This window comes from Alosa alosa, chromosome 8 (genome assembly GCF_017589495.1).
Source record: "Alosa alosa isolate M-15738 ecotype Scorff River chromosome 8, AALO_Geno_1.1, whole genome shotgun sequence".
Classification (NCBI taxonomy): Eukaryota; Metazoa; Chordata; class Actinopteri; order Clupeiformes; family Clupeidae; genus Alosa; species Alosa alosa.
In genome coordinates, this window is record NC_063196.1 from 19,450,967 (window position 1) to 19,523,055 (window position 72,089).

Genomic DNA, 72,089 nt, shown 5'->3' on the forward strand with positions numbered 1-72,089 from the left:
GGGCAACAGTGTGACTCAACTGTACAAAAAGCTGCTGGAACAACACAGCGAAGCATGGATGCAGCGTGTCCTTCAGTACCTGACAGCTTGTGAACCGTTTACAAGATTGTCTGCTGTGCATCCCCCTGCATTCGCTGAGCCTCCCCTCTTGCCTGATCTTCCCAAACCCAAGTGGCTGTTGGCTGTGTATGCCAGGGATGTACTAGGTCGACTGCATGAGGTGAAGGCCAAAATAACCTCCATCTTTGGCTCTGTCCTCAAGATGGACTACACAAAAAAAGTCACCAAGAAACTTGCTGGTGCTGCTGCAGGTACAGCTGCTTGGTGCACTAATGTGGGAAATGAGCACGGTCAAGTTTTAGTTTCGGTCCTAACAGCCGGTGAGGGACAAGCACTGGACGCTATGTCAGCTGGCCTAATGAAGCGGTTCAGGGAGGCAGGACAGGCAGCGCCCAAAATAATGTACGTGGACAGAGACTGCTGCAGTCAGCATGGCCCTTGTCGGGTGAAGGCCATGTTTTCAAGGGCTTGAAGTGCGCCTTGATATATGGCATTTCATGCGGCAGTTTGCTGCAGGCATCACAACGGAGGCTCACTTTCACGTCCACGTGCATTTTTGAGTGGGATCCGGAGGATGTTGCTGCTCTTCGCCGTGCGAAAAAAAAAGAGTGGGAGCTGACTACGAGGGTCGGCCACATCTCTGAGGAGGCGGTGACTACACGTATTACCCAGAGGGAGTTGGCGCTGCACTGCAGGAGGAGGACCATCAGACTGATTGGGTCACTGATCAGTCTGTTTGACAGTGTAAGTGGGAAGGACACTCTAGGTGTTCCTCTGCTGGACCACGAACATATTCAGAATATATGGCAGGAGAAACATGTGGGCTGTACCCAAGACCCAGAGAGGACCTGCTCAACAAGAAGACAGGCACCCTGAAGAAAGGCGGTGTGGAGCTGTGCTGCTACAGGTGTGCCTGTGGCTCTACCTCCCAGGAGAAACACGTGGGCTGTACCCAAGACCCAGAGGACCTGCTCTACATTAACTCATTGAGTGCCAAAAACGTAATATTATGTTTTTAGCTTTTTTTTAAATTACGACACTCTAACACACCTTATATGTGATTTTGGGAACTCTGTGATGAATGGAAATGAAATATATGACGATCGAAAACTCATGAAAACGCACAATCTGGACATTTTATCTGGACATTTTATCATAACTCGGTTGCCGCTTTGGGTCGAATCAGTGACGCATGCACGTCAGGTCTGATCACTTCCCGGAGAGTTTACAGGCAACACTTAATATTTCATGATAGACGTTATATCTCCATTTCTAGTAAAAAACAGCGATTTTGATGAAAACTAGCCACTGTTTAGCTTGGGATTGCTCAGGAACAGAGGCGTGTAGAAATACACGGTTTGCACCCACTGAGAGCTTAAAGTCTCACCTTTTAAACGAGCCATTGTATGTGTTCATAGCTATAACACAGAATATGCTGTGGCTGTACAAAAATCATCAACAATGGTCTAGATTGCTGGCACTCTAGGTCTAGGACAAAGCTTCCGAAAACAGCTTGGCATTCAATGAGTTAAGACAGGCACCTGGAGGTTGCAGATCGATTTTTCAATAGCACCATCAAAACAGATGGAAATATCCTTGGCAAGCTAACGACTCTAGCAATGCTAACGTTGGCAACATACAGTATCAACATTACTATCCAGAAACGGCATATTATTACATCAAGACGAGAAAATAGCACAAACTATCCAAAATAAGCTGATTCATTAGTTGGCATCTAATTGAGACAAATGTGTCTACACAAAAGCCAGTTGGATCCGTCATCATTCACATAAACGGATTTAGCGATAGCACCTACTGGCTGCTAATGCTATCGAACAATGACATTACTGTTTGCCTCGGCAACACCTAGGGATGTAGTAGAAAATGTGTCCGATAGTGGTACATCGCATCTAAAAAAGCATATCTTACCTTATGATTGATAAATGGAAGAAAACACCAATTTGACTGGCCAGTACCCGATCGCTGCCATTGATAAGAATTCATGGGTTTCATCAGGGCCCTTTCCACAGGTGTATGAAATCAAGCACCTTGATTAAGAATGCAGACTGCATGATGCTTGATTAATACACCTGTGAGAAAAACACATTAACCACCTGAACATCAAATGTAAGAAAAACGTTTTTGCTGTAGAACTTTGATGGCTGGACGTATTTAAATGATCTAGGCATCAATTTGTATGTATTTTGACGTGGCAAATTAAAATGATGCAAAGAAGAAAAAAAACAATTGCGAAGCTAGTTTTGAAGATAGCGACCAAAAACTCGAATATCGTTTATTGTAGCTCACTCTCAAATATCGTTTATCCTCTTATCTCTCTCTCTCTCAAATATCATTTATTTTCTTTCTCTCTACAACATAATTTATTACCTCTCTCTTGGATACAGCGTCGGCGTCATGGGCAGGCCTTAGGGGGCCAGGCCTGCCCAAACAGACCAATGTGCCCCCCCAACTGAGATCTCTCCCTGACATGAAAAAACCCATCTAAATATTATTACGGCTATGATCGAAATTAAATCCATATTGAACACTAGGCAGCTTGGATTCTATGGACTTCGTTTTCACCTCAACGAAGGAACCAATCACTGAACGAAGGGAGGTCAGCAAGACGATGATGACACACCGAAGCCATTATGTGCTATGTGCAGTACAGACGCATTTGATAGACATTCGGAGCGCCCAATAAACGGCTCTGGGCATTCGTAAACCACGTTTCAAATACGAGAAAATGAATGTCTAGTTCCCAGACCATCAATGAGATGTGGTCTGACGTTAGCCAGGCTAGATGTTGACCACTTAGCCTACTCAATATGAAACATGACATTGACTGACTTGTGTCAACTATGCTTCTGTTGATTGTGTGCGCAAACTGCGTGATGAAGAGGGATTCTGCATACTCAGACACCGTTGCAGCGAGTGCCACCAATACACACCAAATGACCATAAATCTCGACCAGTAGGGTTTTTTTGACACTGCTGCATAAGAACTTCAGTAACAGGTCTCACAATAGATCCTAGATCTCGCAGTTCTGATCGCAGGATGACGCAAGCTGAATGCATGAGTTGCAAATAAATGACAGAAACTGTAAATAAAGGGCCAAACTGACATGTTGCATTTCCTATATTTTCCAACATTGTCCAGTGCTAATAATAAACTTAAAGGAAAATTACGGTTTATAGCACTTTAAGGCCCTTTTCTGGTTTGTTTTGGATGAACTAGAGTGGTGGACACCGAAATTTTGACGATTGGTCCTGACTGCTCAGGCTGGCTGCCAACAGGCATACTGTAGTACTCAAACATGTCCTAAAACAACCCTTAACGTTCATTTTCAAAACTGCAACTCACCGAGTGGTTAGTGGTGTTCGTTGATGTTCCAAAACAAGTAGCGTAGCGAAATACATGTCTGTATTCATTCCATACATCAAGATATTTACATCCAGTCTTTTCTAGTAGGTAAAGCAACTTCCTGACTATAAACATGCCAAGTTTCAAAGCTCTCAGAGCTTGTGTGATTGATCTGCACTAATTTATATGCCTTAACTCCAATACGGACAGGTTATATTTTAGTCCTTTTTTGGTTTTGGGGTGTATAACAATATCTGTTATTTTAACAATATCTGTTCATTTAACAATCTTAGCAGTACAATATTTTTACCCAAGAATCCATTTCATATATGGGAGACCTTAGAGATGAAGAAAAACATTGTTAGGTTTAGTTCTACCTCCGGTAGGGGTATCTCAAAAACTAAAGCCCTTTCTGACCATTTGTCACTAGCCTATATAGGAAGAAACCTCGAGCAGATCCACGACTCAAGGGCCTGACCCATCTGCCTAGGGTCAGTTACAGGGCTGTAAGGTTTCTATAGAGTGTAGGGATGATTGGGATTAGCTAGGCTGCGCAGGCCAGGAATCCGGTCAACGGGGCAACAGGCGATAGTAGGGCAGTCATAGGGATGTGTTCCAACACAGGGATGACGTCGCTCCTTGGAATTCCAGCCATTCCAGGACCTCTGTTAGCCGTCAACAAACAAACACTAATGAGGCTTCAATGGTTAACAGGCACAGAAATAATGCTAGGCTTGAAAACAAACTTTCCTAAATGATGAAATTGAGATCGCAGAATACAAGTCACTCGTCGTCTTGGCTCGTCTTTCCCAGTGACTCGTCGTTTGGAACTGGACTTCCCACAGCAGCGGCAGTAGACACGCACACACAACAGAAAGCAACAAGTGGAAAAAAACTAACACTGGGTTTAGAGTTGGGTGTTAGTAAGGCACAGTAAGTACATGAGAAGCATACTGAACATCACAAAACACCACATCAAAAAAAATTCTTGCATCACATAACACCACACTCCCCAAACACCCAGCTGCTCGCACACGCTTACCTATGCCCACCCCAACAGTGAGGGGCCCAGGCCGCTACGTGTTTAGCTCCCATACCCAGACCCCACCCCATAGGGTGAGCCCTGGCAGCCATGCACAAAACAGCACATACAAAAAAAAAAACAAATCTTCAATCACATAACACCTCAACCCTCAAACACCCAGCTGCTCGCACACGCTTACCTATGCCCACCCCAAAAGTGAGGGGCCCGGGTTGCTACGTGTTTAGCTCCCATACCCAGACCCCACCCCACAGGGTGAGCCCTGGCAGCCATGCATGAACAGCCAGGCATCTATCTCTGCACAGGAGCTCTGAAGACCAAGGGCATATGACGATAATTCACACAAATACACAAAAAAAGTTGCTTAGTGATCCTAGGAGCCATGGCAATGCTAATAGGGTAAGTCAGAGCTAGCTATGAACAGAAGGGGAAGATCCATAATGTTATCTGAGAGGGGGGGGTCCAGAAAGTAAATAAAAATGAATAATAGCATCTCGATAGCATCAGTAGCAGACACATTCAGCTAGCTATACATCTGGAAAGGTCATACCCAAGTCAAGTTCAAAACCTTTTGCTGTCCATGAATGATAGTGCGAGGGTCTATAAGGGCTATATAACCTACAACTGCAGAAGGAGAAATCACTTAGATTCGGGGCATGTGGAGAGTTGCGCCTACAATTCTGGCATGCTAATAGGGCAAGTCATAGCTAGCAACACGGCACCAAAATTGCTGGCGGTCAGCCTGCCCTCGCAAATTAAGTGCCAAAGGCTGTTGGTGCTCTGGCCGACTGTGGCAGCCTGCACAGCATCCTGCTGCTGGACAGTGAGCATATATGTTGTGATCAGGTTTGATTGATCAAGAAAAGGTCAAAATGGAGGTATGCAACTAATGTAAATGTGTGCATGTTATCATTGCCATTGATGATGTAATCATTAGCCTAAATTGTCTTTAATCTGAAAACAGAAACTGGAAACCAAACATGACCAGGTAACAAAAGCGCACCGTTCTGCCCACTTAGTTTGAGGTTGCCAATAAACAACAAGGTCAATAAGACATAATATGCTGTAAGTGGTCCAGGTCACAAAAGCGCACCGCTCTGCCCCGTTGAGGTGCATCTGGAATGGCCAGAGAGCCCTGGTTCGGATGCTGGGAAATTATGGAACGCACAAATAAAGCTGTGAGGTCCTCCGGCAGAGCAAGGGAACTTCCTTAGGGCTCAGGTTCCAAGAGCCACGCCATCACGCAGGAAGACCCCTGGAGTGCCTCCCTCAATGACCTGAAATCATCCTCTGTTGGCTCTCGACTCGATACGTCTGCACGAAACCGCCAGGTGAATTTTCTGTTACCGCTTTCACACCTTTAACGACACCGGTAAAGAAAAAAACTCACGTGCACACACAGAGGTGTAACCGGCTAAACGTGCTGTAGTGCATATGCCAGACCAGTCGATGGCGCCGGCCGTGCAGAAGCTTCACGTTTAATCTGCGTGAATCGCATAGAAGAAAACATTGTTGAAACAGTTTGTTAAGCAGTCGCATGAAATATGGAGACAGACAATTTGGTTTTCAATTCAACTGTTAAACTAATAATGTTAATTTTCAAGGTATGTGACTGCTATGTGAAATTTCAAATGCTTAGCCTATGCATTGCATTAGGTCTGAGCACCACTGGAGAAAACAAACTAAAAAAAACAAACTGAAAAACTTAACTAAAATTAAGATAATGTGTGCTTCTAACTTAGCCACAAAAGGCTGCTAGGCTACACTGTGCACATAAATCATGACAGGGGAAAGAAAAAACATTTTTAATATGATAAATAAATGGTTTGGTTTGTTTTGACAAGCAGCGTGTCAGATCGAGTGCCGTGGCTGAGTTGAGAGGTGGGGCTATATAGTCATAAAGTTGTCGGCTTTGCACCTACAGGCGTCTACACGGCGAAAGTTAGCCGGCGGTTTCAAAAACTCTCGGTTACAGTCTCCTAAACTGCCGGCGACGTGTACACGCAAGGTGTAACCGATAACAAAACCTCACCGGTTTCACAAAAACCAGCGTCGTGTACACGGCCCCTTAGAGGGTTAAAATCATTGTGTGGGTAGAGCTCATTCTCCGAATGCTGCTCCTTTGTGGTCTTTGCAGCTTTCCATGAGCATTCCGCGTTGGTGCGGCTGAAATTCCGGTAGGCAAAGAGGGCCAGTGCTGCACCATGACTGCACTTTGCTGCACCACGGGGACACTCACAGGTAGGTTGCAGGTGGCTGGCGCGCGCGCTACTTCCACACAAACCATGTGGTGTCCAAGTGTACTATAATCAAAACTCCTACACACGGTAAAAGGTTATGGCAACACTTTGTGCCACAGAGGAGCAACTGTTCATGGCCTGAGGACTGATGACCAATGGTTTCTGAATACAAAGAATTTTGGAACCACAAACAACCACTGGAACAACACTCCTTCCCTTCAACAGAGCGGTAAACACGGTACCAAAATTGCTGGATGTCAACCTGTCAGCTTGCACAGCATCCCGCACCGAAGGTCAGCTTATATAATATATACACATGAGCACTAGAGACCACCAACACTTCCCTCTGCCTGTGGGAAAACAACAACCTGTCCAGGCTGCCAGCCACCTTTTAAAAGAGTCACCAGTTAAATATCAAGATAATGAACAGCAGGGGGCTTCTCTGAACAGCAGTACGTGCAACTTTACATATAACTGGTGATAGGCTCAACCCTTGTTGGAAATGGCACGAGCAGACACGGGAAGAATCAGTGGGTTTCCGGTCAGCACGTCTGTTGGCAGAAGCACATTTTGTGTAGATTCTGCATGTGTAGATTCTTAAATTGGACTAGCATTCAAATCTACATCAATGGAAATAAAATCATTTTTTAACAAAGGCTGGCTTCTCTAAGGTGTTCTTGTAGCATGCTTTTAAAGGCAAAGGAGCCCCCCTTGGCTTAAAAAGTGTTTTACTAAAAAAGATGGGGAAAACAAATAAGTATATGGTACTTTCTGGATTATCTGTTACCCATTTTCTGAAGCCAAGCATTACACTTCAATACATTTTGCTGCCTGTGCTAGGATCTTAACAGCAGTCTTATATCCTATAGCCATTAGAAATGGGTTGGGCTGAGCTGAAACGCACTCCTATAAACCAGAGCGGGAGGGGTGCAACAGAACTTGGTGCTGTCGATAGCTAGCTACTAGCCGCATACTATAAACCAGAGCGGGAGGGGTGCAACAGAACTTGGTGCTGTCGATAGCTAGCTACTAGCCGCATAGTTTTACTTGCAGCTGTTCAGATACAGACATTCAACTCGCCTTAAATCAGAGTACGATTTCTAAAAAAACAAAACCCGATGAGGTATAATCCTGTTTAAGTTAAACACAGTTCAAGAGGATGTACCTAAATTTCCAAATTCTTCTTTTCCGCACGTTTTGAGGGAATCGGTGGAAGGTACAGCCCGCAGGACCTCCAACAACCTGGCGCGTAACAGCAAACCATGATTTAGCTTCGTTAAAACGAGCAAGTAAGAATGCGTGCTACAGAGCGCCAAAGAACATGAAACGGGCAAAAAAATACAGAGTATTCTAAAAAAATAATATAATAACTAATATAACCAAAGTAGCCAATACAGCTAGGTTGCAGCGAAAGCTAACACTAGTCCTCGTGCTGGTTAGCACAACCCTCGTGGCTTTGTTAAGTTAAGGGTTATGCACTGGATTTCTAATATATCAAAAAATTACTACTAGATTTATACCATATATATATATATTACTATTACTATATATGAACTATCTACTACTACTACTATCTAAAATGCAAGCAATCGAATATCTCAATAAGATACAACAAACTCTCTACACAGTCAAACCAAAGTTAAGTCGTGTTGAAAAGAGACTGAATCTTGCTAACGATTTACTTTTATAGACCACTGAAATCACGCGTGAAACACACGTAAAAATGACCATCACGTTAGGTTAACGGCACTGACAATCAAAAAATCCAGTGGAAACTAGATGGCAGAAGTATGTAGGCCAATCTGCCCACCATTTTTTTCTACTTTGCCACCTACAGTTTGACAGGTATGATGTTTCGAAACGCCATGTTATTTCCCATAGACATTCGACGCCCGGAAGTTGGATGGATACGGAAGTTACGGAGGCAGGACTTATTCTGGAGAGGTCTATTGAAATACATGGGGATGGGCAGAGTTACACATTGTACTGCAGCCAGCCACCAGGGGGCTCTGGACTAGCACTCGCATCACTTTAAACAGACAGAACACTGTCCAGTTCTATATATTTTCCTAGCGTTCATGGGCTTCGGAAAAAACTTATTCCAAGTGAAAACATCATCATTCCGCGTCATTCACGTCACGTAATGTGTGAGTCAGAGGTCGGAAACTGGGGCTAGATTTTGCTAACAGAGTAAGGGGCTCGTCATCACTTTTGTCGTCACGTTGTAGTTCGTTTGTAGTCCATGTGACCTTTCATGTCATACAGTTTTAATGTGAACTTGGGAATTTGCCGTTTTTGTCACTTGAAAGCTGCATATCTTTCCTTCACAAGCGTCTTACACTATATTTTAAGCAAATACAGTTGTTTGTTTAGAATTTGTGAGTGTATGTTTTAACCTTTGTTGTGGCCATCCGTGTTTGTGACACATTCCGACGGCAAAGCACATGAACACTTGCTGTCGAAAAACAAAGTAGCCATGGGGGCGGTCCTTGTCATTCTGAAGTGCCCTGAATGCACCAACAGTCTATGGTCTCCTCAGATCAGCGTCTCGTTCAGACGAAACAGGAAGAAGGCTTCGTGAGTTGAGTGGAGCGTCTTTGGTGTACAGTCTCTTTAGCTCAGTGGGTTTGTTTGTTTGGGTTTAAAGACCAGTGGTCGGGAGGAGGAGGAGGAGTGAGACAGGAACGGATAAGAGGTAGCGATAACCTTTCAAATTCCACAAATCATCTTATGTTTTAAGCATTTTATTTCTTGGTAGTTGTGAAGTTATCTCCAAGTTAATTATGGCATATCATGACATTATCGTTTTTTAACACCATCCAGTTAACGTTAGCTAGCGTTAACCTTAGCTATCTGTCTTATGTTGAGCTAGCTCTAAGCTAGAACGAGCAAAATTGATTAAAAACGCATCGTAGTTTCGCAATGTGCAAACAGCCATATTTTACCATCCAGACGACGACCAGTTGCCATCATGCGATCGATTGTTTTGTTTCAAATCAGCACAACGTTGGCTTATCTGGCACCAAGGTTGGTTGTTTGATTGGTGAGAATGTTTTGTATTGTAGTCATTAGCAACCTAGCCAACCCTGTACACTAACTCATGACTCCAACCCAATGCCTTGAAGCTATGTTCGCTTCCTGGATTTAAAGGATGACCATTGCCTATCTGCTCAACATATATTTGATAAAGGTGTTTGTGTAGATAATGTTTACGAAAATGACAAGGACGCCTATTGTTGTAAGCTTATTAGCCTTAAGCCATAGCTAGCAGGAGGACCCATACACACAGCAGCCTGTTAACAGGATGTCTGTTCTCTAGAGATTTGTGAAAAGGAGGCATTAATGTAGAACTAGGCGAACTCTCATTTTCAGGCGTGGTATCGTTAAGGGCACCCAGTAAACTTCAACACGAACAGCTGTGCAAATTAAAATAGTTTCTTTCTAACTACACGTTACTCGCTTGGCTTGCTAGGCGGTGTTGTTTTGATTTTCAAAGCATAAGCTGTTGCTTTTTAGTTGAGGTGGTAGATCATATTTGGCGTGCGCATAGTGTCAGCTGAGTGTCAGCCATCAATTCAACAGTGTCATTCAACGATTGTAATCGCCGAGATAGTCAGTTTTCATTCATTTAATAATATTCAGGCTGACATTACGCAGAGCTTCATCCAGACCACAGATCATGGGTACAGAAGTACAACTATTGGTTGTAACCACTCCTTGGTCTGCTTTTGAAAAATCTAATAATGGGCATTGCTGCAGCTTTGAATGAGCAATATACCTTCAATCTTTTGTTGTATTGTAGCATTTTAAGGTTCTGTGAACCCTAAAGGTGACGTGGAAACTACTCTACAGTTCCTCCATAGTGTCAAGAGATAGATGATGTGAGTTCTGAACGGCAGCTGGTGGACTGTGGACCATCATGGAGGCCCGGTTTGGCCCCGTGGTGTTCAGCTCTCGGTTTGATTCTGGGAACCTGGCCAGGGTGGAGAGAGTGGACCGGGCTGGATCAGATGGGGAGCCCGCTGCCAACGGCAACAATGGCTCGCTCTCCACTCCAGACTATGAGTTCAACATCTGGACCAAGCCTGATTGTGGAGACACAGAGTTTGAGAACGGCAACCGGTGAGTGGCAACTGGTTACATTGCAGAATGACACAGAAGTTTCCATTGATATTCTGGCATTTTTGAGATCCCAATTAACAGCATTTGTATCTGACTTTGTCATGTAATTACCTCCCTACCGATAGTTTTAAGACCGGTCACATTTGGTGCCTGGAATAAGAGTGCTTTCTGATCTTTTCAGGTCATGGTTCTACTTCAGTGTGCGGGGTATCGCCCCAGGAAAGTTACTGAAGATTAATGTGATGAACATGAACAAGCAGAGCAAGCTGTACTCCCAGGGTATGGCCCCGTTTGTACGCACACTGCCCGTCAAGACGCGCTGGGAAAGGGTTCGGGAACGGCCCACATTTGAGGTACGCCAGCGCATACCCCACTTCACCTCACCCCACTCCTCTCCTCTGCTTGAGTCATTGGATGATATCATCTGCTTCAATCTCTTTGTTTCAGCTTTGCCTAATTTGCTTAGTCAGGCTCAGTGACTGATTCTGCTCCTCAGTCAGAACCTATTATGTCTAATACTGGGGTGTGTGGACTGAGAACTTGTGTAAGGATGGTGACGGTCAAAGCTGAGTGGATGTGTTTCTGTGGTTTCCCCCAGCTGTCAGAGAATCAGTTCACCCTGTCCTTTGTCCATCGCCTGCTAGAGGTGCGTGGTGCCACCACCTTCTTTGCCTTCTGCTACCCCTTCTCTTACGCCGAGTGTCAGGACATGCTGCAGCAGCTGGACCAAAGGCTGCTTAGCACCACCCATTCTCTAGGACCATGCAGGTACACACACACACACACACACACACACACACACACACACACACACACACACACACACACATACAGATGCGTTATTGCTAGGTTATGATAATGTTATGGATGTTTGAGGCTTGGTGGGTTGTGCCTTTCTCCCCAGTCCTGTTGACTCTGTGTATTACCACCGTGAGCTGCTGTGCCACTCTCTGGACGGGCACCGTGTGGACCTGTTAACGGTGTCCTCCTGCCACGGCATCCAGGAGGACAGAGAGCCCAGGCTGGACAAACTTTTCCCTGACCACAGCACTCCCAGAGCGCATCGCTTTGTAGGGAAAAGGGTATGAGCACATATTATGTAGTTTTTCATGTGTAATTTAATTCTGTAATTGTATGTAAATTATTTTTTTTAAAAGGAGGATGTTTGAATGATGCTTGTATCACATGCATATCAAAACTGGATCTTGGAAATTGTCATTGTACGGTACATGTGAATTTAATTAAGGTAGATTGTGAAGTTGGACATTTTTTACTTCCATCAGACACTGTGAGCATCTCTACTGTATAATCTCTCCATGCATTAGTGACATTTCACTCTGTGTTGTCGTGTATCTGAACATCCCAATGTGCTTGGATCATATTGACCACTAATAGCTGGGGTTTTGATTGTGGTGTGTCTGTGGGGTTTGTCAGGTGTTTTTCCTGAGTAGTCGAGTGCATCCAGGAGAGACGCCGTCCAGTTTTGTCTTCAACGGTTTCCTGAAGTTTATCCTCAATCCGGATGACCCGCGGTCCCAAATACTGCGCAGGATGTTTGTGTTCAAACTCATTCCCATGCTCAACCCTGACGGGGTCGTCAGAGGTCACTACAGGTCAGTCAAGGGGCCAAAGGGCAATGTGATGCTCTCCTTCATGAATGTTAAATGAATTTTCTGGTTTCCTGGACAATGATTAACCCACAGGAAGAGTTGATTAAGTAGGTTAATGTGCATTGGTGATCTGTCCATGTACCATGCTTACACATGTCATTACAACACTGCCCATACAAGAGCAGATGAGGTCACAGTACAACATTTTGCTATATCACATTTCAGATATTCTGTGTTCTTTTAGCCCAAGGCAAGGCTGTTGTGTAATGTGAAGCTTGACCCAGATACACAATCTGGAGTGACCTAAAGAGAGCCACTCAGGTGTTGATGTCATCCGTTCTCCCTTCAACAGGACAGACTCCCCGGGGTCAACCTGAACAGGCAGTACTTGTGCCCAAGTCCCGAGCTGCACCCCTCCATCTACGGGGCCAAAGCCCTGCTGCTCTTCCACCACCAGCACAACCGCCTGGGCCCCTCAGCCGCCCTGCTGGAAGCCCTCCAGCACCCAGGGCCCCCTCAGTGCCAAGATCTCCAACCTGGCCAACACCCACCCAGGTCCCGGGCCCGGGCCCAGCCCCTGCCCCTGCCCCGGGCCCAACCAGCCCAGCGAGCTGGAACGGCTCAACCGGAGGAACGAGGCAGAGCGCAGCGGGGATGGGCTGGCCATCACCATGCCTGGCCTGCCCATGCAGCTGGAGGCCGAGGGCGAGGCGGGCAGCTGGGAGAAGGACACCGTGGAGCGGGAGGAGGGGCCCTGTGACGAGAACGAGGCGGTGGCCAACCCCGGGGCTCCTGCACCCCAGGGCACGGCTCCCATGGAGCAGATCCCGCCCCAAGAGAGCGGCGTGGCCTATTACGTAGACCTGCATGGCCACGCCTCCAAGCGGGGGTGTTTCATGTATGGGAACAGCTTGACTGATGAAAATGATCAGGTGTGTGTGTGTGAGTGCATGTGCGTGTCTGTGTGTGCATGTATGTTTGTGTGGTTGGCTAATATGCCCTAGTTTCTATTATCAGGAGGTCTATTTTTAGTAGTTTGAATTAATGTTTAGCAGCTGTAGTCTCTCTAACTTCTCTTTCATCTGTCCTGCTCTGAAGGTGGAGAATCTGCTCTATCCAAAGCTGATAGCCGTGAACTCTGCCCACTTTGACTACCTGGGCTGTAACTTCTCCGAAAAGAATATGTATGCACGGGACAAGCGTGACGGCCAGTCTAAAGAGGGCAGTGGAAGAGTGGCCATTCATAAAGCTATTGGCCTCATCCACAGGTACGGCTGTCTGTAGAGCTCTGTAAAGCACACCTGCACACTGCAAACCTGCTTGTGGGGTGTTCTTTCTCAATCCCTTACGATACTGTTATTGGCAAGTCATGTTATTCTGAGAAAAGCATATTGCATATTGTGTAACATTGTCATCAACAATGCTTAAATAACTCACTTCTGTGTTTTGCATAAATGTTCTAGTTTGATTCAGATGTTTGATCAGACATCCTTTGTTTTCCCATGTATGCAGTTACACTCTGGAGTGCAACTACAATACGGGTCGTTCGGTCAATACCATTCCCCCTGCGTGTCATGACAACGGCCGAGCCACACCGCCACCACCTCCCACCTTCCCACCCAAATACACACCTGATATATACGAGCAGGTAAATGCGCAGTACCGAGACACGGTATTCTCATGCTCAAACATACATGATATGTTTCTAATCTCAAAACCACTCTGTAAATACTGAAACTCTGTAAGAATGAAATATCGGTTTGGTCATGACTGTGAATGTGATCATTTTGTCCCAAGTGGGATTTTTAGGTATCCTTAACACATTGTGTGTGCGTGTGTGTGTGTGTGTGTGTGTTTGTGTGTAAGGTGGGGCGTGCTGTCGCCGTGGCAGCCCTGGACATGGCGGAGTGTAACCCGTGGCCTCGGCTCATTCTGTCGGAGCACAGCTGCCTGCCAAACCTGCGTGCCTCTCTGCTCAAACACGTGCGCAACAGCAAAGCAGTCAACACCAGTGTCAGGAGGAACGGCTCCAAAACTGGCAGCCCCCCTAAGAACACGTAAGAACCAGTCAAACAAGCCAACTTCACTGTATAACCCACATTTTCATTTACTTTCATTTAGTTTATTTGATTTCATTTAATTTACTGTATTTGTGAATGATAATATCCGTTACTTCATATTCATGTCGGTCTCCTAATGAAAGAATCAGCAAATCTAGTTTAGAACTACAATAATAAAATTAACAGTGAACAGTTATAGAAAGATGCAAGGGCTACATTAAGGATAGTAATCAACAATAATGTCAATACAATATCAACATCAATAATGAAAATAAACATTAAACAAACAAAAATAAAGATACAAAGTGGTACTACGGGAGGACAGACTAATGCTAGCTGGTTAGCAATACTTTAGAAGATATCTGGGCAACACCGTTCAGAGGTGTTTTATTACATCAAAACATGAATTCCTTCACATTCTGTTACTGTTTCTAGTTTATTTTTGAGTGTTTTAATATGCAATTTGTGCACAGTGCATTTTGATAGTTCACAGTAACAGCTAACACACTGATGGCTTCTTGTATCTGTCTTTAGTTTGTTTGTTAGTTTATTTGTGCATCTGTCTTTAATTTATTTTTTAAATCTATGTTTGTTTGTTGTTGTTGTTGTTGTTTAGTGGCCTGAGCACCTCTGCCTCAGAGAACTCCCTGAGCCGGATGCGTAGCAACAGCACCAGTGTCGGCGCGCCCCACGGTGGCCAGCAGGTGTCCCCGCAGCTCAAGAGCTCCCCCAGCTTCACCTTTGGCTTTGGTCCCTCAGGCCACGCCCCTGCCCCCTCCTCCTCCACCCCACACAGGCCCGCCCACAGGGCCCTGGGACCAGTCAGAGGTAAGAATACAGAAGACATGCCTCCTTGTCCATACAGGGGAGGAGCTTACCATATATGGGTGTGTTTAGGACTGTGTGTGAGAAAGGTGTGAGCATGGGATTGAACTGGTTGCCATGTTCACACTGTGGCTGTTGGCTCTGTCGGCCCGATTGCTTGGAATAACATGGGTTCTGAGTAGAGATGCACCGATAGATCGGCTGCTGACCGGAATTGGCCGATTTTCATGTGATCGGCCATGACAGGCGACCGGCCGGTCAGTCTGAGACATGCCAATTTTATGCCGGTCAAATACACTCGCGCGTCGCAATTGTAACAACATCCAGCTGAGTTTGCAAAGTTTGAAGAAGCTAGCAACCAGGCCAACACTCAGGGCTGGATGTAGGGCTACAAAGAAAGCGCTAATAGGCTACTGAGTTTTTCTATGCAGCAAACGCTGTGCTTCCACTGTGTGGAATTTACTAAGCTGTCACTTCATTGGGCTATGTAAACATCGCTCATCATCGCCTGTCCCTGCCGCTAATTGCGTGCCCACAGCTGAACCACAAGCGCTGCTGAACAGAGATAACCGATTGCGACATTCAAAATAAACAAAGTTTAGCGATCATAGGCTACATTTTCATCCGGTTGGAAATTGGACTAATTTAACATCATTTTTCCCCCTTTTTAAATGTATTTTCTTTTTTTTAACGTTTTTTTTTTGTTTATTTGTTATGTTGTCTGTCTTGTATGTATTGATGTCACGGGTACGCTGGCGACTACGCCGCTCCGTCCGACATCTTTTGTCCTGTGTTTGTTATTTTTTAAATGTATTTGTCATGTCTTGGTGTCACGGGTACGCTGGCGACTATGCCGCTCCGTCCGACATCTTTATTTTTTTAAGCGACCTTGGGTGTCTTGAAAAGGTGCTTTATAAATAAAATGTATTATTATTATTATTATTATTATTATTATTATTACATGATAATAAGCTGTCAACAAGCAGTGACATACAGTAGCCCTAGTAGTTCTTTTGGATTTATCTTTTTCACCGCAAAACAGACGTGCGCTGTGTGAGAAAAAAAATGGGTGTTCCATAACAGTAACACTGTGATAAGTTGATTACATTTCTATATTAACATGTTCTATTAAAGAAAAGATAGACAATAACTTTTTGTGTGTGTGCTGTAAAATGGTTAGAAGAAATGAAATCGGAATCGGCTAAAATCGGTATCGGCAGGTCAAACTTTATGAAAAATCGGAAATCGGTATCGGCCCAGAAAATTGCAATCGGTGCATCTCTAGTTCTGAGGAGCTTGGATGTTGAGAACCTGTTGTTTCCATGAAGGGATATTCTGGGACCTTATTTATATGCTTTTTGCCATTTGAAGTTGCAAATCCAGATGCTTTTGGATTATGTGTCTTAGATATCAAGTCAAATTATTCAAGGGCTTTTCTTCTCTATAACACACAATGGATCCCTGCTTGTGCTCTTTTTATGTTGATGTGCAGTAATATATCACATTAATTAAAAATAATAAGTCAAATTTAGCAGCCTGAGCTGCTGTTAACATAGCCATGTTAATTGAATGGAGAGGTAGGAACAATGAAATTACTTCTTATTTTCCTGCTAGTCAGATGTTAAATTCACTTTTCAAAATATTGTATCAGTGATTTGGTGAAACGATTGTCTGGTAGTTGGTGATGTCAACATATTCTGTGCTCTTCAAGAGACCAATAGCTTGAGCATGTGAATGCAGACTAATCTTGGTTCCATTTTGCATTAATGTTACATAGTGGACCTTTTGAAGTGGTGTGTAAACTCTGGCCTTGTAGCTGCTCTGCTTGTGCATATGTGCCTTGTTTTCTCTCCATGCTTCTTTGTTTGATAATACTGTAGCCCTCATCCCTATTAAGGTATATTTGGTGCAAAAGTGGCGAGCACTTGTTTTCTCGATCGATTCGCTCGACGTGCACACATACAAATCGTGGTGCAAAAGTATCCATCACTCGTAGAAGCAGATTCGATTTGTATCAATTGACTTGTAGTCGTGCAAGAAAATCAAAGCGATCTGTAGAATTTTATTAATGAGAAATTATTTCACAGATGCACAACTTCTGATGCATTAGTTCACATTTGGGTTTACAAATGCACAAATGTTGTGCATGTTCTCAGATTATGAAACACGGATGTGCAAATGTGTTTCGCACCAACTGCGCTGCAACGATTGGAGCAAAAGTGTCGAGTGCATGACTCTTGAAAGTTGTGACTCACAGGATAGGATTTGTGTACAATCAAGGATTTGTTGTAACAAGGATTTGTGAACCCGTAGCCCCTATTTTGTGTTAACAAGATATAAAAAAAAAATTATGTACAACTTCAACTTTACTGTTACACATTTATGACTTTAGTGTGCGCATGCAAAATCTGCAGTTAAATGTGCTCGCCACTTTTGCACCAAATATACCTTCATACATCATTCCGTGTCAAATCAGACAAAATTCAGGAAAATGGTTTCTGCACTCTCTCAGATTTTGCTCAGAGTTTGTTAGTGCTTCGGACTTGTAACCGGAGGGTTGCCGGTTCGAACCCCGACCAGTAGGCATGGCTGAAGTGCCCTTGAGCAAGGCACCTAACCCCTCACTGCTCCCCGAGCGCCGCTGTTGTTGCAGGCAGCTCACTGCGCGGGATTAGTGTGTGCTTCACCTCACTGTGTGTTCACTGCGTGCTGAGTGTGTTTCACTAATTCACGGATTGGGATAAATGCAGAGACCAAATTTCCCTCGATCAAAAGAGTATATTTATACTTATACCTAATATTTAGATCCCAAAACTAAGACCTGTAAAATATTTTCTGTTAAATTCCAATGTTTTCATACATTTTCCACCTTTTTGATTTTGTATATTTTTTGCACTCAGAAACGCTTTGTCTTGGAGGCCATGTTTGGGCATTAAAAACTTGAAAAGTATTAATCCTAGCTTGCCCAAACTTTGTAGGGTGGAAGATAGACACGTTCTCGGTATGATTGAACCGTTAAAAGTTAGTACTGCATGCCCATTAATTATATAACACCTTAGATATGGAAAAAAAGTGCAAAACTGGTGATATTGAGGGTCTGCAAATACAATACTTGATTAGTGTTGACCATTTTTGAGGTCTTTGCAACAAATGCACATGAAGATATTAAGGATAAAAACAAAGTGTGATTGGGTGGATGACAAATAAGCCTGAAAAAAGGAATTTAAAAAAACTTCAAATATCATCCCTAAAAAGTGTTTATATGTGTTGCTGTATCTCTAAACTTGACTAATATACATTTTTTTTTTTTCAAAAAAAAAAAAGTGAAATATATATTTATATGTCAATTTGTCATGTTAGTGCCTAAAATTGTCATATGGTGTGACGTGAAAATAATTTGAAATAAAATGAAAATTAGATACTTTTTTCTACTTTAATTTATGTCACTGTACATTTTAATCATGTTTGCTTTGATTTGCAACATTTCCTTGTGAATATTTAGAAGAAAAACCTAAAATTTAACAAGTTATTTTGTCAAGGTGGAGAATGCTCCTAAGTGTAACCAGATATTTTAGCTTAATTCTGATATTTCTTGTAAGAACTCACTCAAAATTCTTGAGGTTCTTGCAGATACCATTTCCTTTGTGTGCTATTGATGTTTTAATGATTTTTCAATTATAAAGTCTTTTTTGTGACATTATTTAATGTCACACCAAATGACATGGTGTCACGCCATATGATGAACTGCACCACTCCACCATGTGTCAGAGCAAAACAGGGTTTTTAATGACAATAAAATCATTAACAATGAATTTTGAAGTCACTCTATGAATGGTGTATGCGTGTAACAGCAAAATAGATGAAAGTTTAGTATTTATTTTTTAAACTTACATGGCATGGTAACATAAAAGAAAAAAGTATGAGAAATATGAATTGTACAGATACATTTTTTTCCCAATTATCACAGATTTAACAAAAAAACATATAATATCTGAATTTAAAACATGTTTTTACAAGAACTTTTATGTAAAAATGCAATTTGGTCATAATGGTTAAGACAGAAATGTCATATAGTGTGACTTGAAAAAAGCTGTCACACCATATGATGCAGCGTCACACTATATGACATTTTGACAGTTAAGCTAATTTTCTAGACAGTTAAATACAGCTAACTATTATTTAGCATGCAACTGACCACATGGCAGCAGTGCTTTTTAAGAATTCATGAAGAATATTTGTGGAAAATAGCTACTTTTTTAGGCAAATGATGTCACACCATAAGACAGTAAAATTTGGCTAACGATTGATGATGTCCAATTCAAAGCTTTTTATATAAAAAATCTAAAAGCTGAACTCACCTCTTGACCATGCCAATTACTCCTGACATTCTATTGTTACTTCCTGATTAAGCAGGGTCCTCTTCACAATAATAATGTCCAAATGAATGCCCAGTCAAAATATACAATATAGTGTCACGCCATATGACAACCATTTTATGGACAAAATATATTTGATTATAACTTAGTTGGACAGCATGCATAAACATCAAAACTTTCTGTGGTTGTAAAAAACATCCAATTATTTTATATGCATGGTAAAACTTTAAAGTAATTATACCTTTTATGGATATACACTCTTTTTAGGAAGTTCGCACACATGGTGGACAGTCACACCATATGACATTTTTTATGTTTGGATGATTATTTTAAGTCAAAAGTGAAATACAAATCCAATAAATTTAATATGACAGAACTTGAACCTACCAGACCTACAACATTTCCATATCAATTCTTAACAATTGCCATTTTTTATAAGTGTGTGACACATGGACAGTCTGAATTCTGCTATTTGTCATCTACCCGATTACAGTTTTTGGGTAATGTTAATACGACTAAAATGGTATGTGGGGTAGCTAGTATGAACACAAAAATCAACATGGGAAACGTTCAGCCTATAGTCATTTTGTGTATAAAGTGCCAATAATGTACCATGTTTCATTCATGTATAGTGTATTTCACCAAGTGTACAGTCTACATGTATTGTCCCTGTATGTTGCTTTTATGTCTGTGTTACTCTTATCTTATTGTACAGTGTCTTTGGGTGAAGAAAGGCGCTTTAAATAAAATGTATTATTATTATTATTATTATTATTATTATTATTATTATACATAAATACACTTACTTGGTTACATTGTATACCTATGGGTTTTTATTCTGGGCTCTGAAGCAAAGCAATGTTTTTGACTCTATTTATTTATCTATGGTACAACATTGGCACTTTGTACACTAAATGCCCATACACTGAGCTACTTTCACATTGATTTTCAAGTGCCTAGGAGCTACCCCACATACCATTTTAAACCTATGAAAATGACCGGAAAACACAACCTCCCCTTTTTTTAATCTTTAAAATCTTCAAGCCCATTATATGTGGAGAGCTCAAGTATTGGTACAACATTGATAAAATATAGTAGCCTGACGTAGCCATACTCAATTCTAGTCAGAATATGAGTCTAATACTGCTCCACTGGGACGTAATTATGGGGCGTGTTTAAACCAATACGGGGGGGAATGCCTCTGCACTCAATTGGATAGACCTAACCAATCAGAACAACGAAATGGCTTACTGTGAGGTGTAGGAAGTACACACAAACCATCCTTCTTTTCCACAAATACCTTAACATTGTTTTCTGGTCTTTTGTAAAAGTTATTGTGCCCTCAATATCTCCTACAACACTCATTAGCTAAATCTAAGAGATACGGAGTAGGGTAGGCTATTGGGAAAAAAACTGATAGCCTATATCCCCTCCGTTTTTAAAAATAATTCTGTTGAACACTGATATGCTACAAACATGTTATAAACAGCTGGAAAAGACTCTCGCAAATCCCTCAAACAGGTGGTCAATCAGAGATTTCAAACGAAGAAGGGAACAACATGTCACAATGCAACACACTGTTTTCCCTTGATGAAAGTGAAACCATGAGTTTTCCCACATCTCAACTTTGGCCAAAGTTTTCAGTGATAAACTAAGCAATAAGCCCCGTACACAGCCCCGTACAATAAGCCCCATACATTGACTTATTTGTGGCGGCCCACCACAATATCAACATGGACCACCACACGATGATTTTCCAGGTTGTACTAAATTGTGCTTAAATCTGTTCAGCATTATAACCACGCTGTGCTAATTTGTTGTTTTATTCAAGTTAATTCTGCAAACCAACCACCACAAATGGAATTCAATTCTGTGGGAAACAGTGGAACGGAATGCGGTCAAGGTGTATGTTTGTGCTGGATTTTACAACGGCATTGAACGTGATTCAGCCAATCACAATCAAGGACCGGAACTATCTGTAGAAACCTCATTAAATAATATACATTTTCCATATGGGGTCTTAAAAGCCATGTCTCCTTCTAGCCACAGCTAGATCACATCTAGGCCTAATCTAAGCGTGCTCAGATGACGTGATGGATGAGGCGCTGTTGCTCACCTGTCCATCATTGTAAAGCCCGATTTGATTGGTCCGCCAGATCTAGGGCGAGCATAGTTGCTCCACAACGGAGCAATGCCAGACCGAACTTCCCGACCTCAAATGTTGTGGGCGGGACTACGTTCGGCTGGCACCCAGGCTAAAAATATAGTATGTAAAGAAAAAAATAATGATTAAAATCAAATGCTTACAAAAACAAGTTTTTGCATTTTTTTCCAAGTCTTGGGCCTTGTACAAAATTAAATTAATTCAATTTCATTAAATGAAAATGCCGTAGAAACTTCTAATGGTTCAGTCATACTGCGAACATGTTTGTCTTCCACACTACAAAGTTTGGGCTGCCTATGAATAATACTTTTCATTATATTAATGCTCAAACATTGCTTTCCAGACAATGTGATATTCAGGCTGTAAAACTGAAGTAATTTCAAGGGTTGAGAATAATATGGAGACATAGGATTTGAACAAAATAACGTTACAGGCATTGGTTTTGGGACTCTTGATTCTTGAGATAGATAAGGTTTGAATAAAATCTGAGATGATGCAGCAACAACCTTATCTGATTTGACACAGAATGACCCTTCTCCAATATCTTTGATTTGTCAAGCTTTGATTTGAAGATGTTTCTTTAAAAGGAAAAAAAATCTGCATGCCATTGTGTTCCTTTGTGGAAGAGTGTGCACATGTGTGTTTGTAATTGAATGAGTGTGAGTGTGAGAGAGAGAGAGAGAGAATGACTGAGACGTGTGTCTTTATGTCTCTGTAGAGTCTAAGGCTCAGGAGAAGAGACGATCCCACCACCACCGTCCTCTGTTACGGTCTCCTAACACCAGCCAGCCTGCCCTCTCTCGCCCCTCCCTCTCTAACTCCTCGTCGTCGTCCTCCTCGCCCTCCTCCTCCTCCTCCTCCACCTCCACCTCCGGCCCCAACCCAAGCCCCTGCTCCATCAGCATGGCAGGTCTGTACTCCCTCCAGCCGCCCAGCCTGGCTCAGCTGTTACCCTCCCTGCAGGCCATGCCCCGCACGGGGCTCCTCACCAAATTGAGTCCGCTGCTCCATCAGGGCCTACCCCCACTTGCCTTCCTCAGTGATGCCAGCACCCAGGCAGGGCAGGTCCAGGCCATGCGACCTTCCCAGGATTGAGAGCAATGAGAGTGTGTGTGTGTGTGTGCGCGTGTGTGTGTGTGTGTGTGCGTGTGTGTGTGTGCGTGCGTGTGTGTGCGCGTGCTGTGTGTGTGTGTGTGTGTGTGTGTGGAGTGCATAAGTGTGGTGCTAAACCCATAGCTGATGTCTCCAATTTCAGATTTAAAAACAAAAAAAATCATTGTTATTATTTGAGATGACATGAAATGCACCTGTATAAGCAAAGAATTTTATTAACAGCCTGGTCTGTAGCACCTTATCATTTCCCTGTTATATTTTATGTCTTTCCCTGTAGCAGCTATTTAATACGATTATTAACTTGCAAGGCTAAGGCAAGCAAATAAGCGTGTCTTTATGAGACAAAGGTGTCTTTTTGTAATCAAGAAAGATCAGAGAGGGGAAAGGCATTTCTGTTCCGGATGCAAGCTCTCCTAAATATTCCATAAGATCACATGTTACACTACTCTTTATTTGAAAGTATTACAGTGTAAACACACTAGTACACAATATTACACACAATATTAACCTCTTGTAGCACAATAGGATTATCATGCTGTAGGAACATTAAAAGTCTAAAGGAGGCTTTTGGAGGATTTTTGAACCGATATCAGAAGCAGTTCCACGACCTGTGACCAATCTCTGTTTTTTTTTTTTTACTCATAGTTATTGAAAGATGTACAAGGACCTTTGATAATTCCAATGGTGTTTATGTGTGAGTTTCTTTAGAACATGCCAAATGACTCTTTTGCTGTGTTGCACTCATAATGTAAAAGTCAAAGTGTATATTATTTAGGCAGAACACTGTGGTAACCATGGGAACACAGCTGAATGTAGTGGCTATTATTTGTGTATGTCTGCGTGTGTGTGTCTGTGTGTGTTTGTGTCGCGTGTATGGACATTCAGCCTTTTGTATAGGCTTTTACAGGCTTTTTTTAAAATCATGCAGCTGAGATTTGTAAGCGTTTTTTGTAGTTGTTTTCTTCCATTTTCTGTACAGAACAATCCTGTTTGCTGGAGACCTGCACTGACACACACAGATGCTTGTTCATGTGCAGCAGACACAAATGTTTTTCTGTTTTTTTTTTTTTTTTTCTGATCACATTTCAATGCTTTTATCACCCTAAAGGCATTTGAATGAACACTAATCAGAAAAAGCAGCTGTCACATGTTAGTGTATCTATCTGTCTAAATGACAGCGTATGGCATCTGTCGTGTATGTATCTGTGACCCAACTGTAAACCATGTCTTCATATGTTGTGTGCCAACTCTTGTCAGATGTTTGTAGTAACAGCTACCGGCTTCTAGATTAGGACTGCAATGGTTGAACAACCCCCCCCCCCCCCCCTCCCCTCAGACGGTTTGTTTTTTAGACTCACACCTAACAGGAGCCTGAAACCATTGTGCAAGTGTACACCTCTGTAACCTTCTCCCCTCCCTCCTCTCACAAACCATCTCCAGTACAAGCCTGTGAATGATTTGACTATAGACACTCTAAGATGTCCCCATCAAGTCCGCAGGCATGCATTTAAAACGCCACAGAGGTGCTTTTCACAACATGAGTTGTTCACCCCGTTAGAATAAGGATAGCTCAGATGGACTGTCTTCAGCTGTGTTACTGGTCTTGTGGTATCTGGTGGAAGTCTTAACTGATGTCCTGAGTTAGAATAATTTTACCTTGTGGATATGAGGTCAGAGAGGCAAGATTTTGAGGAAGAAAAGCAACTTTTGTTTGAAGTTGATTGTTTAGAGACAGTTTGGCCTCTGGCTCAGTTTTGTGTAGGTGGCCTGTGATTGGTAAATCAGGTGTTCTGAAACATGGTTGTAGAGTTGTGGTTATGGTCTTCCCAGCTGTGGTGACCCATCCAACATTGTTGTAGGGGAGAGATGGTATATCTATGCTTGAAAGCTACAATGAAGGATGTATGTCCATGCTGTGCCTATTGTTTGTTCTATGTTTTTCATTTGTATTTCATACAACACTCTGCAGTCTAGATTATGTGATGCCTTTACATACACATTCTTTAAAAAAATATTGGTGGTCTAGGGGATTCAAGCTTTCAGGAAGGAGAAAAAATGCATTTCATGAAGTAAAACTTGCACATCTTCTCATTCGCCTCTCTTAAGTGCGATTTATCACATCTGTGCTTTCAAATGTGGTTCATATCTTTACTACTGCACACATGCATATGGATATATCTCATAGATACTTTGATATGTAGAGTGGAGTAACATTTCAGATGTCTGACCTTTTCTCTAATAAATATCCCCTCTGTGGTTGAATTGAAGTGGTTTGTGACCTTCCCTCTTTTTCTGCACTTTAAAACCTTCCTCCATGTCCTTCCTGTGTGTGGTGAGTTTCCCTGATCTCATTTCTTGTGTGTGTCAACTATAACTCAATAGCTGCATTTGCAAAGGAAGGCATGATGCTATGCAAAAGCACCAATTGCGATTGGGCAAGAGCATAACAGTCTTAACCGACTCGATGAGTTTCATTGGGGGTCCTTTGTCCATCATGGATGCTGCTGCATGGTGATGCCTGACTGCAAGAATCCCCTTCCTGGAGTCTTCACCTGGTGGATGTCTCCTGCATCTTTATATCCTGACCCTTGTAATACCCTTCAACATCCAAAATGAGATCATATCAAGGCTTGAGTCTGATACCCTGTGGTTTTGGTCTTCATTTCTGCATCAACAACATTCATTTCAGAATTTGTCCATGTGCGTCACAAACCCTCTGACTCTGGGGGGCATAACTAATCAACCCAAATCAACTGTTGTTGTTTTTTAAATTTGCTATACAAATAAATTGACATTGACAAATCAAATCCATTGAAATAGATGTTGTTGATATGCATTCTAAAGTCAAAATCACAGAGGTCAACATGATGGTGGAGTTGAGACAGTGACACAATTATAGTATAATCCCTATTTCAACCTGGAAGCCCATGTAAAAGAAACACCTGTTTGTCTAATTGGTTTCATAGTAATCTGTGTTACTCTGATGACATTGGCTATCATTAAATCACATTGGATTTCAGTACATGTCTATGGCAAAGAGTGATGTCACAGCATATTAGGATAAGATCATGTCTGTAATCCACTAAATTAAGTGTTTTATGAGTGTGTGCTCAGAAAAGCCTGGTGCTCATACACAGTCCATGCTCTGTACAGGACGATCAAACATATTGCCTTGGACCAAGAGATAAGCAATTCTAGCCAATCAACATGCCTGGAGAGCAGCAGTGTCATTTGATTGGCCGTTAAGATCAAATATCAAGAACCTGGATCACACAGATTATCTTTACGTGATGGTTAGGTTTTTGACATTTAAAACATGTACTGTACTATGACCTCACCCATTAACCTACCTGATTCCTCAACTACCCCACAGTCAACCAAAGTAACACAAATAATATTTCTACAACACAAATAATCTATTTAAAGCTATCTCTGCTATTATCTATTCCCTTCTCCTCTTTTCACATTGATTATAGAAGGACTTCATTGGCCAGGAAATGTACATGTGAGGATGCAAAGGAAATCAAATGTTGAATGTGACTCCATTGGTCAGTCATTTGTGCAGCTGAAGTCTCTGCCAAGTGCCCTTTGGTCATTGTGTCACAATGGTGAACAGTGTTGTGTTACTTCTGGGCCATTACACCTAATAACATGACTACATTTCTTTCATCAGTTATCTGCCTCAATTTGACATCACTGCCACCTAACAGGCATACATCATTTACCATATACTACTGTAGGATGAATGCTCTGGAAGCCTTTTTACCATGCAGCATCTGTAAAGTGCCTTTCCCATTCCAAGCTTGTGGATACATGGGTGTTACCAGTTTCTCATCCCATTTTTTTTGACATCACCCAGGCAACAGTTGTCCTGATTTCCGCCCGTCGTCACAAGGCAAAGACTTTACGACGCGGACTGGGCGGTGGGGCAGAGGGGCCAAGTTGTACGCGGGGTACCATCATCACGCAACACCTCCGAAACGGGGCCCACTCACCAAACAGGTTAAAGACTAAACTGTTTAACTAAGACATGCTAACAGGCATAAACATCCATATAACGTACAGCAGGATCAGCATTGCATGCCAGGTGGCTTAAGTTTTTCTTTTCTCTCTGTAGACCTCTTTGAGAGATGAGCCCATCAACTTCCTATCTTCCATCGAATACACCAAGTAATTATACCTTTGTCCATTACACCTACCAAACACAATTATGCCTTTATGCCTCTGCTTGGTCTGATTGGTGTTCTACATGTACGTGGTCCTGATTTCAGGTGTGAGCTGCAGCCCAGGCCTAGCCGGATCCCAGTGCGAAGGCTGGACTCAAACGACACCCTGGCCCCACCGGCACTCTCATCCGCGCCCCAGACCACTGAGCACACAGACTCAAGCCCTGACAACACCAGCACCACTATGAAGGTGTGGAGACTGATCAAGCCTGGTATCAAGAAACACCTGTCCTTCGCAGGTAAACTAACACCGACCCACTCACATTTCACATAGAATTGATTTTGAGCATCAACTGTTGCCTTTTAAAATTAAGCTTTTCTCATCTGTATGTTCAGTATGAAACTGAAAGTGTTTGTGTTGCTGTGGGCAGGAGTGACTGGGAAGGAGGGTCCTGTATGTTCAGTATGAAACTGAAAGTGTTTGTGTTGCTGTGAGCAGGAGTGACTGGGAAGGAGGGTCCTCCTCTGAGTCTGGCCTCCAAAGCTCTGCTTAGGAACTCTGCCCGCAGTTACCTTTACTCAGATGGCAACACAACAGAGACATCAGTGTCCGATTCCTGCGTGCAGGTAAATAACAAATGGATTTACTCTTGTTACACATGCCTTGCCAGTGCATATTCACAAACACATAGGCCTACTTGTATGCAAAGCAGTGGAAACAGTGGTACCGGTATGTTACACAGTATCAACACAATATGTTACCAATGTAGGGCAGGTAGTTCTTGGCACAATCCTGGGCAATGATCTATTCTAAATAGGGCCCCAAGAAGTCAAAGTGTTAAAGGTATTGTCTGTAAGGTGTATTAAGGTGTATCATGCCTATGTATGCCTAACTACATTGACATAGGCATACATAGGCATGATACATCATAATTGCTTTGACATTATATCCAATGCCAATATTATGTTGTATGACTTTGGGTAGGTTACTAGGTTTAAAATATATTTTTGGGGTCCAATATGGCACTGGTTCTAGAGTAAGATGGACAAGTACAATTAAGACACATTTTGTTGAAACATGACTCATGAATCAAAATAAATGTGCTGTTTCTTTAGTGATTTCTACCTCTACTGAATGTCGGCTTCCTCTTCATACACCCACAGCCCAAGTTGATTCAGAATGATTGTGTGTTTCAGTGGGTCTGCTCCCTCACAGTTGTGCTCTGGTCCGTCTTTGCAGGAGATCACCCCTGAAGTGGCGTCAGAACCAGCAGCAGTATGTGGGACAGTGCTTTTTGCTGACTGAAGCCTAGCACTTCAGCAGCAGGCTACTGTACCACAGAACTGCAGAAAGCAAAGACATTGAGTCACTATGACTGCTTCAGCAGTCCAAGGACATAACATGTTCACTGTTCACTTTTCCTCGTATGTGCAGTTTCACACAGGTGAAAAGATATGAAACATTTTGGTCCACAAACTTTCAATTCGCAGCAGTGATGATGACTGATGCTTTGTCACTACACTGAAATCATGGAAAGTAGCCGACTTTGAGATTTGCACTTGACTTGCACATGCCAGTCACTGATGCCCCACAAGCACTTTTGAACATACTGTAGCCAGTCTGAATTACTGCAACTTATAGCACCTTTTAATTAACGTGTGTGACTTATCTGTTGTGAAATTAAATTTATTCTGATTATTGTTCACACATTTGCATGGTACTGTTGTCTCACTGGTGATTTTGTTCTTGTTTGTTTTTAAATTACAAACCATGTCACTTTGTGCTTATTATTCTTTGGTTTATATAATTCTGTCAGCAGATCAAAATACTGTTGTTTTGACAGCAACACTGATTATCATTGATTGTTCAGAGATTCATAATACCCAGTGCTTGGGAGGCTATGCCTTTGAATATGCTCAATTTCCTATCATACACTAATAAATGTTTATACCCAGAGCCCTTGTGTTTACTGTCTATGACCTTACTTATTTGTGTATTGCGTAAGTATCTCGTCTTTGTGAGCGATTCAGTACAGCCATGCACCCCAATGCAACAGCGCCCCCTAGAGTCACAAAATCCGACCGTCACAGAATTCGGTGCACCGGAACTGTCCCCATTTTGCTCCCAGACATGCTCCGCCTATCTACCATCTTTGTTCTACACCTTCGCTAGTTTATTGCAAAATACTCATATTTAAACGCATGCCCTGGATGCATGTGACAACTAAAATGGGAACGGTGTTTGGAAATGTTCAGTAGTACCTGGCAGAGGTCGACACAATGCCTTTGTAAGTACTGAGCTTGTTGAACACTTGTCAATGATCACAGCTTGCAAACGACTGTTAGCATTAGCTATATTTGAAAGTTGGGCGCAGACAATGCAGCTTTTGATGTCAAACTGTTGACTCTAGATACAGACACGTATGAATTATCATTTAATGTGATTCTCCTTTTGACAATTCTGTAGTCTTGAGCAGCAATATTGGTAGCTAGCTATCATACCTAGATGATGCTTTTCATGAACTCACGCTGGACATGTGCTAGGAATTAACGTTAGCTAGATAATTCAGCATGACTGCCTGACACCGGCTAACAATACCTAACGTTACCGTGCTAAGTAGCCTAGCTAACAAGCTATTTTTCAAATTAGTTCTCATTTGACATTTCACTGTCTAGAACAAATATTGTTTCAGGTGGGAGCTTACATTAGTTGTGACTGGCCCTGAGGTGGAATGCACTCGTTAGATGAGCGAAGATAAATGTCTTTTAACAAGAAAAAAGGATTCTTCCTGAAAGTTTACATAATCAGCTAACTAAAGTTAGCATAGTCCATGTCATGGCAGCGTAGGCGGACCAGGCCTGTCAATTTAGGACTTTTGTGTACCCAGAGATTCAATCGTAAACTGGTTTTGCTTACTAGCTACCCGAGCACATGGACCTTTTAGGGTTAACGTCAACGCTGTATGCACTTTGACCCTGTGTTTTGGTGTGAAAAGAAATTGATCTAGCAATAATTCGCTTGCACTTAAAGAACGTCAGTGAAAGACACATTGTTTTATTTGTTGGTATGTATTCTTGAGGTTTCTGTTGTATCACATAGAATATTTTATTTTAAAGAAGACTGTTGAATAATATTGAAGTTGTATTTACAAACTACTGCAATTTGTAAGTGCATGAACACCCCCGGTCCATAATACAGTAGTCTCAGAACAACCTACCTGGGCTGCACTCACTGGTTCTCAAGGACAAATAAAAAGCAGAACATTTGAGTGATTGTTAATAAGAAGCTATTTTAGTTAAACGAGACCGAGATGTCAGGCTCCAATATAGTCTGCCTAACTACCTATCAGAATATTCTGATCTGTAGGATTGTCATCTTTTGACCGTAACAGTTCTGTTGAAGGGCTGAAAAACACAAAATGAATGTCATAAATTTGTAGCTGTGGCAGGGTGAACATTTGGCAAAGGTGCTTGCATCCCCAAACAAACGGCAAGAAACTCAAACAAACACCAACAGTTGAGTTAGTGTGCCCCATCAGTCTGTTTGTTGGTCTTTGTGTGAGTATGACATGTTCAGAATTTAGTTATACCACTACTTGGAATGTCAATCATTTCAGATATTTGCACACCTATGAAGTAGTTCCAGTTTTTTGTCTGCATTACACTTATCAATTCGCCAAACTGCTTGTGAGAAATGAGTTGATGTGAGGCTGAAAGAAGTGGTTCTGCAAACAGTTTTAGCAAACAAAAGGAAATTATAGCAGCAAAGTAATGTAAGTGTAATGTACAAACAATATAAGTGTGACAACAGTGGTTTGAGTGGGATCATGGACTCCACGGTGTTTGGGTATCAGAAGATGTGCATTATCTTTCTGATACCTCAATGCTGTGTTGTCCATGATCCCTTACATAAGCTAGTAGTGTGATTAGACTGCCCTTTTTAAGTACTTTTCTTAAAATTACTAAAGATTATTTGTCATCGTTTCATTACTTCTAAGGGCAACCCTCCACTGTATGTCAATAGGCCTTTGGTAACCGGTATAAATGTTGATTGATTCTCACAGCCCTACCATTAACCAATCGCAAGGGGTGCCACAGCCAACCAAGCACTATGGGATTACCTCACCCATCAGCATGGCACAGCCAAAGGAGGCTGACCTGGTACTCACTCAGAAACTCACGGAGGCCCTCAAGCCCTTCGGAGTGTTTGAGGAAGAACTGGAGCTTCAGCGCAGGTGTGTGTGTCTACATATGTGTGTTATTTTGTGAATACGAGAGAATTGAACATTTACTCTATTGTCATTGTCACCACAAACCATTTCCAGGGAGAAGGTGATGGCACTTATTTTGGTTTGTTTACTCAACAGAATCCTAGTGTTGGGGAAGCTGAACAGTTTGGTGAAAGAGTGGATACGAGAAATCAGTGAAACAAAGGTTGCCATCCAGTGTTGACTTCAAGTTGATTGCAAATTTAAGTTTTTCTTTTGTAAATAAATTTAGTTATTCTGTACAAACTGAACTTTTTGTTTGTCCTCTATTATAACAGAATTTACCTGCTTCATTGATTGAAACAGTTGGAGGTAAAATCTTCACCTTTGGCTCTTACAGATTGGGAGTTCACACAAAAGGTATGGGTGTTCACTCTGTTATGAGTCAAGGTACTTGCACGTACCTGTATTAAACAAATGTTGCATTCTAGATCAAAGGTAGATGGCTATGCAGGTATTCACAGATTGGATGACCCGAACAAGGGACATGTCTCTGACCTAGCTTTTCTTATTGGTGATGATAAGCTACTCTGAAACCAGGATTTAGCAGTACAGCAGATAGTAAAGGAAATTATGGCCATCTTGTTGAGTTTACACATGTGGATCAATATGCTATAAGCCCTGAAATTCCCTTAAGAGCTGTAGCTTTAGCTAGCCCTTTCCAACCATTGAATCGCTTGTGGTGTTTCATATTGGCAGCGCCAGCTTAACCATGTCCATCCCTGTAGGTGCTGATATCGATGCCCTCTGCGTGGCACCTCGGCACGTGGAGAGGACTGACTTCTTCTCCTCCTTCTATGAGAAACTGAGGGAGCAGGAGGAAGTGAAGGATTTGCGGGTAGGCAACTCCCCACAGGGTACATGTTATAACACCATGCTCTCAATCCTGTACTAGACATCAAATCCTGATAGATGATTGTGCTGTTGGGATACTCTAAATGGCTTGAGTCAGGTTGGTTGAGCTAATCAAGAGGGCTACTGTGGAGCTCCCAGTTTGAATGTATCAGTCTGAATGGGTCATAGAGGAGTTGAATGGAAGTCGTGTTTGGCTCATTCTGGTTGGTGTTATTTCTTCAGGCAGTGGAAGAGGCCTTTGTCCCTGTGATCAAGCTTTGTTTCGATGGCATAGAGGTAGGTCCCCTGTATACATCAACATGGAATGCTATGACACTGAATGAGTGTGCTGACATGGTTTGGAGTGACTTCTGTTTTTTTTTTTGTCAATTTTGCTGTATTGGACAGATTGACATCCTATTTGCAAGATTAGCACTGCAAACCATTCCAGAGAACCTGGACCTACGAGATGACAGTTTGTTGAAGAACTTGGATATTCGCTGCATAAGGAGCCTTAATGGTGATTTTATTTTACGCTCCAAATTGTTTCAGGCTCTGTAGGGGTGTCACGACCTTGATTGTAAGTCGGATATTGATCGAAATGTCATTATGATCTTAAATTTCGAAATCAAAGGTGGAATCGAGGATGTAGCCAAGCCTCCCAATGTCATATCTGGCAGGCATGCCAAGAGTGGAGAAAAAGCACACATTTGTTGTAGTGTGGTGTAGTGTGGTCAACATTATCTCTAACTTGAAGCTGCAGCCAGTTAAGACACCATGGCAACTGCTGATATAGGAGACACATCAGCCAAACCCAAACCCCCTCCTGCTTCTCTGAAATCATCCGTGTGGAAATATTTAGTGGTTTATTCATTCTCAACTTAGAAGTGAGTTCTAGTTACAGTCCAACATTATGTTAAGGCAGCGGTTCCCAAACTTTTTTTCCCGCGGACCACCTTTTACATCCTGACTCGGCTCGCGTACCCCCACCATCCGACACATCATAACGTAACACATTCTATTGACGCATTCCAGGCATCATGTTTAATTAGCCACCCTACATAACAAATAACAAAATCAAAATGTGCAACTGAGGGGTATTTCACAAAGGCAGAATTAAGACATCCAAGATAACTGATAAAGCGAGGTTTGACATAGCGTTGTCTGGTCATCCTAGCTCAAACCGTTTCACTAATGCCAATCCAGGATGAGTAGGAGCGACTATGTCAAGCCAGGTGTAAGTCATTCAGGATGTGTGCGCGTTCTCGTTTCTGCTCCGAAGTGCCCACGGTTGGAATAAAAAAAGACGCCGAAAAAAGCGTCATTCACACAAAGTGAACAACCACTTTTGATATAGACTAACAATGAAGTAAAGTTGTCCTTTTTGGAATGGGGAATCGTGGCTATTTCTGTAAAACAGCAGGAGTAGGCGTGGTAGACCAACTAAATGCAAATTTACGAATGAACCCACGTGTGAGTGCTTCCTTGTCTTGGCACGCAACGTCATTAATCAAGCGCTTGCCACTGCAAAGATGCACATATGATATACCTTAATATTATAGTTGAAAATACCTTTGAAAACATGCCCCTCCACTTCCAATCAACTACAGGCTATTCATCAAACGTCTATCAACAAAAGAAGCAAACAACGAGTACCTAGCCTTATAATTATTAGCATAGGGCTATCACAATTACAATAATAACCATATGGTAGTAGGCAGACAGTCTGTTTCGGTTTGCGAGCAAATACATTTAGCAAATAGTATATACATGGAATAAAGCTCCTTAAAAATTAGCACGGAGGTCTGATTTGAATGACAGCTAGCTGAGCCAGTAAGACAACATAATTACCATTAGAATTAGCTTGGCTGTTAGCCTGGTCGGGACCAGGCTAGGTGCAGAGAATAAATCCCCATGGTAACTTATGTGCCATCTCTTTTGTGAAACCAAGTCGAGGCTAAATTCATCCAGGATAACCAAAAAATCCCAGCTTAATCGCTTATCTAGGTTTTGTGAAATACCCCTCTGGTCTATGAGCTAAAAAACAGTGTGGAGGACAGCATTAGACTGGTTAGATAAATCCATGTGAAGCCTCATATCATAATCATAATTTTCATAATTTTGTTTTCTTCGCGCAGTATTTTCTGTCTCGTCCTTTCTTTCATCTCCCTGCGCTCCGGAGCCACCTACACCTTCATCATTCTGCCCCCCATCCCATCGTTACCTGTCTCCTGCTCTGTTTCTCTCGCTTCTCCTCTTCCATCGCTTTAACCCATTCGCGCTGGATGCTGCATGACGCAACATTGACCCTCCTGCTGGATACTGCGTAGCGCAATATTGACCCTCCCGCCGGATGCTGCGTAGCGCAGCATGCTTTTTATTTCATGTTTCTAGGTGCTACAGAGGCTTAGATATTAAATTTTGGTAGACATTGACAATTTTTTAGTATGTTTTCAGAAAACCCTCAGGAAATAAGGTTATTTAGTCTAGAATGCCATAGGATTCTATAGGCGTTTTTAGCAGGCATTTTAGGAGTAAATGGGTTAATTAGGCCTTTTGCACAGTGTCCCTCTTTTTAGCCAGTTTTCCATGTTTGCGTACCTAGCCTATGCATCCACGAAACTAACGAGCCAGATATTCTGGCTGCCCGCAGGAGATCACGTGCATTGTGGGTAGCTTATTTTTTAATGAAAACATAGCCTACTATAGAGTTTACAAATGTTTTCCTTTAATTTCACGTTTCCATATCATTATAATCCGATTAGAAATTATGTATTATTTATTAATTAATTACATTAAATTAATTTTTACACCTTTCCGACATTGCCCTTTTCATCTCACGTACCCCCTAGTGGCAGCTCACGTACCACCGGTGGTACGCGTACCCTGTGTTAAGGCATAAAACACACTTTAACAGTGCAATATACCATGAAGACTAACCTTGTGTCTCTTCAGAGGCTCATTTCACTATGTTCAAATCTGTTCATGTCTCTGTTCTGTTTAGTAGCTCGCATAAAAACCCCTCAACAAAATTGGATATAAGGCCAGAAAAGTTCACAACCAGGGTAGGAATTTCACGACGGCCACGGCCGTCGTAGCCCCTTGCGTTGGCCGTGAGGCCCCTTTGAAAATCAGAGGTTTACAGGCCATGGTGGCCTTGGTGCCTGCTTCTTTCAATATTCTGCTTTGCGTCCTACTAATAGCGATTTTTATTTAGCCTGTGGCCTGTCAAAATAATCTTAGCATTCACAGCGCAAATTGATTTAGTCATTTACGCGGTAGAGAAAGTGGCAGCATAAAGAAAGAAAGTCGTCCAAATTCACCCATTCTCAGTTGAACTACTCGCGAAGTAGCCTATTCATCACACAGACTTCACACGTGTCACATGAAAGAGCTTTTTCTCAGCTTTTAAACGATGTTAGCCGATAATTGCTGTGTTGAACGGTTCGCGAGAAAAGTAAATAATATAATTCAATTTAATCATACATTCTACTGAATTTTACAGATATCTGTAAATATTAGATAGTCAGATGATTTACAGTTCTATGTAATATGTCATGTTTTCATTTCATGTTTTTGTAATGTTTCATACAGTGATGCAGGTCTACTGCAGTGAATAGGCTAAATACAACTTTGATCATTTTTATAGCCTACTACTAATAGTTAACTTTGGCCTTGGTGCCCTGACATGTGGCCTTTGTGCCCCCCACCAAATATGCCCAACTGAAGGCCAAGTGGCCTTGCCCCCAGAATGGTGAAATTCCAAGCCTGTTCACAACATAAGAAATGTAATAATAGTAATATAATAAAAAGAGAATCTCGTCAAAAAGACACCTTAAAATTGAAAATCAAGTCAAATCGAGGATTTGGAGAAATGTGACACCCCAAATGCTTGGCCATTAAAGCACAATTTTGATTCTCGTTGAAATACAAGTCCGATAACACACTTGCTATTAGATTGATATTGAAGTTCATCTAATTTCCGTGCTTTGAAATCATATAGGTTGTAGAGTGACTGATGAAATTCTCCACCTGGTCCCCAACATTGACAACTTCAGACTCACCCTCAGAGCCATCAAACTGTGGGCGAAACGTAAGCGACCATTGTTCATTCACTTCCACAGCTGTTTTGTTTTCTGTTGAGTGCGTCAGTATATGTTTGCCTGGGGGCGGTAAAAACACTTTGTTGGACAGAGCACTGTGTAACATTGTGATGAGAGAATCGAGTGTGCCATGTGATGGTCCCCAAATGCCATTTGGTTACCTTTGTGGTGTAAACTGGATTAGCGCAGAAAAAAGAAAATGTATGTGGCTGCATTTTGCTCTTGGTTGCAGCGTGGCTGTTGTCACAGTAGAATTGTTTTGGCTAGCCCTGGCTGCCTGGTGACATGAGTTCAATCGGAGTTATTTTGTGTGTTTGTTTTTGTGTAACAAAGGAAGCCATTTGCTTCACAAACATCACAAGCCGAAAATGTACGTGCTATTAGAAATGGATTTTAAACAGAGTAGAGGGGTGTTGTCAGGGTAGAGCTTGCAGGAGGTGGTATATTACGCGTTGCTTGTTTACCACGTACAGTATGGCGTACCAAAGAACAGCTGCCACAGAGAATATTTTTGAGTTGCTGTATATTCGAGGTTGCCTCCGCTGCATTAGTGAGAGTGGAGTGTGATATACAGGAAAGCCGGAGAGATTACAAGACGGCAGCTCTCCATGCTCAAAGACTTTCCCGGAGATGGACAGCAGCTTTGGCTGTATGCCCATGTATTTGCCACAAGACTTTGGCGTCAGCTCTAATGGACAGCAGCCTGCACGTTTTCCCACCTCTCCAGCATGACATCTTTGTTTTTGATGGTGCATCGTCTGGAGTAGAAATGGACAATTCTGCATTGCGCTGATATTTAAGTGCCTTCAGTCTCATGCCACACAAGCATGTTAAAGAAACATCATAAACACGCCCCTTCAGTAGGTGTGAACTCCACCAAAAGTTGACCTTATTGTTCACACCTGTGCTCACTTGTGTGGCACCCCAAATTAGTACTAGGGGGCTGGTAGTGTCAGATGTGGGGGATTCTTAGGTAAAAACGAGAATAATGTTTGGTCTATGTGTTGGCCACATTAGAAGTCTTCGATCGTCATTTAAATTAGGGTCCAATGGGGTTATACCAGTTCAACTATCATCACCCCAGTTCTCCATATAACAGTGTTTGTAATGTATCCTGTCAGGTCACAACATCTACTCCAACATTCTGGGATTTCTTGGTGGAGTGTCCTGGGCCATGTTGGTGGCCAGGACCTGTCAACTATATCCCAATGCTGTGGCTGCCACCCTGGTCCACAAGTTCTTCCTGGTCTTCTCAAAATGGTATGCTATTGACTGTTACACAAGCATTATTGACACAGGCTATTAATGCGAATGACGTTGGCTGTAATGTCTATCTAATTTTGGTCCATGTCGTCTTTTTTTTTACAGGGAGTGGCCCAACCCTGTTCTCTTAAAGCAACCAGAGGATTGCAACCTTAATCTTCCAGTCTGGGACCCAAGGGTAAAGTCACCATCTTCCTATAAATCCTTCTTTGGCCTCTGGCCATAATGTATTAGTCAGATTAAGTGGACATATACATTTATATCTTTGAAGTAATTACTGTTGAGTTAACACAATTTCCATACTGAGCATGTTTTGTTAAATTCATTATTAGGTTTGGTATTAAATAAAGCTTAGATTGCTATGCTGAGGCTTTTCTCAAATGTTTGGTCATTTGCCCAGGTTGCATGGTTCACCAACACTCAAAAGGTTGCCACGGTACCCTGAAAATAAAAATGTTACAATGTCCCTTTTTATTAGTATCATTTAGTTTTTTTTAGAAAGACATTTTAAACAGATTTTAATAAAAGCAACTGGAGAAACAATGTACATGCGTTTTAAAGAAATTTCATTTGAATGCCTGAATCAGGAAACATAATACCAGCTTTCATGTATGGTAAACGGCGGAGGAGATAAGCGTAAATCTTTGGTCTGGAGATCTTTAATAGGAAGACTAAGGCTACAATAGCTTTTGGCCACGTTGTATTCAAATTTGACTACTCCGACTGAGGCCCTTATAAATGCTAGACAGTGTTATACAGTCTCTGCTGTTTTTATGGAAGTTGCAAGACCCACGTAGTTCTATTAAATGCCGTTAAATAATTAAATAGCCTTTCGACAGGTTGAAGCGGAGCTTTGCTACCAACGTTATCGGGTAGTTTCAGTTTGATGGGCACACGCATGCATTGAATGAACGCTCATACGCTTAATTGTACGGCTTTATGTTTAATGACATCGAATTAGCATTTCCTCCTGAAATGTTTGTTTTCTTTTTCTGTCAGTCCGCGGTTCCTTGATCAATTGCACAGCAAATTATGCCGGTGCCGGTCCGCGGCCCATAGTTTGAGAAACGCTGATCTAGAGTCTAGACCTATTCTATTACTTCTATTGATGTTTAATGATTTTGACATGGTATCGTTTAAGTATTGGTATCGGGATACTTTGGGATGGTATTGTGACTATACTACGCCAGAATGCTTTGAAAGCAGAGCTTGAGCTTTGGCCTTAAGTGCATGGCCAGAGAGTGACCACATAACCATATAAGTGTGGGCGGTAGTGGTTAAGGAGCTGGGCTAGCGTGCAGTAGCCTGAAAGTTGTCGGTTCAATTCCAGGCTTCCACCGTTCCACCTTGAGCAAGGCACTTAACCCCAAGTTGCTCCGAGGACAATGTGATCCCTTGTAATATAGCTGACATATGTAAGTCACTTTGGTCAAGAAGTGTCTGCTAAATGTAATGTAATGTAATGAGTGTCCTGCTGACTGTGAGCATGTTGTTGCCCCACAGGTGACGCCCAGTGACCGGTACCACCTCATGCCCATCATTACCCCAGCATACCCCCAGCAGAACTCCACCTACAACGTTTCTGCCTCCACCCGGGCCGTCATGGTGGACGAGTTTAAACAGGGTCTGTTGCGCTTTGTGGAGTTTGGTTTTTCATGTGGCAGAGTTCTATACTCACTACTAGGCTCTTCACTTTAGCAACCCAGTAGAGCACGAGAAGTCTAGCTGCATTTAAAAATCACTGTTTCCAGATTGCACACTATTTTCAGACTTAGCTGAAACAAAATGATTGAATCTCTCGTTGAAAATCTTTTTGCTTGAACTCCCCATTGAATTGTTTGTTGATGTTTTGTTTCAGACGTTGGCTTGCCACCAATTTCAGCTCTTAAACTAATCTAAACTGGTGATTTTTACTTGACCACTCAAAATGATTACTAACAGCAGCTGGTGGTTCAGTACCTTTAGAGAGGCGGAAAATGACCTTTTCTTGCAACATTCTAAAGAGGTACACGAAATTGATGTGTATGATTGAAGTGCAAGAAAGAGTTAAAGATTGTCCCCTTCTGGACAAGCATGTAAAATACATAACTGCTTGGTTTGACTTTCAAGGGGTTTGACTCAACATTGTGTTGAGCATCTGTTAGTGTGTACTTCCCTTGCTTGAATGTAGATTCAGGGGTTAAAAAAATAATTGGAAACAGTGTTGCTGAGTTGAGGCTGCCATAGATGCTGATTTCGCCTGATTGGAAAACAGCATCAGGTGGAAATGGGAGTGTTTCATGAAGCTTGTATGTTTTCTGCAGGTCTTGCCATCACAGATGAAATACTGCAGAGTAAAGCAGAATGGTCCAAACTATATGAAGCACCAAACTTCTTTCAGAAATACAAGTATGTATTGAGCTGCTTATCCTGTTGGCCACACATGGTGAGATTAAATTATTTCAATAAAGATTTATTTTTTTTCAAAGCACCACACAAACACACCACCAAAGTACACTATATGCTTTTTATATGTGATCTATTGATAATTGAATTTGAAAGAAATAAAAGTACAGTTATGCAGTCAACGCTGACTATTTATTCTGAGCAAAATGATATCCCTCCATTTCTTAATGATGGGCATGATTAAGTATTATTCGTATAAAACAACTTTTGAAGTTATCAGTACTGAGGATATACTCTGCCGATGATGAAAGTATAAAGCTTTTACAATGGTTGTAGTAATCAAAGGTAGGTATGACACATGTAAGGCTGCATTGCCCTCTACTGATATTTTTTTTACTGTGCCTTTTGAAACTGTATGCAATTCCTAATAAAATGTTTTAGTTCACAATTTGTACTATGTATTTCTTGTTAGTCTGGTTTTGTAGAGCTTTTTTATTTTCAGGTCCCCTATTTTGTTTTCAGTTCATTCTGTGGGGTTTATTGTAGGGTCAACATGCTAGCACATTTGGTTTTTTTTGTATCATGACCTAAAATGTGTAAGATGCAGTTAAATGATTACCAGTTTGGATCAGCTTAGTGCAGAGTAGCTACCCTATAGTTAAGTCTATAGTGTGAATAGCAATGTGTAATGTGGTGTGTAATTATTGTAAGTCGTTTTCCAACTATCACCATTCCCTGGTGTATTTCTACCATGAAGCAATTTCAGATAAGTAAGGCTGAATTTAAGTAATGATGACAAGAAATATAACTTTGTGTTAAGCCTTAGAGATAGTACTTGAGGGGACAAAGTCCAGAAGTTTGCAGTCACTTAAGTCCAAAGCAGTATCAGATTTCCAAAGCAGCAGGTGTCAGATCCAGGGCTAATATTTAGCCTGTTTAATTCATGCAGGGATCAAAACCATGGGCATTGCTTTTATAAATGTATTTAAAGTAGCCTTATCAGATTCCCTTAGAATAGTAATGTGAGGCGCAGTGCTTGCATATGCTATTGGTGACAGACAAAAAGGCTCAGTTTATGCAGAAAGGATCACCTTATGCTTGAATGTTCCTTCTAAAAACATGATGTGGCTTATAATTGCAAAATTGAGTGGTTTAAAATTCAGTCACAATATGACCCTGTAGTTGTAGACAGTGTTATCAGACCCCACCCCACCCCATTTTATTCGTAATATGTTACGTAGTTACATCGTATTACATCAGTTTGCATATCAACCTCCATATTAATTGGATCATACTGGGGACTAAAATAGATTACTAAGCAGCAGTAGCTTTTTTGCCTTCTCTTTTTTGGAGCATTGACTATACATCACTAAACCACATCTTCTCTCTGAGTGTGTATGTTGGAGGGGGTGGTGGGTAGGGAGTGTCAAGTGACACTTTGACGTAACAGAGGCCAGTGGCGTGGCAGTTTTGTGCCCTCAGCCTCTGAAGAGGACACAAGGCGCAGTGCCTCCACAGCCCAGAGGGTGGCGCTGCTGGGTCCTCATGGGTGCCCTTTGGGCTCCTCTATTGCCCTGGAGTTGTGAGAACTCTGCCTTCGGGATCTGCTGCGCTGGGAACCACTATAGACCCTTTCAAGAGAGTTCCATTATCAGCATCATAGTTGGCCCCACAAGACTTCCTTTTTAACATTCCATATGTTATCTTAATGCAGAGGAAGTAGATTGGGGCCCAAATAGAACGTTCAAGCATTGTTTTTGTTTTTATTGTTGAAAGGCTCTATATGTGACCCAGATTGTGGACGAGAGCAATTAAAAAAAAAAAAAAAGCACTTAGCAATGTTTGTCAATGCATCCTTTCATCCATTTCATTACCCCCAAAATTTGTAACAAATTAATAAATCACTAATGTTATCTGGGTGTCACTTTTTTTTTTCACTCATCACTTGCATTCTGTGAATTTAAGTGAACATTTCTTTATCACAGCATTTTTACAGTATGAGTTTCAAAAGCCTTTTATCAGAGTCTGAATCTTAGCAGCTTTTTGTTAATGATGTAATGCCATGATTAAAAGTTTTTCAGGTAAAAAAAAGTGGCCATTTTCGGCTTTTGAACAGAACAGTTTGTTCTTGTGTGGAATTATTTGAGCTCAGGAAATACACTGTCACTTTGCCTTCTAACATTTTGCATAAATCTAGTAGAGATATTATTGCAGTTCAGTGTAGTCAATTTGAACATTGGTTTTTGATTCAAGTTATTTTTTTGTTTGTAAGTTTTTTTTTTTTTTTTCTCGTTTTACTTTACCTTACACACATGCTTTTGGACAGCCTTATATTTGTTGATACGGCCTTCCTGGACAAAAAGATAATGCTCCGCAACAGGCAGAAACAATCTCCTCTGCCTGATAGCGCTACAGTGTTCAAGACGTGCAAATGGTTGACCCAGGGGTCCCTGTCTGGGTGCTCAGGATCTTGTCTAAAGGATGTAATAGCAATGTTCTGTTTGTTTTATGTTCCAAGGCATTATATTGTGTTGCTAGCAAGTGCGCCGACAGAGAAGCAGCACCTTGAGTGGTGAGTACCGCCCTGCCTACTCCCCAAACACCAGGGGGGAGGAGGTAGAGTTGGCTTTAGCCCTTTTCCATAGAATTTTGTTTCTTGGTTTATTATGCCTATATGCTATAATTTTGCTGTGTTTGCTGAGTTCTGCTGAGTGACTGACTGACAGATTTTTTTTCTTTGGCAGGGTGGGCCTGGTGGAGTCAAAGATTCGTATCCTGGTGGGGAACCTGGAGAAGAATGAGTTCATCACGCTCGCACATGTTAATGCACACTCGTTTCCCGGACCCAAGGAAGGCAACGACAAGTGAGTCCATGTCTTATCAAGTCATTGTGTTTTTCTATACACGTGTGAATGAATACCAACACTAATACAATATGGTTTATAACATTGTTACAAAAAATAAGATTCTTTAACAACTTACTTTGTAAGTGGTTTGTCCTATACTATGGAAAGTGAAGTGATCATACAGCTTACATTATTGAATTATTATTATTCAGAACACAATGTCTTTATTCTGGTTGCTTTGGTTGATACAGAGAGGAGTTCAGCACGATGTGGGTTATTGGGATTGTCTTCAAGAAAATGGAGGGGTCAGAAAACCTCAATGTGGACCTTACAGTGGACATCCAGTCCTTCACAGACACTGGTAAGTTCTCCCTTTCTAGATAATATGCCTTCAGTTGCCTTTGTTTGAGTAATAACTGCTTCTATAAATGTTTTTGTTTGCTTTTTAATTACATTATTGTTTCAAACAAGATTATCAATTAGTTGAGTTAGATGGACACACATTTTTTTTTTTCCTAGTCAGACTGTTTTAGCAAATCTCTTTCTCTGATATTATGACGTTATGTCTGACTGCATTTGTTAGGAGCTTACCTTCACATAGTTCCATGCACCCATGATGTGTTTTTTGAAAATGAGTGCTTCTCTATTTGTGACTAATTACAATTCCTGAGTCATAATTACACTTTTGTCATTTGCTTTAAGTGTACCGTCAGGCGATCAGCAGCAAGATGTTTGAGCAGGACATGAAGATCACTGCCAAACATGTGAAGAGAAAGCAGCTCCAACAGCTTCTACCCAGTAATGTCATACAGACCAGGCCAAGCAGGAGGAAGGTAAGCAAGGCAACCTCCACACAATCTTCCTCACAGCGCAGACCAGGGTAAATTTACTCAGAGGAAGTGATAACCTTCCTGATAGAAGGGCCCTGTAGCTTTGTTTCACAAGTCGAAATAATCCACAAGGCGCTAATATTAAGAGGTTTACGACTCTCTCTTTAAGTGAAATTACTAAAGTTTGTCTCTAAACCACATACATAATTGATCAAAAAAAATAAAAATGTTTGACATTGAAAGTTCTAGAAACATTTTTCATGCCTATCTATTTCTTTCCATATAGCACTCAACAGAGGGACCAAGGCCAATGAATGACAGCAGCCTGGACCTGTCACTGGATAGTGACAACAGCCTGTCAGTGCCCTCTCCTCCCTCTGTGCCTGCAGCAGCCAATAAAATCAATCCTCTTGGCTCCATTGGGTAGGAAATTCCTTTACCAATTTATTTCTTTTTTCTTACAGCCGGGCCACATGGGGTGCACAACTAGAGCGTTCCGTTTGCGGACCGGTAAAATAGTTGTAGAAGACGGGTATTTTTTTTTTTTTAACGTTAACACCGCTGTCACTGTACATCTGGTGAAGCCAATTCCATTGATTATAGTAGAAGCATATGCAGTATAATATAATAAGTGAGCAGAGCACTTCTGTTTCGTGTCCAGTGCAGCCCGGCTGATCGAGTACAGATGAACTATCAGTATCCATTTACAGCGCCCTCAACTTTTATTGGCGCCCCTGGTAAGGTTTGGTAAAAATAACGGTGTGTGTTGGGGGGTGGGGGGGCAATATGTAATAAATATTAATATTTTTAGCAAAAACGTGATACAATTATTAGCATTCCTTTGTTAAATACTTTGTAAAGCCTCCCTTTGCCATTAAAACGGCTTGTAATCTTCTATGACATCCCATAAAGTTGTAGAATAAAAAGCAAGGGATTTCAGATATGTAATAAATATTAATATTTTCAACAAAAACATGAGACAATTATTAGCATTCCTGTTTTAAATACTTTGTAAAGCCTCCCTTTGCCATTAAAACAGCTTGTAATCTTCTATGACATCCCATAAAGTTGTAGCATAAAAAGCAAGGGGTTTCAGACCATTCCTCTGTACAAAATCTCTCCAGACCATCCAGATTCCTAGGTCCTAGAGTCCTTGTGTATTCTCCACCTTTGGGTCATCCCACTGATTTTTTGTGGAGTTCAGATCAGGGGACTGAGTCACTGAGATGGCCATGGCATTAGAGGTCTGCACTCCCGCGGTAGACCCGCGGGTCCCAACGCAAAAGAGTGCGGCGCGGGACAACTTTTGAAAGCTTTTTGCGGGAGCGGGTGGGATGAGAGAGGTGCGTTCGCGGGTGTGGGACAAACGGATGATTCACTGCACTCCCGCAAATTAAATATGTGCGTAAAATTAAATATGGAAATGATTAAAGTAGTGTTCATAACTATAGTTCTGCTGGATGTTCTGTTAGGCAGCATTAAAAAACAGGGTTTAAGCATAACTGACAGATAGCAGGCCTATAGCCTATATTGTTGTTTACGTGGGTTCAATTTGTTCCTGCTGCTCATTGTCAAAACTCGAAATCGAAAGCATGACAGAGGAAGAGGGCACCAGACTAGGCCTACTTCAGTTGTTAGTCTACATTCAGAACCAAGAAACTGACATCTGGAGTCTTTCTCAGGTGTGTATGCTCCTTTCGTGAGACAGAAAGAAAAGCTGAATAGGCTATCCCTCCTGCATGAAGGCTTTAGCGGGCGGGAGCGGGACATCATGTTACAAATGCGTGCGGGAGCGGGACTAAAAATGTTTGTTGCCAAAGAGCTCAAATTTTCATTTCATCTGACAATCAAATTCAAAAACCCTGTAGGATTCAGTAACTCCAGCCATTTACATTTGTAATTAAATGATGGGAAGGCTTTTCTAAATAATCTGTTGGCTGTCATCGCTTTTGAAGATTTTTTGAGATTTGGTGACTACAAGTTACTTTTTTCTGTAACTCTCCAACAGTGATGCTTCTGAATGTATTTTCTCTATCACCATCTTGTGTGGGGGCAAGATGACCATGGGTCTTTGTACAAACATGTTTGTCGCATTTCTAGTTTATTTGAACCTCTGAATTATTGTTTTAACTGTAAATATGGGCATTTTCGTCCAGTTACCTATTTTAATAGCCATTTCCTGATTTACGTCAACACACTTTCCTTTTATTTTAATTCCGTGTATTCTCTTTAATGACTAGGGCATTAACATAAAGTCACCAAATACTTTACCAGGTATTATACATTTACCCATAACTTTACCAGGTATTATACATTTACCTATAATTTTACCCGGTAGTATACATTTACCCATAACTTTACCAGGTATGATACATTTACCTATAATTTTACCAGCGGTACCAGTAAATGTGGAGGGTGTTGTATATGTCTTATTTTGATATATATATATATATATATATATATATATATATATATATATATATATATATTAATTTGTTAATAACGAATTCATTTGTCTTTATCAGTTGGTATTTACTTGTGTGTCGTTTTTCCTCCTAATTGTGTCTTGTAGGTTCACAGGAGCTATGATTACTGCTTCAGACAAAATGGACACCTCTGGGAGCACCTCCCCTACCTCGCGTACGTGTGCTTAACCCAGGTGCAGAGGTGGAAGTCTGACTTCATATCAAGTCCACATATCTGTTCCAACCATTCACTTAAACAAGCTGATTCTACTGAGCACAACTCTGCCAGGCAGATCAGCTAATAGTGAGATCCCCTGTGTTAAGTGCACAGGTAGAACCAATACATGATGGGACCTATAGTTTGTGAAGCCGGACTTTTCCGCCTCAGCCCATACGTCTCTCTTCCTCTTCTGCTCCTCCTCAAGGTTGAGCCCCAACCCACTCTCACCTGCTGTGTCTCCCCCCTAACAGCTGTGCCCACGGCTCCCAAATCCATCCAGTCGCGTAAAGGCTCCAGCTCCAGCAGCAGCCCCCCCCCTCCTATGGGCCCTCCAGCGGCGCCCAAGGCCTCCTCCCCCCCTCCTCCACCCGTGCCACCGCCAGAGGACAAGAGCAAGAAGCCCAAAACAGAGGAGGTAGGGCCTGCTCTCACTAAAGACCAAAGATGCTATTTCTGTGTTACAAATTGTAACGAAATGCATTACTTTGATCATTGTGCACCAAATCCTAAGTAACTCTTAGCTGAGTAGAAGGAGATATGGTGCATTTTAATACAATAATACAGATGTAATGCACAAATTTCATATTTTCATCTGGCATGAATATAACAGTGCTGGTAAACCTGTTCTAAAGTGTTAATTAAGAGCCAAGTTGACATTGTGGACTGGTTTCCTGGACATAAAGAGATCCTCAGTGAAGATCTCCACTAAAAAAGAGCTTTTGGTCTAGGACTAGACCTACATGTAATGCTTCATTTGGCAACATGTAAGAATAGCCGTAACCATCATGCGCCAATGCCTCTGCCTCTTTTGAAAACCAGACGGCCGCCCTGGCCTCCAGTGCCCCCAGCGGCGACTCCCCTACCTCTGGAGTCCTTCCTGTGAAACGCCCAGGGTCACCGCTGCCCGAGGACCAGAGCAAGAAACCCAAAGTAGAGGACGAAGCCAAGGGGGTAGGCCAAGACTCTGTGTTTCTCACGCCATTACATCACATGTTATTTGATCTGTCATCACCACACTAGTGAAATGAGCGTGTTTACTTACTTATGTTTACTATTTCGGTGATTTCACACATGAATGAACTCATTTCATATTGCTTGCACAACGCTCCCATTTGTATGCTGTAAGGGTACAAATTAATGTTTTGGATTTCAGCAGATTGAAGAGGAGATGGCCTCACAAGGCGATGAAGCTATGGAGACGGACATTAAGGTCAGTATCAAACAAAATGTCCGCCGTACGTACCAAATCTCAAGTGAGGCTTCACAGCACGGTAAAGCTAGCCCCAAAGCGGTTTATTAAGTGAGTCTGTTTGTCCCTGCAGGAGCTGGACCCTGAGCAGAAAGCACCATCAGATCAGGTAGCCTTAGTTGCTTTATATGTTTTGCTTCTTCCCATCACTATGCTTTTCGTGCCATTCCAATGACGGAGAGTCAAGGCAAACTAGCACAAATTCTGGAAAAGAATTGTTCCAAAGCTCCAAGCTTCCATGTTTGTTTTCATCTCTGTTCTGTCTGTGCCGCGTCTTCTCTAGCGTGCCTCCACCACGGACCTGTCTGACGTGCCTCTGCCCCCCGCCAATCCCATTCCAGTCTTGAAGAACTCCATCAAGCTGCGCCTCAGCAGATAGGGGGGCCAGAGCAGAGTGTAGCCGGGGCAGCGGTCACCCGCACGCCCACCTCGCCAACCTCACCCAGACTCACTTCACCTTCAGTGGGCTGAGGGGAGGGTGGGGTAGAAGAGGCCTGACTGGGCCCCCCTCCCTCACCCCCCTCACATACTGTACCCCAACAGAGAGTCCAACCTTTTCTTGAGTGAGGCACAGATCCCCCTAGTCCTCACCTCAGGATGCCGGAAAGGAGATGATGCAGCGTGATGCGTCCCTCACTGCCACATCTGCTTCTGTCCACTAGAGGGCAGAGCTGCCCTTCGGAAGAAGTCCCTGAGAAAACCTCAACGCCAACGACCCTCCTCGATTCTCCTCGCACTCCCGCCAAGAACAGACTGACGCACAAATACTCTGTTGTGTCTTCGCACATAATTGTGTGGAGACTGAATGCGTACGTGTGTGCACGGGATGGGGTGGGGTTGATGTGTGTGTGTGTGTGTGTGTGTGTGTGTATGTGTGTTTGCCTGCTTTGGAGTACTATGAGAGAAAAGTGTATGTATACACACAGATGCCTATTTTTTGCCTGTTGTGTATTTGTCTGTTGACAACACGGACATTGCTGTAAAAAAAAAAAAAAAAAAAAAAAACAAATGTAGTGCTCAGGTCTTATGGTGAAGTATATTGTGGCATGTTTGCATATCCACATTTCTGAGGTCAGTTCAGCTCACCTTGACTTTGCGTCTGCTGGAGTCGTATGGCATCGCGTGACAAGACTAAAGGATTTCGTGTTGTCCGTCAGTGTCGAGGGTGTCTCATGCTCAAATTTTAAGGGCGTTGCTCAAACAGGGCAGGTGACTGTTGCGATTCCCCTGCAAATTAGACTGTTGCAGGTTCGAGCAAATCATTTGACCAATCTTGTCTTTTCCTATGCGAGAGAGAAAGAGACAACATTTTCCGGCTTCCACTTCTCCTGTATGGGTGCTCCGAGCTGTTTCTAGAGACTGTTGGAGAAACTACTGCTTTGTTTTAGTTTGTGAGCAGCAGTAGCTGACCATTTAAAAGTACTCTTTTGCGTTTCTTATTGCTCTCTGTGTGCGTGTGACTCATTCAGAACCATTATAAGATACAAAGAGAAAACCTTCAGCTGTTTAAGTTGAGCACACAGTTAAGCTTGGATAGTTTCTTTTGAACGTGGTATCAGTGGATGCAGTTAAAATAACAGTAATCTCTACCATTATGTATGTTTAGTGCTGATGACCAATTGATTTTTTTTCCTTTCTTTCTTTCTTTCTTTCTTTCTTTCTTTCTTTCTATCGTTCTCTCTTATTTTGCGTGCCCCAGAAGATGGAATGAGCTTGCAATTACTTTTTTTTTAAATGAAGAATAGTTACAGAGACAAGGGATTCTGTTTGTACGGTTCTTGAAAGTAAAAAAAAAAAAATTGTCAAATTTCAGGTTTCACAATTATTTTCTTTCTCTCTGTCTCTGCATAAACAGACGTGGCTTTGTCTTAATTGTTTGTTTTGACGGTGCGAGGAAAGCTAAGAGTGCTGTATACGGAAGCGTTCTGATGTTCTCTACCTGGGGTAGAGAGAAAATATCACCACTGCTCACACACCTTTTTGGGGTCTTACAGTACTTACCCCTTTCTCAACTTTTCTTAGCCGTCTTTGTAAAAGTAAGGATACTGTAATTTTTTCCTCAAATAAAGGTGTATGTTGCATAAAGACATGCAGTTTGAATCATTTTTTTTAAGGATGAGGTTGGAAAGTTTGAGGGAAAGTTTTGTTGAGGCAAACATGGCTTTTTTTATTGGGTATATCAATAGAGTTATATCTGAAAATGTAAATCTTTTCATTTATTCATGAATTCATTGTCATTCACTCATTCATTCACAGTCTTCCATTTCCTGTTAAATAAATACACTATATGATTGTTTTCTTAAGATTTTCCTCTGTATGTTCTATTATTTAAAGCAAATAGGTAGATGACAATATAGTCCTTCAAAACCTACTACATGTTTTTTCTCCTTTTTTTTCTTTTTTTTAAGTAGTGTTGTTTTCCATCTGCAACACAATCGTGACAATTTTCCAAGACGCTGCCCGTAAGAAAATGTATTTTGTTGCTAAGGAACAGCTTTCATTGTGCCTCGGTAGGTGGTCCCCTTATGAATATCGTTATGGTCTGTCTCACAGGGACAATGCAACTCAGCCATCGCTCCTCTCTGCCAATATTTATCTGTGTTTTCATTTCTCCGCCACAGACATATGCTTTCATTTTGCCGTGTCCGACTCCACACAACTGTTTGTGCTGCTTAAGCCACCTCGCTCCCCTCGTTTTCTTTTTTCTCTCACTCCAAACACACTGTAACTGATCAGCCGCATGTTAAAAAAAAAAAAAGAATCAAAAATACCCCCCACACACAGACACACTCAAATAGGGGGGCAAAGCATTTGAAAGAAGTCCGGTTTGGACAGTAGACTCTGGAATTGGACGAGACTATTTCTGCCAACGGGAGAAATACCTACAGTACTGCTGCCTGTCTCTGGCCTCTCTCATCATATCGGGGCAATTCTACATGTGTGCTTGTGAAGAGCAGAGGGGATGATGAGCCACAGTAAATCTCCCTCTCCCATCATGGTGGCTTCTCTGTCAACGGCCTGCTTTTCCCAGCCCTCCCATTTTTCCCTATTTGATCCAATCCAACACTCCGACCCACAAGGACAAAGCTGCATCCTGCGCCCGTCAGTGAGTTACCTGCACGGATGCGCAAAGCAATCCCTCACCATGACTGGACGTCAGTCTGCATTTCCTGCGGTTCTGCTCGGCGGGTCAGCTGCTGGCCGTGTCTACTGGTGTCAGGGATGCTGCGTGCCTCCCATTAATTAGCTCAGCATTAGGCTGGCATCCAGAGGTGTCAGTTCATCCATGGGAAGAAGGGGTTGGGGAGGTGCTGGAAAGAGCCTCTCTTCCTGGACGGGGGTGTGCATGCACTCTAACCCCGGCTGAACGCTCCCTCGTGTGGGGTGGTGGTGGCAGGAGAGCATGCCGGTGCAGCCTGGTTCCCCTGCTGGGCCTCCATATGCCGGAACAGTTAGAGGGGAAGATGGATGGCATCGGGAGGGAGAGAGGGAGGGAGGCGACTCCCTGGCACTCCCTGCCCCCGCCCGGGTGATGGAGAAGACTAGGCTCTCGCCACGGCAACACGTTGGCACTGTTGTCTGGGAACAGAGCGCGCAAAAGAGACGCCAGATTTCGGGAGGAGACGTGAACATGGCGTATGCCAGCGCGCCCATGTCTCTGATGGAGGATCGAGGGCATCTGTGTGACAGGGCTCCTCCATCTCGACCCCTGCGCTCGGCGAGGTCAGGAGGCTCCAACCAGGTTTCCGCGCCGCGCTTTCCGTGTGTGATTTTGCTGAGGCCTCAGGGCCCACGGTGCGCCATCTTTAGAGGGTGATCTATCAGCCTGCATTCTCTGTTCTCTCAAGTTGCCATGAACACCGTCTTAACGCTCCCACACACACACACACACACACACACACATCTTAAGCCTGAACTTTTTCTTTTCAAACTGGCTTCTCTCACAGCAGGCCTGTCTATCCACCTCAACCATTCTCTCTTTTTAAAAAGCACGAGCCTGCTCTCCCTGACACACGCACACACACACACACACACACAAGACAGGTGATAAAAGCACGTCCTTCACGTTAATGAACGGCTCTGTGCTAAAACAATGCGGCATTCAAAGGGAAGATGCCAACAACGCGCAGGGAAAATGAAAGAGCCTGTCTACTATGCCCCCCCCACCCCCTCCCCTCACCCCTCCGACTGATCAAAACAGCCATGGGTGTGAAGTGAACAAGCAACCTTCTCCCGACTGATCTGACCAAACCTGCAAATGAGACACTGCTGCTGCTGCTGTTGTGTGAGGAGACATCGGCGCCTGCAGTTGCTCTGACTGCCGCCGCTCCTTTTGCTCTGGGTGTTCACTGGTGCTGGACTGGCGTTTGCAGCGAAGGTCACCCCTTTTCTGGCCTATCGGTTGGGTCACTGACCAAGAGGGTAGTGAGGGCTGGACAGCGCTGAAAAATATGGAGGTCCAAGAGCTCTGGAATTGCCCGGACAGAGATTTTTTTTCTTCTTTTAGATTAAAAACATGTAAATTGAGGATTTGAGGCACCTTAAATGTCTAGCTAAAACCTTGCACTTCATATAACAATGAGATTACAGATTAGGTTAGAAGTGAGATTATTAATATTCAAACTCTTCTTTAGTTTTTTTTAATCTATTGTAATATTTTCATAATCTGAAACTTGCCTTGCTGAATAGTGCAAGAAATCTGTAACAATTCTGTAATCTATTATCCTAGGGTACCTTCTGCCTCAGATGTAGATTACAGATTGCCTTCTGAACAGGATGGAGACGGCTGTTATTGATCCGAGTGCCAGGGAGAGACCTCAGGATGATCCGGGCCTGACCTTCTGGATAGATGGATGTCCTGCAGTGTTGTGACTAGGGGAGGTGAGAGGAGCAAGTAGCCTAAGTGAAATGTTGGGGGAGACATTAATAAAAAGAACTTGGTTACAACCTGACACTTCAGTGTTTAGTTCATTTGAGTGTTTTTGCTGCAGACATTTATTGATAAAGGTGTTGTCTATGTAAGCCTATGTATAGATGATAAAAATGTGTTGGATATAAAGTAAATGATTACGAACTAAATTTAACATAGGCCTACTGTAGACATTATTTTTGGAATATTCTGTACATCAATCACTCAATCAATCAGCCATTGGGATATAGGGTAATTTTGCATTAATCTCTGGAGTAAACCACTCAGCGAGTGTTTCTACTTGTCCTGTAGATGTCGCTGTTGTTCTCATAATGTGCCAAGAACTTTGGTACTCCACGGCCTGCCACTACAGGGTGTAATGCAGGTGCTTTCTTAACACACATGGTTCCATATCACCACTAACGTAAAGAAAATTCTGGATGCTAATCTCTTTTTTTTTTCGAGCACCATGGTTCGAACTGACAATGGAAGTAGTTTACTAGTCCCTTCCAAGAGGGAGGATGCCACTGTATATCGGTAAGTGCTTTCTGAAAATGCAATGCAAATTGCCCTTTGTGAGCCATTAATAGCCCAGACATTTAAATGATAATGTCCGGGGTGTTTTTCTTTTTTTTTTTTAAGTCTGTGAGCAGCACTGTTCAGGTGTTGGAGTGAAGCAAAGTGCTTTATAAAAGTGTGTGTAATTGAGCGACTTGGCAGACGGACAGAGAAGCCTGCCAAAAACATCTCCCATCGCACGAAGCACGCACTGCTCACCGTAACCTTCGTGCTTTCGCTTAGCAGTAGCCTAGGCCTAGCGCTTGCTCTCTTCAATTTTTACTATTTCCCCACTAAATCCTCTGACTCTGGATCAGCTCGCTTAACAATGTTTGAGTTAAGTGTTCAGTAAATTAAGACACGTTATGTATTCAAATGTAATCACTGGACTAAATTGTGTCCATTCCCATAGCGTTTGACTTTAGGAGAGTAAATGGGTAAATATACGATGACACACACACAGTGGCCCAGTGTGAGGTAGGCTTGTCTTTTATCTGAGACACTCATGGGCACTTCACATACTGGTGTTTAGGATTAATTGTATGAACAATTGAGAATTGTTTTCAGCAAATGAAGGTAGGCCTATCATCATTGTGAAAGGCTAGGTGGAGTTCATTGTCTTAGTGGTGTTTTGTTTGACAATGGAAAAATGGGTTCTCTCTCTCTCTCGCTCTCATTCACTCACTCACTCACTCACTCAGGCCCAGTGTGAGGTAGCAGAGGTTTGTATAACTCCGGGACCCTGATGGGTGCTGTGTGTATTTTGGGGTGCCCCTTAACACCCTGAACTGCCCCCCACCCTCCACAATGTATGCCTCCCCCAGGCATGCTGCCCGGCAGTCACACCCAGCCTCACACCCGCACCAGCTAATTAATGCCTGCATATGCAAATGAGGCCAGCTGCCAAACTGGCAGTTATTTTTCTGTAAATCTGTCTGGAGAGCAATGAGGCTTGGTCTTCACGATGACACGGATTTGAACATCGCTTTTGAGCTTGGCAAAAGGCAAAAAAAGAAAGAAAAACAACCTGGTCCAAGGCTCCTCAAGTTCACAACCACTCACAGGCAACGGTGAGAATGAACACAGTGTGTGTGTGTGTGTGTGTGTGTGTGTGTGTGAAGGGGGGTAGACAGAAAAACAAGGAACTTTTTCTATCTGTCCCTCTTTCTCTCTCTCCCATTCCGTTGAATTTGACAAGTTTTGCTTGGATTTATCCTGTACAATTTATATCAATTATCAGCGGGTGTCAGCTGAGGTCCTTTCAAGAGGTTGAGTTGTTGGGGGGTGGGGGTGGGAGGTGTGTTGCCGGAGGGACGGGATGGGAAATCAAAGCTGTGGACACTTCAGTGCCTCTCATGGCACAGTCAATTAACCAGCCACCTTACATCAGCAACACTGAGCTTAGCACAATTATGTCTACTCAAGCGATCAGCAGTGTTACTGAGGTGAAATACGCAGATGAGAGGAGGGAGAGAGAAAGAAAGAAAGAAACAGATAGGAATGTGTAGAATAATTTTTTCCTCTTTCTCTCTCTCTCTCTCTCTCTCTCTCTCTCTCTTTCCTCCTCTCTTTCTCCTGCTTCAGATAATAAAGGTTAATAACAGTCCTTTCAGTGTCATATTTGACATGACCAGTCATTGCAGTAATTACAATCATTATGGGCCAGAGCATGTCTAGTTATCCTTCTTAAACATAGACCACGGACGAAAATCAATTATTCAATCAAGGGTCGACCCCCCTCTCCCCCCTCCCCCACACACACACTCACACACACACTCACACACACACACACACACACACACACAGTCCCCATCCTCACGCTCTCCTTTTCCAATTCAGTGGCGTTTGAATTGAATGGGAGTTGGTTCGCTTAATTTTGGGCCTGACTGAATGTGCCTTTTGGTGCGGCAGTGGGGTAAGGGGGGAGTTGCAATGTGATCAGGCCCCTCATTTGTGTCCTTTTCAGATGTTCAGTCGCCTCTTGGTGGAATGTGCGGCTAATTCTGAACAATCAGTGAGCATGAGAAACTGGCACATTTTCGGCAGTGATTTCTCTGGTTCTCTTAAGAGCGTGTGTATGAGTGCCTTGGAGGTAGAGAAAGAGAGAGAGAAAGAGAGAAAGACTGGCGCGTGCCGACCCCCATGCCCACTAACCCCCCCCCTTTACTCTTATGCTTTCTCTGTGTCTGCGCCCACTGAGATTGTCAGGATGTAATTTAAGACCATGGGCACAAAGACCAAATGCCAAGCAGACAATGAAGCCGTGCGATGCGCTCGCCTTTAAGTGCCCTGCCTCTCACGCCGTCTGGGGGCGTGTAATTAGGATCTCTGGCACAAAAGAGAGAAGTCATGATCACAACTAGTTTTTGGATGTGGGCAATTTGAAAGGGGGATAAGTGAGACGCAAAAAAGAAGAAAAAAATTCTGAAGGGACATGCGACACAGGCATCTGTAGTGGCGTTCCTCTAATTGAGCCATAAAGGGCAGCTAGTTGCCCCGGCGACCAGTGTCGTGTGAGGTATCAGAAGTCCTATGATAGAACAGTATGATGTAAATATGTGTCACATTTGACACAAACTCAGAGAAGGAAAGGCAGTGAAAAATGAATGGCAAGGAGCGTTGGCATAGCAACGACATATGAATATTGTGATCGAACATTTACTTGATAATCTCATACTGCATGCTCCTTTGTTTAAATAAGTCCTTTGTTTTGAAGACACCTAGTTACCCGTCTGCAAGCAAGGGACTGCTCCCCTCATAAAAGACTTACGCGGGGAAAAAAAATCCCAAATGAAACTTGCAATTTTCTACGGCTACAAAGGAGACACATCTTACCAGCACTGAAGTGGCTGATTTGTGACTTTGGGCTCAGTGGAGTGTGACCTGCAGTGCTGCGCTTTTGCCACATTTGATTGAGAAGGCAGCACTGTTTCACATGCCGGGCAACTCGCATGCGTCCAGAGGGGTGACAGAAGTCTTTTCAGAACCCTGACGGAGGGTTCCAGAACTCTCAGCCCTCTGCCTTCTTCAATAGTGTGAGGGCCTTCTCTGGTGCCCCGTGGTTCCTCAACACACTCTTCAACTTTCTTTCTCTTCCTTTCTTTCTCTCTCTCTCTCTTTCTCTCTCACCATCTCTCTCTCTCTCCCTCTCTGCTGGGTGGCTCTCCTCCATGGTCTGGTTCAGAGCCCTTTTCCATTTAATTAGATTTGTAAAAACAATTTTTGGAGTGCTTTATTCTGTAAAAGCTCTCAGGGGTTAAAATCAGCTGAGCACTTCTTTTCAGCGTCTTTTCAGCAATGGAGCATAAATTATTTAAAATTGTGCGACCTTTTATCTCACCCCCTTTGAAGGCAGCAAATTAAAAATGTAAATGGGCTCCCTAATTAATATGCAAATGCATTCATTCCCGGTTAACAATTAGCAATTAAACCTGCACTGTCTAGGAAGCGCACAGACAAAATTAGCAACTTATTTCTGCATCTGAAAAACAGAAAACCTGACACAGAAATGTTTTGTCGTACAAAATGTCTTTTCAGTGTTTATTACTCTATTGCAGAGGAGGAATATACCTGCTCAGAAGTCATGCACGTTGCTGTTGACCCCAAACATGATCAGTGTGATTTTTTTCTCCTCTTCTCTCTCTCTCTCTCTCTCTTATAGGCGGTTTTACTGGGGGACTTTATTTCATAATACCAGTCATCATGATTCTTAAAGCTAATTGAAATGTGCAGAAGTCTGCAGGGACTGCATTTGCGTGAACCCCAGATAGAGAGAGCAGCTTCCCTTTCTTGCCAGAGATAGAGCAGGTTATATAATAGCGTCACTGAGTCTCCCTTATAGAGGATCATTGATGCTAGCGCCTTATTCCAATTGGCTAGATAGTGGATTATTTATTTGCAGGGGGATTACCGCCGCGATTTGGCAACATTTTTCATTTCGTTTTTTATGTAACATTTTCACTTATCAAGGCATGCCTGCGATGCTAACGTGAATGAGTTTGTCTCCGTAAATAGCTTCTAAATCTGTAAACAGTTGCACGGAAAAAAATTTATAGAATATTGAGTTCGCTACAACTTTTTAATGGAGAAGGGAATGAGTGTCTGATAGTAGTAACATCTCTCCTGTCTAATTGCCTAGCCACTTAGCGAACATTCTTTTGTCTTTGACAAAGTTACTTTCCACAACTTGCTGTGGCTACCCCCATGACAATGTTGCCCTATTTGCATCTACATAATTGAAGAGAGGTTCACACCAGTGTTTTGGACATGTTTTTGTCATTGTGCTTTAATGTTATTACTTTGACACAACCTCTAATGTGTTGTCATACAGCTCAGATGAATTGGCTTGCTTGTGTACTGCTTGCATGTAGTCTGATGAGATTTCTGCGCTCTTGCTCTGTTTGCCCCTGGCTGTAGATGCTGAGTGCCCATGTGGCCTACTTGACCGAATGCTGAGACCTTAGAGGTGAGAGGTCTTTCTTTTGCTAGCTGCCATCTAGTGAAACACACTCATTTCTCCTATATTTTTTTGTGTCAGCATTCAAATATGACACAGGCTAGAATCCTCCCCAACCCCCAACCCCCTACACGTACCCCTCATGCACGTACACATTGTAATTAAACGATGGGTTTACAGAGAAAGGGCCTCATATTTTATTTATCTACATTTATATTGCTTCTGGATATTTGCACTACCTGTAAGGTTTGCTTGCAGTCACACATTGTTATTGTTCAAGTTCTCAGTGGACACAGAATTATTACTACTCAGAGGCTGGCGAGAGATTGAATTTTTCTCACTTAATTTGTTTGATACACACACTTTCACTTCGGGCTTCATGTGAGGAATAGTTTTAATGAGATTTTTTTTAATATAATTTCCATGTATAATTCATTTATTAGCTTTGTTGTTATGTTGCTAAATCTAATGTGCTTAATATAGCATACATATGTAAAATAATTAAGGAATGTGGTCATTTTATTGGCATTAATCCAGTCAATTTAGCCCATGAAATGTTATTGATGAACTAATGGCAATAAAATGCTAATAACTCTTATTACAATTCATTGGTACTATGTTATCTGACATTTTGGTGTTTAGATACAAAGTATTAGGCATATAGCAGTCTCTGAAATTGTGTCATTATAAGACCAATTCTACTTATGAACTAATCTAAAGGGATCCATGCCAATGAAATGACAGTATTCGTATTATACTGGTATTCTTTTATTTTATTTATTCATATTGCTGGCCACTCCAGACATACAGTATGTAAACAGACCAGTCTCACAAGTCTTTTTGAAAAAGCAGAAAAGATTTTCTCATTCTCTGTCTCTCTCTCTCTCTTCAGGATGTGAGAAGGGGGGTGGGGTAGGTTCATTCATTTGGAGATTAATGATATACTGTAAGAATGGCTTGTTATTAAACTGCTATTTTTAAATTACAACTCGGAGAGCTCTCCCTTGGGATCGCCTGCTTTAGTCACTGATCTCTCTCGCTCCCTCTTCATGCTATGGAAGCTTTCATTTCTCTCACGGGACCAATCTTGCAGGAGCCTCCTAAGAGCGCAATTGGAGAGAGTTTTTCTGTTTCATTTCGACTCTTCATATATAGATTTTGTCTACTGGCCCTCCGTGGAGCTGCCACTGCATTTCAAAGGATGAAAAAAGTGAACCTTTCCCATAATATCCTGCTGACCAGCTGATTGACACAGAATTTTTGGAAAAATGCATTTCATCAGGTACCACATTCAGATGTCCCTAAAACAGGTTTTTAGGGAACCTTTTTTGGTGATATAAAGTTAGGACACCCGGCACTGTAAGGAGCGAAGATGTAACAAAGAGAATGCATTAGCATATTTCCTACTATTCATCTAATAGGGTCAATTACTTCTTAATTTTTGTTTCAGGCCGGCAGGCAGGCAGGCTACTGATCCTCTGGGGTGCTGGAAACTCTATGAGGCAAACTGGGGTGAGTGTTATCCTGTCTACGGGATGCCCGTGGTTGCAGGCAGCAGTGTGTGTGTGTGTGTCTGTGGTGTGTGTGTGTGTGTGTGTGTGTGTGTGTGTGTGTGTGTGTGTGTGTCTGTGTCTGTGTGTGTGTGTGTGAATGTGAATGTGTGTGTGTGTGTGAATGAATGTGTGTGTGTGTGTGTGTGTGTGTGTGTGTGTGTGTGTGTGTGTGTGTGTGTGTGTGTGTGTGTGTGTGTGTGAATGTGAGTGTGTGTGTGTGTGTGTATGTGTGTGTGTATGTATGTGTGTGTGTGTGTGTGTGTGAGTGAATGTGAGTGTGTGTGTGTGTGTGTGTGTGTGTGTGTGTGTGTGTGTGTGTGTGTGTGCACGCTTGTGTGTGTATGAGTGTGTGTGTGTGTGTGTGTGTGCACACTCGTGTGTGTGTGTGTGTGTGTGCATTCAGTCCAGGGGGAGTTTGAACCCTCAGCTCAGTTGGAGGACCGAGGCAGTACTGGATGTAATTAGCACGCGCCTGTTGATTCGCAGATAATGAGAAGGAATTCATTAGCACTGCGTTAATTGCTATCCTCCTCTTAAAAGTTTTTCACTTCATCTTTTTTTCTCCTCCAGACTACCCGAGTTTGTGCTTTTTTGTGTTTCCGCGTGTGGAGAGGGAGGGGATCGGATGCGAAAACCACTGTACTGCAGTGGCAGAAAAGGCCTAGCCTGTGTTCACAACATCGGTTCATTCTCTACATAGTGCACTATATGGTGAATAAGTGCAAACACCTACTCATTCTCTACATAGTGCACTCTATGGTACAAACACCCATTCATTCTCTACATAGTGCACTATATGGTGAATAAGTACAAACACCCACTCATTCTCTACACAGTGCACTATATGGTGAATAAGTACAAACACCCACTCATTCATTACATAGTGCACTATATAGCTTGTAACCACCATATGCACTATGCAGTGAGTAAATGGATGTTCGGAACACAGAGCTTGTCTCTATCACAACTACTTTTGTTTATTCTTCTGTGGTAGTTTTGCATAGCATCTGTGTGTGTACTCATTCATCCATTCATTCATTCATCCATCCATTCATTCATTCATTTTATTCATTTTGTGCATTGCTTCATTCATTTATTCACGTGACTGCATTCTGAATTTGGAGTAAAATGTCATGTCCCAGTGTGTGATGTACGAATCCAGCGTTCGAATTACCCACTTGATCAGCTGTGTAGGTTAAATTGCAGTTGCCCCCTGGCTGCCGTATGATATGTCACGTGGATAGTTCAGTGCTGTCATGTATGGTTTAATAATTAGTTCTCAAAGCCGAGAGACAAATTGTTGTGTGGTTAGAGCAGAGGTGACTGGTGAGATTTGTAATTATCATTGGAAATAATAAAGAAATAATAAAGAGCTTTACTCTGTGCCCATGAAGGGTCAACGCCAGCTGACACCAGACGGATTTATCCTCTCTTTCTCCCTCTGTCTCGCTCCCTCTTTCTCTTGTATGTAACACATACACATATCCATAGGCACACGCACACACGCACAAACTCACACACACACACAAGACATACACACACACACACACACACACACACACACACACACACACACACACACTACTGTAACTCCCTTTCTGCTTCACTCTCTTTTTCTGGCCATTATGGATGATGCGGGCCAGAGGTTAGAGCCAAACGGGTAATAGATTAGCCAGCCGCAGAAGTGGGCTGTGTCATGTCCTGTCAGTCCTTATTGCACTGATACTAAAAAGACGCTGGTTCTCCTGGGCTCCTCGTGATCTGTAAACACAGAGTAAGGAGCTTCTTAATACACCAGCAGAGCCCCAACACATGCAGCTCCATTTGCACTGACACTGGTATTTTAGCCCTGGTATCAAAAGTGCCTGTCAAGACAATGTTTGTTTCATAGTTCAAGACAATGTTTGTTTCATTGTTCATTTTAGATGCAGGTGCATTTTGACAGTGAGGAGGCATATCAAAGGAAATCAAGGTTAGAAATTTGACCTTGGCTTTTATGACTTTAATGACCACTAATTCCCGCTAAGCAGCATCATGCACTGCGTTTACATGCACTTCAGTGTCCTGGTTATAAGGCTTATCCCCATGTTCACTGTATTCAGGATATGGTGTTGACATGAACACCAAGTTAAGTGCTCCTCAGATGGGCACGAACATGAGTGCGCTGACACTTTGTCACTTGCACATGCACACCAGCGCCAAAATGTTTAACTGACAAACATTCAATAACCAATGCATTTTAGTGAGCGGCACCAACAAAAGAAGAACTGAATCATAATCTACAAGGCGGTAGCAAAAGGGGTTTGGCGGTGGTGCACAGGATTGTATGGTAAACAATGGAATGGAATGGAATAGAATGCTGAAAGTGGAGTGCACAGCACTCATGTCGGCACCTATGTGTGGAGTCGGTGTCCAGTCTACATCACATCCAGCCACTTAAGTCTTTTTCACTGCATCAAGCTCTGTGATCAGAGAACCTTCTGATGCTCATAGAACTATGGCAGCATTTGGGATCTTCCATAATGTCTTCCTAACTTCATAACTTCAGGCTGCAATACAGCATTATCAACTCCCTGATATCAGTTTAGTCACAAGGGTCCCAGCTCAATTAGATATCAGTGGACAGGAGGGTTTGAAAGATCCTCACAGAGATGGTCAAAACCAAAGCCATCTCACTGTTGGTGAAGTCTAAAGGGCCGGGGTCATTTAAGGTGAATAAGAGCCATGACTAGAAAGACGCATCTTCTGGCTGGCTTTAAATGGCTGGCATGCTTTTATGTGAAAGTGAGCCTCGCATCCAGTTATCATTTTCCCCTTTGACTGTGTGTGTATGCATGTGTGTGTGTGTGTGTGTGTGTGTGTGTGTGTGTGTGTGTGTGTGTGTGTGTGTGTGTGTGTGTGTGTGCATGTGTGTGTGTGTGTGTGTGTGTGTGTGTGTGTGTGTGTGTGTGTGTGTGTGTGTGTGTGTGTGTGTGTGTGTGTGTGTGTGTGTGTGTGTGTGTGTGTGTGTGTGTGTGTGTGTGTGTGTGTGTGTTGGTATGTGCTGCTGTAAATAATAGTGCATTGAAAATGCTCTAACTCTTTGCGTCATAGCCGTATTACCACCTCAAACATGCAGTATTTTCTGCTACCCAAACACCGTGTCATCTTATCTTACGATTTTGGTCTGTTTTCACAGTTGGCAACTACATTTCCAAACTTGGACAGAAATCATGGGAGTTGTACTGGAATCGCGGTGCGCTCCCGTCAACTAGATCGTTAAGTGTAATGTGCCAATTTTAGCGGTTTTAAGTCAGTCAGAGTCAGTCTTTTTCTAGTTTTGCCGTTACGACAATATCAAACATGTTATCAAATAAGTCTTTTTAGTCGTTGGCTCATGCAAATAGTGACATGAACAAAATAAAAACCAATAGCGATCTCTCTCCAACACCAAACAGGAAGGGGCAAAGTAGGCGACAGCTGTAGCCTATATGATTATTTGTTATCTCATTTCTTATAAATTATTAGTCGGCTATTCGACGTGACAGAACAATTATATATCTGTTAGGGATGTCACACATGAAACAATGTTGCAGAAACACTTTGCAAAATTACTTTGATATGAGTAGGCTATCATATGAGTTCCTGTTGATATGTAGTGCACGATGGAAATAATTTAAAGGAATCTAGTAGCAGTCTTGTAAATAGTGACTCTGCATGATCCCTAGTTGTTGCAAAGTCATAGTCTGTGACTAGTCTGTGACTCAACAACTCTATTACTTGTCTTTAGATGTGAGAGGGTCTGAGACTGTAGTCTTTAAAAAATATTTTCCAAATCTTTGCTAAGTCTGTCAGTGTAAGGAGGGCTTTACTTGAGGTAAGGTGAGAAATGGTTGATCAGCTACCTGGAACTTCACATATCCATAGATGGGCTCAAAAACAGACACAAGCACACACCTATTTTTCTCTCTCTCTCTCTCTCTCTCTCTCCCTCTCTCTCTCTTGCGCTCGCTCTCATTCTGTGTCAGAGTTCCCCTTCTCTTACTATCAGTTCAGTTAATAATGTTCAGTTAGGGGTGAGAAAGAGACATGACGCAAACCTGATACACACCTGGTTTAACACCTTGTAAGAAGGTTTTAACACCAAGTACAAGAGGGTTCTGAAGATCAATTCAGTTCAAATCAATTCAGTTCAATTTCCTGCTGGTTATGGTGGATACTGTGTTTCAGCAGAGCTTTACACCGTCTCTGGCAGGTGGTCAAGCATCTACAGACATCCTCACCAGCACACAGGCTTATAGGTGGTTGATGCTCCATGAATGGACAGATTCTAAATGTGAAAATGTAAACAAATAGATATAGATATGTATAGATATCGGTATAATTATCTGTAATCTGCAAACATAACACAACTGAGATGAAGGTGTCATTACTCATCACATTACATATAGTTATACAGTATGTAAATGATTATATGGAAAAAGTACATACATCACTGGTCTCATGTATGTCTGCTGAGATGTTTGGCCTCTCTATCCTTAGAGAATCACTCCTAACCTGCTCCTAAACCTAATTGACTCATTAAAGAAGTGATTGGTTTGAGAGAGCGAACTGTCATCTATTTCATCAGGCCTTAATTACTGGCTAATGGAACAGTTATTCTAAGGCCCGCCCACACGCCACTGTTTGCCAACGGGCAGCCCGGCGTTGACTCCACTGGACTTAATGTGAAGCAGCATGACTCTCCTTCACGAAGACCTTCTCTTTGTCTTTAGTGGAGCTCTGCTTCACTGATCCCACAGTGTGGTCAAATTAAAGATTACTTTAGTTCTTTGGTCCACCCCAGTTAAGTGTAATGTGCTCTCTTTACTGCTCTCATTTTAAATGTTTTGGGGGGCACCAGAGATATTGGTCGTGGAGCTGGAAATAATCCATAATTAAGACTATATAAAAAATTAAGCATGATTTCACAAGATAATTTTGCCTAAGTCTTTTGTTGCTTAGACATTACAAGTATAGACTCACTCACCAGGAGCAGTCTTGAAATATAAATGTCTTCGCCCGCAACTCAGTAAACTGTCCCAGATAGTTTGCCATTGGTTTCATGCCGTTTTAGTGTTAAAATGTGCGCCAGGGCCGTCTAGACACACAGTAAACAGAGTGAAATCTGAATGCAATGGAGAGTGATGTGAGTGCCGTCTGATTAAGACCAACCATCCAAAGAGAACATTTCGTACTTTGCGCAGACAACTGTCACGCAACTTTGTCAAAAGTCTTTTCTGGCAGGTTAAAGTGTGCCTTGCCCCGAGGCTTGCAGCACTTTCCCCAACTCTGTTCATTATTATGAATCCAGGTGTTCACTTTTTGATGCTTGTTTGGCAGGTGTGTCTACGTATTCCAAAGAAACTTGCATCTTGTAAACACAAAGTGTCCTTCACCAAGTTGGTGGCTTTTTTTTTTGAAGGGGAAAAGTGTCCATTTCCTGACTGTGCTAGGCTGTGTGCTGTGATACTGTTTACCAGAGAGCGTTGGTGTGTACCTGACGAGATCCCAGTGCGTCATCGTGATTAATTCTCAGCAGAGACACGTGCTCACACGCAGGGCTAACAGAGTGTGTATTAAACCACCCCCTCCAATTCCCGGCCCCGACACTCCACCAGGACTTCTAAGCTCTGTCAAGCAAACACATCAGACGCCACAGCGTGGAGGATTCTCTGGAGGATTCCGTGACACCTTTCTCTTCTTTGTCCACAGCACTGGAGTAACACACACACACACACACACACACACACACACACACACACACACACATGCACACCAAAGAAGGCAGGGAAAAAATGCACCTCTTCTTTTAACATTCACTCAACTTGTTCTTCTGCAGACATCCATAGATGAGTTTGTTATCATTCTCAATCAAAAGGAGGAGCAATGCCATCATCCCCAATTTCCCCCCTCCTCCATCGCATCCTTTAAAGGCAGTGAAGGGTGGGGTGGGGTGGGGGCAGTAACACCAGCACTGATCTCTGCATCAAAGCAGCCCATCTGCCCGAGGCCAGGACTCAGCGAGGTGTAGGCTGAGCGGTGTGTGCGGACAGCTCCGGTTAAAAGCTCGGGCTGCCTTCGGTGTAATGAGTGTGAGAGCGGTCCTTACCGAAGCCTCATTGAAGCTCGAGAGAGAGAGAGGGAAAGAGAGTGTGTGTGTGTGTGTGTGAGAGAGAGAGAGGGAAAGAGAGTGTGTGAGAGAGAGAGAGAGAGAGAGAGAGTGTGTGTGAGAGAGAGAGAGATGAAGAGGGAAAGAAAATAAAACGGCGATGCTTTTTAACAGCCGTATCCCCGCGGAGAGGGCCGCTTGTCTCCAGATGTCTTTTCTAAACGCGAGACGAACTTTGAAAAAGAAGTGAGCCTGTGTCTTCAGACCTCGTGAAAGAGAAAAAAACACAGGAAAAGACAGGCCATGTGATGGATAGCAGATGTTTTTTTTTTTTTTTTTTTTCGAGGAAGTGAAATGAGAACTCGGTAGTCTTAATAGACGCCCGAACGTGGTGCCTGAAGTAACGGTATGCCCATGAGGGTCATTATGGCATATCACAGACCAAAGCTGCTCTTTGAGACAAAGCACTCTGAGCTGACGAGTGTTTCAGTTGCCACTGCCGAAACAGAAAACCGGGTTGGAGGGGTTTGTGTGTGTGTCGTCTTTAATAGTTGCCTTCAGTGGTGGTAGTGGTGGTGGTAAGAGTGGTGGGGTGCGGGTAAGAAAAAGAAAAATGTTTTGTCAAGAGTGTGTGAGTGAGTGTGTCTGAGGTGACGGAGTGGAACTGAACTTTAATGCATCTCATCAGACAGGCACGTCAGGAGAAGTCGCTCATTACCTTTCCCCGTCCTACCGGTGACACCGCCACCGCTCACAGCACCAGTATCACCCCGGCAATTTCACAATTAAGTCTTTGTTTACCGAACGACAAAAAATAGTCATATTAGGAGAGGGGGAAATTTTCCGTAATTATTCATAATCCCAACAATTCAAGTGTAGCTACCTAATTTGCCTGTTTAATTCTGCCTTTTAATTTTCAGAATACATTTGCACATTAATTTTGTGCATTGTCTGCTGTGAGAGTGTTTATTTTTAAGGGAGATTTCCTGTGTGATGTTTTCCACAGGCATGTGGCCCAGTTGGATGGCTTTCCAGCTGGGTGTGATGATGATTTGTTTTGTCCTCATTAACTGAACAATGCTTTAACTCTTTGCACTCTTCTTCTCTTGATCCAAGGAGGGAACTGGATTTTAGAGCATTTGCTGTGTTTTCAGTGTACAAACATTTATTTAACAGTCATACCAGATCTGTCACTCAAAAAAGTAGGTTCCTTCAGTCATCTACTTACCCACAGAGTCAGTCATCAGAGGAATGTAATAGAGCAATATTATTGTTTATGATGTTGTTTATGTAGCCTACTATTTATGCTATTCTGTTATTGTTACTGTTGGTTGTGTATTGTTATTTGTGATGTAGCTATTATTGTTTATGTCAATGTTGTCCTTAATTGTCCTAATAATTTGTAGGACAATATTTTTTTATACTGCTTTGATATTCATTGTTTATTGTAAAGTCCATTTTCTTTTGTGCTAGCTCCCCCCAGACTGACATCACAAGCTCTCGGTGGGTACTTCTGAGGCTCATTCATTCACTCACTCACTAACTCACTCACTCACTCGCTCACTCACTCACTCACTAGAGTTATCTGTTGGCCTGTAGTTGGTCCCTGTTGCACTGTGGGATAATGTGTTTCATGGTGAGGTGTTCAGTGTGAGCCTCATTGAGAGCTGCCCGATTGAATTGCCCCCCAGGGACTAATGAAGTTGTATCGACTGATTGATACTCGCTCATTCACTCTCTCACTTGCTTAATCATTCACAAACTAAATCAGTTGCTCTTACTCTCCTTCTTCTTCCTTCATCAAACATTCACTGACTCACTCACTCAGTCAGCCTCACTCTTCTTCTCTTCTTTGACCCAGGCGCCCCTGCAGGTGTACGGCCGTACGCACTGTGCGTACCATCAGGCCACTCAACAACCAGAGAGAATTTCCCCTGTCTGTGTGTGTGTGTATTTACACCAAATTGGCCTACCATGACTTCCCAACTCTGCACAGTATCCCATTAACTGCATGACAGTATAGGCTATTTACAATTTTCTGTAAAGTAAAGTTTGTAAACACGTTATCAAAATCAACTTAATGCAGAAATATGCACACGCACACCTTTTGTTTGAGCAGGAGAGAGAATACGCAAGCACCGCGCAACAATTACAGAATTTGTAGGCTAGGCTACTTGCTGTTTTCTTTTACTGTTCTTGTAGTTGTTTTTCTTTTACTTAGTTGCTGGTTATCAGCACACAATGTTAAGCTAAGGTGTGTGTGCGTACCATAGCATTAATTCCTGCAGGCGCCGCTGCTCTGAAAAACTCCCCCCCCCTCCACACACACACACACACACACACACACACACACACACACACACACACACACACACACACACACACGGGGGCCATATAGGTCGTGGTACGAGCGCTTTTGGGAGGTGGGGGGGCGGTAGAAGTGGGGGTGGTTGGGGTGGGGATGGAGGGTTGGATAGAGGTGGGGCAGGATGATCCCTGCTCCTGCGTCCCCATGGCGACCCTTCATTACATCCTGCACAGAGGCCCCAGCTGCTCCTGCCGGGCCCTGGCTCGGGGAGATGTGACATCGCAGAGCAGATGTCAATGACACGGCCCCTGACACGCATGCCGCCCCGACAGAATATTTACATCCTGTGTGCCGCCGCCGCTGCCAAACGCCGCGCCACGGTGACAGCTCTCAATTACGAGCCCTCTTTCTTCCTTTTGATTGGCATGTGCGCGAAACAGACATCCAGCCAAGTCTGATGTTTTGTTTCCTTTTTTTTTTAACTGGGAAGTTTCAGTGATGAGGAGAGTCGCAGTGTTTGGTTTGCATGGCCACACTTTGTCAACGTAAGGAGTGTTGCACACTCAGTCGGCGCAGTGGTGTCCATCAACGACACCTCCACCCACTCCCACCCACACTCGACCCCATCCCACCTCATCTCTCTCTCCCACATACACATGTTGTTTCCTTCTTTTCTTCCTTCTCTTTCACACACACACCCTCTCTCCCTTTTTATCACCCTTTCTCTCTATTTCTCACGGATCCCACTTGGCTGGAGTGCCCTCCCTCCCCCTGCCCACAACAACACCCCCACACACATACACACACACACACACATATACACATATACACATACACACACGTGTGTGTGTGTGTGTGTGTTGTTGGGGTGAGCATGTGCGCCTCCACTCTATCAGATTAGCATAAGTAAGCTCCCAGCGTGGCCGCGCTGTAGCCCAGGTGCGAGGCCATTTGCATATAGAGCAGTGATAGGGCTCCCTGGGGGGCACTGCGCCGACTGCTGTGCGAATTGGGGGTCGGTGGGCGGCACAAATGAATTTAGAATTAGAACTGCCACCGCCGCACTGCATCCGCCACCACCGCTGCCTTCTTCTCTCTCACCCCACACACACACACACACTCGTCGTTCCACCGCTGTCTTTTGTGAAGGCACGCGTAAGGTGACCATTGGTGCCGACGGACGTGGAGAGCCAGGTTCCGCTGGGACCTGATTGATTAACTCCCGATGATTGATTGATTCAATATGTGCTTAATACTCCCCGAGAAGTAGCTAAGTTTGATGTATTCTTACTCTGTAAATGGCTTTTAGATGAGATTATATCATAGCCCCTAATAGCTTGTGAGGACAAGAGCAAAAGTCAGCGAAATCTGCTTTTCTTGAAGCCGATCTGTGCCAATTATTGCTGGTATTGCTGTGTTCAAAAAAATTATATTGACATTTTTGGGACACATGACAAAGATGCAAGGGGCAAAGAACTATGTTTGTGGAACCGCACGAAATGAATGTAATAAACCATGGGAGTGCACAAAAATGCTCTGCATCTCACAGCTCCTCTGACCACAAATGAGCTGCCTCCCAGCCCAATCACCAAGTTAGATCTGAACCCAGTGTAGATTAGATTAGGGAGCTCAGTGCAGTAATCTCACCGTAATGAGAAGCCCCCGTAATATGGGCTGTGAAGTCCTATGGGTCAGTCTCTGGCTAGGTTAACCTGCACAGGGGCCAGGCTGGTTGAGTTATCGTGGAGGCATTCCACCCAAAATGATGACTATCAAGCGCATCTTTCAGTCCAAATAGCCTTACAGAGGCACATGTAAGATTACTGTGACAAAGCATGCGTGCTAATTTTACTTTTGGAAAGACACGCCGTGAGCTGTCCTCACAAGATATTGTTTTCGCGTTTCTCTAGAAATGCTCTTGGGCTGCTGGGGATACAGAATTGTGTTGAGTGCAGGGGAAGTGAAAAGAGAGATTTGAGCATTTCAGCACAGAAATAATTTTGGCACAGCGCAGACTGTGTGCTCCTCTAAGTCTGCTGTATTCGGAGGCCATATTCAGCAAACGCCTTCTATTCTTTTCACAGTCGACGGCTCAAAGCACACAGACATGGGTTCGCGTTGGCAGTGTTACAGTGGCTCCTCCGCGCTCCATCTTTAAAGGATGCCCATTCAAATGCTCACCCTGATTTCCCTCCCAGGAAAGAGAAGGGAATAATCTCCTCGCCGTGCTCATTATCTAACGTATTGTGTTTGCCGGCCTGTTTTTTTTGGATCACCAACCGACTATTCCTGCGCTGGCGCCGAACGACACGCCGGCGAGGGCTGCCGGGCTTCAGGCGGACGCGTGCCAGAGGGATGCCTCCGAGGACCGTCGCAGCAATGGCAAGCGATGAGTGTCATTAAAAACCTGCCCGAGCCATAACAGTCTCCGGCAATAGCGATGAAAATGTACCGTAACCTAATTACACATTTAGAGTGACACGGCACTTAAGGTAAAGTACAGAAGAAATTATTAAACTGACTGAGACCGACATATGGGGTGTGGGAGGAGTGCTGCCAATGAGTGCTCAGACGTCAAACGTTATGAGGTGGGTGTAGACAGAGGCTGGTGTTTAGGGGGACGGGGGTGGGGGGTGTTGGAGGGACAGAAGTGCAAAGCGTTGATATTAACGATGGTGAGTGTGCGGAGCGCCGAGCCCTAAGCCCATGTTATTTGCCTAATATGTTCTGCTCTAAATCTGCATTGTCTGGGGCCCATTGAAATGCTCAGAAAAGAGAGATCAATATAATGGGGTTGGCGCCCAGCCAGAAATGATCCCGACAGTGTGGGAGCCCGGGCATTCGGAATCAGCGGCGCATATCCAAGCCTTTTGGTGGAGGGAGGGTGCTGGTGGTATGGGAGCGGGGGGGTGTTGGGGGTGAGCGGTGGTTGTGGGGGGAGGGTGTGTGAAAATAATTTGGCGCGCTCCGCCAGGAAGCAGGAGGCACAATGCCCAGGTCTGATGGGATGCGGGCCACATGGGCTGGCAAATTGGCTCAGGCGATCAGACACGCGGCCTCCATTCAGGGGCAGAAATGAAAGAGAGAAACAGAGGCACACATTTGCCTAACCTGACGGGCTCTGTGTTAACCAGTTCTGGAGCAGAGCTGTCTCAGCCATTCTCCCCCCTCCCTGCTGCTTGTTTTCGAGTTTGTTGTCTCTGCCATATTTCTAATATATGAGTGTAATAATCATACTTGGGTCTGGGTGCTGTAAAATCCTTGTGGATCGTCTGGCACTAAACGTATAGACGTTAGCAATGATGTGAGTATTAGCCACAGTATTAGTCACAAGTTACTGATCTCTGTAACAAAATGATTAGGTTAGCGCTCACAATGGTTTATACTGTAATATCAATTTACGGCTGGGCATCGAGCAACAATTGCAGAACTCAACCAGCGTGTAATTTTCAGTGCTCGCAGCCATTAGCATAAGAATCATAGCAATCACATAGACCCATGCCGAGCGGCAGACCATTTCTCGGCCCCGCGACTTTAAAACTTGACGAGTTAATGAACAGCGAGCCCGTGATTAATATAGCTCGAGCGCGACGGCGAAGAGGGCTGGGCCGATTTGTGTGTAAGTATGGAATTGCGTCCGAACGCCGTCTGGCTTGCTCAGCGATGGGGACGCACGCTTGCGCACGCGTGCCTGTCAGGGGCGGCTCCCCTGCTGGCAGTGGCGGTGGTGTGGCGTGAAGCTCGGTGGGGAGGACGAGATTAAAAATGACAATCACCGCACGCGTCGCTCCCCTCCGCAGGAAATGCAGGTGTCTTTCTTGAGATGCGCTCGCTGCGACAAAAGGTCCTAATTATCGGCACGTTATTTTGACAGTTGGCTGGCAAAGCACTGAGTCCCCCCCTCTGTTTAGCCTGTCGCCTCACTGCTCAAGTCATTCCTAGCTTCTTTTTAGTTTTATTATTTCTGCTGCGGTATTGTTATTATGTGATGTGTTGTTGTTGAGAGCCTGTTTACCTTTCAGCAAAAGTAGGTCTGCTGTGTGAAGGATGCGTTTGTTTCAGAGGAGAGCAGGGGAAGGTCACTGATGACCTTAACTGATCTCAAGGTTCATTCAAATGTTAATCATGGTCAGACACCAAATACTCTAGGAGTGTGGCCTGTACTGCAAAAAAATGTCCTAGGCTGACCACTTGCTGTTTCATGGTCCAAGAGGTGGGTGGCAGTGTAGGAATCAGTTTCATCCTGGTAAAAATCTGAATGATTTGGGTTTATTTGGCAGTCAAAGTTACAGCTATGAAAAAGAGTCCAAACTCAGGCGGAGAGATGGTTAGGTAACGATAACAGCGGCTGACACGAGAGAAAGGAGGCGATTAAGCAACTCAAATGAATTGTTAATATTTAGCCAAGAGGTGGAGACTGACTCCCTTTTCCGCAAATAAGGGGGGGGGGGTAGCAAAATAAGAGTTGCTCAGATGATGTAAGTGACGGAAAGCTTGCTCCACTTCCCTGACGAGCTCTTGCAGCTGTACCCCCCCCCCCCGCTCCACCTTCCTTTAAAATGCACCATTC

At 43.0% G+C, this 72,089-nt stretch overlaps 3 protein-coding genes across 5 annotated transcripts in view; all 3 read left to right on the forward strand.

Annotated features, from left to right (window-relative positions):
• Positions 1-1,052, forward strand: part of LOC125299049 — a 2,073-nt gene extending 1,021 nt beyond the window's left edge. For both annotated transcript variants that reach the window (XR_007194306.1, XM_048250125.1), the window contains one exon: positions 1-1,052. This exon is cut by the window's left edge and continues 48 nt beyond it. Coding sequence is in view for 1 of the 2 variants with exons in the window: in XM_048250125.1 (XP_048106082.1) it covers positions 1-532 (532 nt within the window). In the remaining variant the exon portion in view is untranslated.
• Positions 1,053-9,203: 8,151 nt separating this feature from the next.
• On the forward strand, positions 9,204-29,100 carry agbl5 (AGBL carboxypeptidase 5). Its single transcript, XM_048250126.1, has 18 exons — positions 9,204-9,401; positions 10,559-10,828; positions 11,010-11,181; positions 11,427-11,596; positions 11,733-11,910; positions 12,263-12,445; positions 12,791-13,000; positions 13,050-13,370; positions 13,537-13,706; positions 13,951-14,086; positions 14,305-14,495; positions 15,115-15,326; positions 22,582-22,773; positions 26,836-26,978; positions 27,094-27,146; positions 27,248-27,441; positions 27,642-27,769; positions 28,383-29,100. Exons 2-18 carry the CDS (start codon positions 10,626-10,628, stop codon positions 28,446-28,448), a joined length of 2,922 nt encoding a protein of 973 aa, XP_048106083.1. The 5' UTR covers positions 9,204-9,401; positions 10,559-10,625; the 3' UTR covers positions 28,449-29,100.
• A 160-nt stretch (positions 29,101-29,260) lies between these two features.
• papola (poly(A) polymerase alpha) lies at positions 29,261-49,690 on the forward strand. 2 transcript variants are annotated; one of them, XM_048250239.1, is made up of 23 exons: positions 29,261-29,430; positions 31,207-31,377; positions 31,510-31,576; positions 31,689-31,770; positions 32,139-32,248; positions 32,488-32,541; positions 32,653-32,764; positions 36,248-36,337; positions 37,469-37,607; positions 37,716-37,788; positions 39,114-39,234; positions 39,914-39,998; positions 42,514-42,567; positions 42,740-42,859; positions 43,093-43,202; positions 43,544-43,674; positions 43,958-44,094; positions 46,244-46,311; positions 46,608-46,771; positions 47,176-47,307; positions 47,510-47,566; positions 47,679-47,714; positions 47,889-49,690. In XM_048250239.1, the coding sequence occupies exons 1-23, from the start codon at positions 29,423-29,425 to the stop codon at positions 47,982-47,984; spliced, it is 2,217 nt and encodes a 738-aa protein (XP_048106196.1). In that variant the 5' UTR covers positions 29,261-29,422; the 3' UTR covers positions 47,985-49,690. The 2 variants fall into 2 exon arrangements, with proteins under 2 accessions (XP_048106196.1, XP_048106197.1); XM_048250240.1 differs by having other exon boundaries at positions 47,513-47,566.
• The last annotated feature ends 22,399 nt before the right edge of the window (positions 49,691-72,089 follow it).

What these genes read in the sequence shown, in the direction of transcription:
- agbl5 (XM_048250126.1), top strand. Translation starts at nt 10,626, where the DNA reads ATGGAGGCCCGGTTTGGCCCCGTGGTGTTCAGCTCTCGGTTTGATTCT. An exon ending in GCTATTGGCCTCATCCACAG is followed by an intron (nt 13,707 to 13,950) that starts GTACGGCTGTCT and finishes CCATGTATGCAG; the next exon opens with TTACACTCTGGAGTGCAACT. An exon ending in CTGCTCCATCAGCATGGCAG is followed by an intron (nt 22,774 to 26,835) that starts GTCTGTACTCCC and finishes GACATCACCCAG; the next exon opens with GCAACAGTTGTCCTGATTTC.
- papola (XM_048250239.1), top strand. An exon ending in GGTGGACGAGTTTAAACAGG is followed by an intron (nt 39,235 to 39,913) that starts GTCTGTTGCGCT and finishes TGTTTTCTGCAG; the next exon opens with GTCTTGCCATCACAGATGAA. An exon ending in AATCCTCTTGGCTCCATTGG is followed by an intron (nt 44,095 to 46,243) that starts GTAGGAAATTCC and finishes TGTGTCTTGTAG; the next exon opens with GTTCACAGGAGCTATGATTA.